Here is a 72089-nt window from a genome sequence, read left to right as displayed (position 1 = left end):
GATGAAAAGCAATAGTACAGCACTTATATATATATATATATATATATATACTTTGTATAATTAAAAACCACTAATCACAACAAGGAAGCCATAAATTAATTGATCATTACTATTCTATCATAATACAGAAACAATTCAAAACTACATTGGAAAATAAAAATACTACATCTAAACCCTATATAAATACCTACTGTCCTAAAAACATATTATAAAATAAATATGCATAAACAAAAATGCACGTTAAAAAAAATATAACAATTGTTTAATACAAAAAATATTATTTGTATGGTTTAAGAATGTACTGTGGTAGTGAGCATTAATGTGATTTTTATTTATACATGGACTTGTGGCTTGTGTGTTAAACAGTGTAATCACTTTCTAAGGCATTGGTCACCCTTTCAGAGAATTAGAATCATATCTAATTATGCTCCCTGGCTCTCTAAGGATACTAGATCTCTTATGCACAAAAGCTTTGAAAGCCCTCCTACAAAACTACAAAGAACTGAGGAATCTTGTCAAAAAACAAATCAATAATGACAAAATATCCTACTATAACTCTCCCCAAATCAATAGCAAATCCAACCCATGTAAATTTTGGTCTACCCTAAACAAAATTCTTTGTCCAGGTTGCCCTTTCAACCCCTTCTCTTTCCCAAATAAAACTCGTCTAGAAACCGCTATCCTCCTCAATAAACACTTCATTGACACAGTTCAAAAACTCACACCCTCCAACTCTAACACAACTGCTACCCCTAACCCTTCCAACCCACTCAGCAAATACCTTTTCTCCCTTCAACTTGTTCCTACTTCCTACATTAAATCACTTCTACTGAACCTTAAACCCTTCTCTCCCTCCACAGACAATCTCCCTCCTATCTTCCCCAAACTAGCTGCTGAATCCATAGCCTATCCTGTATACCTACTAGTCAATAGATCCAATCAAGAAGCTACAGTGCCTTCCATTTGGAAATCCTTCTTCACCATCCCCCTGCACAAGGGGGGGAACTCAAATGACCCATTTAACTATAGACCCATGGTCATCCTTTTCCCTCTCTCTAAAATTACTCAAAAATGCATTCATACACAGTTTCTCAACTATCTCCTCCAAGAAACCCTTCTTACTCCCACTCAACACGGTTTCAGGTCAACCACAGCATAGCTACTGCCCTCCTATCATTTACTCACACTATGGCTGAGGTCATGATAACAACCAACTCATATCTTGACCTCACCAAAGCTTTTGACACTATCTCTCACCCTATAGTTCTACCTAAACTAGCTAATCTCAACCTATCTGCTGCCTCCCTAGCCTGCTTTCCAGCTACCTCTCTTGTAGGCAACAGTCTGTTAGATGGCTCTCTTCCTGCTCACCCTCCATTCCAGTCCCATCCGGTGTACCCCAAGGTTCCATCTTGGGTCCCCAACTGTTTAACATTTTCAGTAATGAATTTCACACATCCTGCAAACAATTTTCCCTAATTCAATATGCGGGATGACTCGGTTCTCATCTCCATCTCCAGCAATATCACTGAACTCCATACTCTGACCCAACCCCCCTTTCTATCCATTAAAAAGTGGCTGTCTGATAATCTACTCATCTTAAACCCCCAAAAAACAAACTCTTGCTTTTTCTCCCCTGTTCTCTCTCTCATCATAACTCCACCTTTGCTATCACATTCTCCAGTAACACCCAGTGGTGGCTCATGCTATTGGACTGCAGGACTGCAGCCCCCCCAGCTGTAAATGGAAAAGAAACAAACACTAAAAGTATTTTAGAGAGTCCTGGAACTCCGCGGATGCATGCTTAGCATTTCACGAACTCCGGACTGGTTAAACAGCAGTACAGATTGGGAAACAAGGCATTAGACTGCAGATGTCCCAGAAGTCTATGCAGTTACGACAACATAGACTGGAAGGGGATCAGACTGCAATGTCTGCAGGCTGGATAGCTGTAAGCCTGTAGCTGCTGCTCGATCGGAACCTTGTTTGCAGACCACTGTCATGAGTCCGGGACTATGGAGCATTTTTCAGAGGCAAGCAGGACTGTCTCATGGAGAATAATTAATTATTGCATTAATTGAGCACTTTTTTAGTGAATGGAATAGCCCTAGATGAGATGTATCAGAGACACATAGGAATATATCATTAGTTATTATATCAAATATACAAAGTTTAATATTATTAACTTTGTATAATTTTTAACTTTTTAATTCTACAACTTTCTATAACTTTTATAGTTTCACAACATATTTTATAGTTACAATTGATGAAATGCCAATTAAGTAATTGGTTAAAGTGTTTTTTGGCGTCTTTTTAAGTATTTAAGAGTATGGATTAGATTTTGTTAACATTCTGAGGAAGTCCACATTATTTGTGGATGAAAGTGATTCATGTGTTGGAAATTGTGTGAATAAAGTGTTGGAACCACAGAGCAGCCTCCGTACTTCCTTTACAGATTGTTGAGATATTCTGGTATAGTTGCTGTTGTGCACACGCTTGTCTGTTCTGTTTTGTGGATTTTTCTTCTGTTCTGTTCCTCATAAAATCTTTGGTTTTCTTGATTTTAAATTCAATAAATAATGACAGACATTTGAATTTCAGACTTCATATTCTTCAGAAGGTACATGGTAATGCAAAACCTTTTATTCTAACAATTTTCTAAGTTGATAAGATCAATATTTGAAATTTGTCCCTATTTTTGGGGCTGTATTCCCCCATCATTCACTTTGTCCAGGTTTTTTGTGCTAAGAGGTTAAGAGCTATGGTGAGAACTGAATTCACTGAATATGCTTGGGGCTGTATTCGCCCATTATTCACTTTGTCCAGGTGTTTTGTGCTAAGAGGTTGAGAGCTATGGTGAGAACTGAATTCACTGAATATGTTTGGGGGCTGTATTCACCCATTATTTGCTTTGCCCAGATGTTTTGTGCTAAGAGGTTGAGAGCTATGGTGAGAACTGAATTCACTAAATGATAGCCATTTAAGTTTCAGTCTTCTTGTCTTTGCAGAAACAGTGAATTTGGCATAGTGGTATGTTGCTCTGATTGTAGTGCACAGGGTCCTGAGTTCAAGAATTGGCAGTGAAATGCATGGTGGTAACACATAATTTTATTCTAGCAACTTTCCAAGATTATACAAGCAATATTTAAAATGTGTCCCTGGTTTTTGGGCTTTTGTCCCCCCCCCAATAAATTTTGGCTTTTTCCAGATTTCTTGCGTTGCAAAGTTGAGAGATACAGTTGAGTGTCGAGTGGATTTTACAAGGAGCTGAGAGCTTCAGGGGAAGAGAAGTTTAGTGCTGCTTATGCTGAGTCTGCTTGTATTGTTAATAGCACAAAAGGTAGTGTACTTGCTTTTAATGTAGAAGGCTGTAGGTTCTACTCCCACAGTATGTAGATGCATTGCTGATACTGTACTGTGTTGCACTTTTAAAGGGGGTGGATGCTGCAATCCTGAGAATATCCTCTTTGGTGGAGATACCTAGTAACTATGAACCTGTTATCAGTTTGCCATCCAGTCCGTATTGTAATATTACTAGCTTTTCATTTTTTTAATGTAACATAGGCAATGTATTCATGTAGGGCAACAGGCACTTTATTTGTAGATGAAACAATGAAATATAAAGTTGTTTGCTAGCAGCAACCTCTTCATTAGTTGCAGATCTGTTTAATGTCAAATTACTTAGATGACTGGTGGATTGTAGAAGTTTGAGTAGACTTTTATGATGGAAATGTTCTGAATTCAGCAGTTTTGTCATTATTGGTGCATGTATTTTGTTTCATTGTTTACTAGAAAAATGTTCAAAACAATACATTTAAAATGCCTTCTAACAACTATACTATATTATACAATATAATTTAATACAATCAGGAAGGTGCATAAAAGAACACATATGTGTTTCGTGTGCAAGGGGCCTATGATTTAAAAACAGCCCAAAGTTAATCTGTATCTGTGACTGGCCAGGTGTATTTTCTTTGGGTCTATATCATAATGTCGAATGCTGACAAGTTTGAAGCACTAAACTTCGAACTTGAAAGTTTGAAGTGTAAAAATGTCAAAAAGTATAATGGAGATCGCCCTAGAGTGCAGGAAGGAAAGGTTTCCCTTTACTGCACTGTAGTGCGATCTCAGAGTTGGTATATTTAAGTAGCATGGTGGTGTGAGGGGTGCAGGAAGGCTTGACCCCCCCTGCATAGAGCATTTTTTTTTGTTTTGGGTTTTGAGTGTTTTTTTTTTGACATTCAAAGTTTTTAGACTTCGAACTTTCAAGTTCTTAGTTTGAAGCTTCGAAGTTGTCAGCATTCGACAATCTGATATAGATCCATTTTCTTTGAATGTGGGTTTCAATGCTGTTTCAATGAATGTGAGCTTCAAGAGCAGAGAAGTTTTAATGCTAAGTCTATTTTCATTGTGAGACTGCATTCCTTTGTTTAGCAGATGTCTATTAGTGTTTGTGCTGTAAAATGTAAAATAAAACTTTTAAATGAAATCCAAATGATCGTAGAGGTAAAGCAATATGAACATTACAGTGTTTATGTTAAATGAGGTGAAATAGCCAATTAACGGGACATTGGAAAGGTTGCAGAGGGGAGGCCCCATTCAACCATGATTTTGTGAGGGGGAAGTGTAGCAAACTCAAAGACAGCCCCGACTGAACTATACCTCTCAACTGTCCAGATTTTCGCAGAATGAATAGATTTTTGCTTATTTCTGATTTGTTCTTCATAAATTTTGTGGTTTTCTGGCAAATCATTTAGGAATGAAGTCACTAAATAATGACAGACATTGAGATTCAGACTTTATACCCTTCAGAAAAATGCATGCTAAAGCAAGACCTGTTTTCCATCAACTGTCTTGGTTTATACAAGAGCAAGTTTTAGTATTGTTTGTATGTTCCACCAATATATTTGGCCTTGTCCAGATTTCCTGCATTAAGAGGTTGAGAGGTACATGCAAATAAATTGCTTTATAGAATTAGGTATATCCAAACCTCTCAGCTGTCCCCTATTTTAGCTCAAAATGTTGCTCTCCCCCTAATAATTCCTCTGCAAAATGGCAATTTTGGAAGAAAACGTGGAGGGTTTACAATTAATAAATAAATGTAATTATCAGAGTTATAGATTACTTTTATTTCAGAAATGCATGCAGATTCTCTTATTTTGTCAGCTGCTCAACTTAACAGTACTAATATTAAAAAAGTGTCCCTTTTTTGACAGGTCCCCAGCTGCATTGTGTGGCTATTTTATATTTTTGCATCACATTTTTCATCTGTTTTTCTTAAAATTGTGTTTTTCTGGCAAATTAGTAGCAAATAATTAAAGATTGAAGTTAAAAAATAATGACAGACATTTGAGTTTCAGATTTTATAGCCTTCAGAAAATTCATACGAATGCAAGACCTACTATTCTATTATCTTTCTAAGTTTATATGAGCAATATTTATAAATTGTCCTTATTTTTGGGCTTTTGCCCAAATTCTGTTTATGGCGTTGTCCAGATTTCTTGCTCTGAGGTTGAGAGGTATGACAAATGTGTCAGGGCCATAACCATCAGCCAGAGACATTTCAAACTGTGACATACTTGTTGCACCCCACTCTCCCATGTAGTGACTCTGGATGTGTCCAAGCAAGGCAAGGAGCAGTTATGCAGTGTAAGTGTGCAGAGTATCCCCACATCCAAAGAAGACACAAGTACTATAGTGGCTTTTCATCTGTCCTTGATTTTGCATTTTGTTCTGGTTTTCTGTCATATTTTATACTGCTGATCTATGCTTCTTATTAGTTAGAAAATGCAAAATGCATTTTGTTGCAGTGCCTGTTGCTCTGTGTTTAAGTATCAATGCTTTAATGAGCATCAGGTAAGTTTGTCTGAGATTTTAAGATGCAAGTAAGCTTTAATAAGCATACTGTTAAAGAATCACCAACACTGAAAGCCTTTTTGTTGTTGCCATGCAGAGAATATTTACGTAACTAGACAACGTATAAGCCTTGGGTATTGAAATGCATATGACAGTATTTGTAATAAAGGACAGGATTATAGTATTTTCAGAAGCTCATTATATTTGTTGGAGACTTGCAGTGATCTTTGCAGGCTTTACCCATAAACTAAACAGAATGCCAATATATCATGTGTGGTCCATAACCTGTGCAGTAATCCTTTAAGCAATTTATCTTGAGTTTGTTTCTTGTTTACTATTCATTTTTTACTTTGATCATGTTTCCCCCATGAAACAAGTAGATAGTTGTCAGGCAGCAGGTCTTTCTTGGATAAGAAACATTTTTACAAGTGGGGATATCACAGAGATTGTTACTTTCAGCATGTTACTTGGTACTTTTATAAAGCTGAATATAAATTATAATTAGAACTGCAGTGCAAGAAGTGGTTTGAGTTAAGTGCTGCTTGTTTTTTACACTTGATTTTGACTGGCGTTCCAGTAATGTATTTAAAAAGCAATTTATTTTTTCATGCCTCACAACCTTTTTGTTTCCATCTAGATATTAAGTAAGCTGTCATGTAGCCAATGCACTGAAATATTTTGTTTTCTTCTACACTTCATTTTGTCTTGATTGGAATCTCATAATGACAGTTTGGCACCCAGGGCAGCATATTTAATTAACGTCTCCGTTTTTGTTGTTTTGAGCATAGCTCTGCCCCTTATTAGTTGGTCACACCCCTCCCCTTTGCTCCACCCATTCAACTGTCTCCTGTAGCCCCCCCCCCTTGATTTGAAGTCACCAGCTGCCACTGGTAACACTATCATACAACCTGAACCCCACACAAAGCTCCTAGGTGCCATCATTGATGCTGAACTTAAATTTAACTTACATATACTCCAAAATATAAAAAAAAAAAAACTCACCAGAAACTTGCCTTGCTTTATTGTAACAGAACATTTCTAACTTCCAATGCTAGACTCTCCCTGGCACACACGCTTCTTCTCTCCTCCCTTCTCTATGCTGCCCCAGTCCTAACATTCAGTCCACAACCTTGTCCAAACTCCAACAAACATACCACAAAATAGCTAGATGTATCACCAACTCTCCTTATAACTCACACCATTGCCTTGCACTCAACTCTCTCAAATGGCTTGAGCTCCCCCAACAACTCCTTCTATCATAATTGCAATTAACACACTTTATATTATACAAACCATCTTCCTGCCCAGCTCTTTCCTCCCTGGTATCCATCTATACCTCCTCTCAGACCCTCCGCACCTCAAACCAGCAACTCCTAGATATTTACCAACCAAAGAAAAATGTAGGCAAACAACTATATAAATGCACTGGGCCCAAGCTTGGAACAACTCCCTATACACATACGCTTCATTACCCACCCATTACACTTTAAAAAATAACTCAAACTTCACCTACTTAACATCAAGACTTGCCTCTGTCAGGACCCTACCTAACTCCACCACACTCTTGTATTTCATTCCCACCATATGTATATATGTATTAGTCGCTGCCAATCACTTATTAACCTACTAGGAATTTATCTGGTGAACCTAATCTCTCACAATTGAAAGCTCAATTTGCTGTATATTTCTGTATATTTTCTACATTGCTACTTGTTTATTATTATGTGTATGTATCTTACTGTATATTTCTTGATCTTCTGTATTTTTAATTTTATTATCTTGGAGTGTGATTTTTTTTCATATACTGTAAACTGTCTGTAACTGGAGTTTTCCTTCTTGGGTCTCTACTGAAAATGGGCTCCTGGCCTAGCTGGACTAACTTGGTTAATACATGTCAATAAATAAATATAAATAAAATAAGAGGAGGGAGCAATTGATGTTTTACCAGAAAGCCAACCTAGAGTGTCTAATTTCCAGGAAAGAATCGCATCCACAAGTCAATCATTTTCTAGGGGTGGGGTCCTTGAAAAAGAAAACAAAAGCACATATCTCTTCCTGTTTCACAGATGAGGGATATAGAAAGTTAGCTGGTTTTTGATAAGTGCTTATTTCAAGCCTTTAAGTCCTTAAGTTTTGATTCTCTCTTGAATTTTAAAAGAAAAAGATTTTCCACCTTGTCTGATATTGATTCCATGTTAGAAAAGCTGGAACTTGTCTGGGAATGTAATTCTTCAGTCTAAGAAACTAATCTGTGTGGAAGATTTTCAATTTGTATATATATATATATATATATATATATATATATATATATATATATATATATATATATATATATATATATATATATATAGTTAATCACTGTATATTAATAAGATCAGATAATGGTAGTAAAAGTAGCAAACTTAAACTTGTCCCAAGTAAAAAAATAATAAAAAATATAATTTGAAATATTACACAGAATTACTAAGTATTCAAAAGTAATTCAAGCAGGGTAGACTGTCTATTTCCAGTTGAAAATCCTTTACTAAGCACACAGACAAGTGATCCATGTAAAACAAAAATAACAGAATAATAGTTTCATCCCAAACTTTCTAACTATATATATATATATATATATCTATATATATATATATATATATATATATATATATATATATATCTTTATATATATATATATATATATATATATATATATATATATATATATATGGGTTCACTTTACAATCTTGAAATACTGAAATATCGAATTTCAGCATTTCGAGTCTGTAAAGTCGAATGTTCGGAATGGCGAAAGTGCATAACCACAAACCCGAATATTTTGAATTTGCGGTTATCCTTTAATGGTACATGACATGGAATGTATCGTGTGGATGGTTTCCAGTTTAGTATGTGGATTTAGGTGTAATTTAAGGTAAGTGCCTAATTTATAAGGGTTTTGGGTAGGTGTGTGAGTGTATGTGAGTGTGTTTGGAAGTTGTATGTGTGGGCTAGGATACGCAGGTAAAAGTATGAGTATTTAAATGTTGAATGTGGTAGCGTTTGTATATATGTGATGTGTGTGTGCAAGGGAGTGTAGAATGTCTGGTTGTGTGTTTGCTGTCTTTTCCTGTTTGGTGCAATCTTGGAGTTTGAATATATAAGTGGGGGGTGTGGGGGGTGCAGGGGGGCTTGCCCCTCCCTGTTTAGTTGTATAGGTTTGTTAGTTTGTATTGTTTTGTTTGTGTGTGTATTTTTTTTGTAGTGTGGGTAGTTTGTTGTTTGTGTATGGTGGTATGTGTGTGTTGAACTTCGCAATTTTGTAGTTTTGGTGTTGTTTTAATTTGACTTTATAATCTCGACATACTTTGAAATTCAATGTTTCGGTATTTCAAGATTATAAAGTGAATCATATATATATATATATATATATATATATATATATATATATATATGCACTTTAGAATCTCGAAATACTGAAATGTCGAATTTCAGTATTTCGAGACTATAAAGCTGAATGTTTACAATAGCAAAAGTTCATAATCGTGAATTCAAATATCGCAAATTTGCCGTTATGACCTTACGCTACGTAATGTCTGGGATTGTGTGTTGATGGTGTGCAGTGCCGTGTGTGGATCTAGGTGTTATGTCAGGTAAGTGAGTGTTTTGTAAGGGTTTTGAGTGGGACTTAGAGTGTATGTGAGTGTGCTGATATGCTTGATGTGTGTGTGAGGGACTGGAGAATGTGTGTGTGAGTTTGCTTTTGTTTCCTGTTTGTGCGATCTTGGAGTTAGTATATATAAGTAGGGAGTGTGGGGGGCACATCCCCCCACATGGGGGGTGCAGGGGGGCTTGCCCACCTTGCTTATGTGTGTATGAGTTGTGTATGTGTGTAGTTTTGTTTGTTTATGTTGTGATGTGGGTGTTGTGGTGTATGTATGGTGTAGTGTGTGCAGTTTGTTCGGTGTTTTGAATTTCGCGGTTTTGTTGTTTCATTGTTTTGTGGACTCGGTTTCATAGTCTCTAGATACTGAAATTCGATATTTCAGTATTTCGAGATTATGAAGTGAATATATATATATATATATATATATATATATATATATACTCTTTATCAGGTATGAGAGTGGTTTATTGTGCTGTAAAACACCGTGTATTGGTATACATGTTAACAAATTCACATCTCTTCCCCCATCAGTGTGACATTCAAGCTGGTCCTGCCCTGCTTAGTAGCTGTCATAATAATATAACCCTTATGTAGTTTAAATAAAATTAGTAATGATGTGGTACGTCTTAATAACCAGATTGTTAAGTCTGTGATTTTATCCAAGACAATATACTGCATGGTTGGAAATATAAACTTAGACCATTTGGCAATCTAAATATATATATATATATATATATATATATATATATATATATATATATATATATTTATACATACATACATTCATTTTGCATGCAACTTTTGGTCTGTGTACAAGAATCCTAAAAAACTATCTACAAAAGATATTAATTGTATAATTAGTATTGTTATTAAACGTCATTTCAAATAAAGTAGAAAGAAGAAAAACAAGTAAAAAAAGTGTGATGATAGAAACAAAATATACACTTCTATTAAAAATTATTTACCACGGTATTTAAAACCAACTGGAAGAATAAAATAAAATAAAATTAGTCATGTAAACAATGTGGCAATTTTTTAAGTTCCAGTACACTTTTAAGTGAATTGCAATAGTTTAGTCCAGGCTTCCTGAAAGAGTACAGCTTTAATTATTTATTTATTTATTTATTTATTTATTTACATTTGTTTACCGGGAAAGTCTGACTAGGCCAGAAGCCCATTTACAGCAGAGGTCCGGGGAGAAAAGCTCCACAGAAATATAAGCACTATACAATAATTAGATAGTGCAATAGTATACATACAGTAAGATGCAGGATACATATCTTCTAGTTAGTCTATACATTGCAGTATTCAATACAGTTTTCTAGTAGATACAGGTTCAAAAAGAAAAACACAAGCATTTCAGTGAAGATCATTGTGAGAAAAAATAAAGTTAGTAGTGTGCACATATTAAATAATAGTTATGACCAAATTAGATTTCCTTTATATATATTTATTTTTGAGTAGTAATAAACACTGAGGAGAGGGAGAAAATGAGATAAGGAGTGGACAGTGTGTTGAGAGAGTTATAGATATCTTGTCAGTCAGGTTTGGCGCAGGAGCAATGCCAGTTCTTGGAGAGCTGTTCAAACAGTAGTTGTTTAAAACTGGTAGATTTAGGTGTGGCTTGGAGAGTGTGGGGTAGAGAGTTCCATAATTTGGTTATTTGATTTGAGAATAGGGCTTCACTGTGAGCATTGTTAGCTGTGTTTACTGTGAGAAAGTTTCTGTCTGCAGATCTTAGACTTCGTGGACATGAATAGGGAACAAGTTCCTCGAGGGATGGGCAACTGTCAGGATGGAAGATGATATTGTATTTGAATTTAAGTTGGTAGAGATGAAGAAGGTTAGGTAGCTCGAGACAATTTAATTTATGTAGAGCAATACAATGATGGGTTTGGTGGGGAAGGCTGGCTGCGAAATGGGCTATTTTGTTGTAGCAAGTTTCCTATTTGGTTAAGTCTGATTTTTTTATGTCAGTAAAGAGAGGGAAAGCATAAAGAAGTGTAGAGAGGAGGAACGTTCTGGATATGGCTAGTCTGGTATTGCCAGTGAGGAATGGCTTGCTTCTGTACAGTGAGCCAAGTTTGATGTGAACTTTCTTAATTATGGTGGCTATGTGTTTGTCAAATCTGAGTTTGTTGTCAATTGTCACTCCAAGGAGTTTTGTATGCTCAACTGGTTGGATGACTGTGTTGTTTGTTGAGAGAATAATGAAAGGAGGGGTGGTAAGTGATTGTTTTCTACTGGTAAATAGCATTAACTATGACTTTTTGGGGGTTGAGGATTAGTTGTGATTTACTTAGACATATTTCTATATCATTAAAAGCTTGTTGGGCTACCATTTGGAGGTCCTGTAAGGTATCAACTGAGCAGATTAAAGTTGAATTGTCTGCATACTGAACTAATTAAGCATGTGTTGTAGATGAGGCTAGATCATTAGAGAAGATGGTGAAAAGAAGGGGTCCCAGTATGGACCAAGTGAAAAAAGAAAGCTACACCAAACTTACACAACCACCACATGTCCTAGTATGGACCCTTGGGGGACTCCAAACGAGACAGGCAAAAGTGGTGAGAGTTTGGATTTCCATCGCACTGCTTGTTGTCTGTCAGAAAGATAACTTAGGAACCAAGAGAGGGAGTCTTTGATAGGTTTAGTGAGGCAAGAATACTAAGGAGTTTCTGATGGGAGTCTGTGTCGAATGCTTTTGACATGTCTAAGAAGACTGATGCTACTTGCTGGTTTGAATTTCTCAGTTGGTCGATGGTGTTAGAGAAATGAATTAGGGCTGTGGTGGTGCTATGTTTTGGTCTGAAACCATGTGGGGAGGGAGAGATAAGGTTGTGAGATAACAGGTATTGTAGTAATTGAGTATGGATACATTTTTCCAGAATTTTGACACTGGGGAAAGGATGGCTATGGGTCTGTCATTGTTTAATTTTGTTGATGTTCCTCCTTTATGCAGAGGGTGATATAGGACATTTTCCATAATTTTGGGGACATATTATTCTGCTATAGACCTATTTACCAGAATGAAGATAGGCAGAGCTGTGGCATCAGCTGACAGTTTGAGGTACTCATTGGGGAGTTGGTCAGCTGCTAAGGAAGAAGGTTTCAGTTTTTTCAGCATTGTTCTTATGGTGTTAGTTGGAATAGGTTTGAGGTCAAAAAATTGTTGTTAGTTTCCATATTAGGTGGAAGAGACAGAGGGGTGGAATTGTTCCTTGTAACTAAGTAGAGGATGGTGTTTATAAAGTAGGTGTTGATTTTTGAGGCAGTACTCACGCTTTGGTTATTGGTTGTTGGTTCTGGGGTTGTAGCTTTACCTGGGTGGAGGAGTGAGTTAATTGCTTGCCAGAACTTTTTGGGATTATTTTCATATTTATTTTGCATAGTTGTATAACATATTTTTGGTCTAGTTTAAGTTGTTTTTTTTTTTTTTTTTTTTTGATTGTGGACCTGCTGGTATGCTAGCAGATTTTTATTGTCTTTTATTTTTTGGTATTGATACCAGGTTTTGTCCCTTAGTTTTTGAATTAGTTAATTGCCACATGAGTTCATGTTTTTCCAGCATATTCAGGATGTCTCCTTCAAGATCACTCATGTCTATGCAATCCAGTATCTGGAACTTAAAACCTGTGTGTCTTTTATACAGAGCAAGGTGTTTGGCTAGTGCATTATTTTTACATACAGAGCGGATTTCTGCCAGATGACATAAAATCCTATGCTTAAGTTTATTTACAGTCTTGCATCACATTTGTTGCACTGCGCCCTGTAAATTACTTTTGTAGAGTTACAGTCACCCCCTGCACTAGTCTTAATGATTTTCTTTAAATAAGGGCAATACAAACTATCACCTTACTGTATAAATATACAAAAGGTACAATTAACTTCATATCTTTTAGTGTTTCTCTCATATCGTCTAGGTTTAAATTCAACAAAACGTTTAATGTTCCTGGCCTTCCTGTAAATAAAGGATGGGGCTTCACCTAAGATGTTATTCAGATAAGGGTTTCCTGTGACAACATCCCAGTTTTCTTTAATAATATTTTTGATACTGTGAGAACCAAAGTGTATGTGAGGATGGTGTTATTTTTGCATTTGTTATTCTCTGTGGAATTTCTTAACATTCTCCTTCTGGGGAGGTTGAGTGGAGGTGCTTCAGTCCTTTTCAGTTCTGTAATGGGTTCCAGGATGTTTTTAACATCTGACTTTCGTAGCCTCTCACTAGGAAATCATTCTCTAAGTTGTTCAGGTTTCTCAAAAATGGCTCCATCTCGGTAGTAATTCTAGCTAATCTATAGCCCTGGGCCTTCACCACATTATACTTGGTTTTTGCAGGATGCAGACTTTTACTGTGGAGTAATAAGTTAACTCTTGTAGGTTTTCTGAATAGATCAGTGGTGATTCTGTTATTACTGGTGTCATTGGAAATCTGCATATCTAAGAAAGTGGTTGAAGTATAGCTATGGGAAGAGGTAAACTTCAGGAAGGGGGTTGTTTGATTGAGTTAAGTGATAAAATCTCCAAGCTGCAAAAGGTGTCACCTTCTCACACAATAAAAATATCATCAATAAAGTGCAACTAGCATGTGATATGCTGCATGTAGTCTATGTTGTTTAACACAAAGTCCTCCTTCCACTTGCCCAGGGCTATGTTAGCTATGCTAGGAGCCATGGCACCCCCCATTGCTATACCATTTTTTGATTGCAGTGTTTGCTGTTGAAGGTAGATAAATTAAGTCCAGTACAAGATTAATGATCTTGCTTAACTTCTCAGCTGTGCCTGTGTACCTTGATTAGGTTGATTCCATAGTTGCTGTATACAGTAATTGTGAGGGAGCACTGTGTGCAAAGATTCCACATCGATAGTTAATAAAATGCTGTCAGCTTCCACTGTAATATTTTTATTTTACTCAAAAAATCCATTGAATCTCTTATGTATTACTTATTCTTTTCTGCTAAAGGTTTCAGCAAGTAATGAAGGTAAATGGTCTTGGCTTCAGTAAGGGAACCTCCACTTGCTACCACCAGTCTATAGGGTGGGTCTTCTCTGTTCTTGTGTGGCATTGGTATTCCCAAAAAGTAAAATCTTGTCATCACAATAAACAAAACATGCTGGAGGGATAGGTTCCTGACCCAAAGACTCCCCAGACTCTGGAATAGACTGTCCGTACATGTCAAGCAGAGTGCCTCTTTGGTCCTCTTCAAAAGGAACCTTGACGACTGAATGGGAGAAAGGAAATTCACCCCGAGGATCACGTAATTTGCCCTGCTAGACAGGGGTCCAGAGAAGTAAATAGTGTGGGAAGAAATAGCCAGGGAATTTTTATGGCTAGGCTTGTATAGGTCCTAGGGCTGATAGCCTAGTACCAACCTATGAACCTATAATGTAAATCTGGGCCCGGGCTCCATAAATAATTATAAGGATTTTCAGTAATAAATTTTTCTTCATATAATGTGGTGAGATTAGTGTTCCATAAATCATATGCTCTTTTTACATCATTCATGGTAAACAATTCACAAAATCTGTTATCCTCCAGCATGTTCTCTATCTTTTGGTTGTAGCTAGTAGTATCCATCACAAGTATACCTGCTCCCTTGCCTGCCTTCATTATAAGCCTGAGTTTATCATTGCCTAGCTTGATCAATCCTTTTCTTTCTCCCTGTTTTAAGTTATAAAGTTTTTTCTTAGGAGCTTTTTTAAGTAGTTTCCTGATATCCATCTCACATTTCACTTTGAAAGCAGCAAATGTTTGATGTAGTGGTGGACAATAGCTGCTAGGCCCTTTTATGGTTTCATCAATAGGTTTATTTGCAATGTCATTAATTTTGCCATGAAACTGTACCTTTAAGTTGGGCTTCACAAACATTTTAAGGTCTATCAGTACCTGAACTACCTTGCAACTGCAGCTTTGTACAAAAGTAAGTGGATAATACACCTTTTTCATCTTCAGTCAGTGGTTTAACAGAGTGGTTCCAGATAAGTGGAGCACCTATTATTGTGGCTGTGGCTGGTTCCTCCTTCTGAGCCTGGGACCTGGTTTGTAGTCAGGGTTCCAGTTGGGATTGCCCAGGTATTGTATTTCCCTCACCCCTGTCCACTGTTTGGTTCTCCTGTCTCCCCGGGATTTTGTGGATAGGGTTTGAGATATTTGGAATTCCTCCTGTGCTTTATGGAATCTTGGTGGGTTGTAGTAATATTTCTTGCTATGGCTGTGGTAGGGGGGAACCTCGGGGTGGTCATTGTTCTTGATATGGTATTGGTGCTGGCTTTGGTATTGGTGTGGTGGTTAATGTCTGTGCTGTCGATATTGGTCTTTCCAAAGAAACTGGTCGCTGTGAAGGTGCTGCTGTTCTTGGTAGCTGGATTGTCTGTGGTCCCGGTTGTCCTGGTAGTCCTGTAATTCATCCTGTATTACTCACTGTCGGTTCTGGTTGCCTCTGTGGCTCATATTCCTGTCCTGCTCCATCTGTGATGTGAAAGGCTTCTCATTCCACATCTCAATGTTTTGGTAACTCTGAATTTAAAAGGTGCTTGTCATCACATTCCAGTTCTAGAATCATTCATTCATTCATTCATTCATTCATTCATTCATTTTTAAAGATTTTCTGTGTCTCACATATAGATTCAGTTCTCTGTCTTATCTGTCTACATCTCCAAAGGCATTTACAAAGTGTCTGGTGTCAGTAATATCTCACTACTGATTGCAAGGCATTTACTTTTTCCATACTTAGATGATCGTCTTATATTTGCAGCCTCTTGCAGAAATCTCTCAATTCTTTTCACAAGGCAGTGTTTCTAGGTTGCCTTCTGGATACATGCCTCATGAGGGTTTTTCTCCCTGAAAACAAAGTAGACATGTACAAGGAACAGTTTCTGATTTTCTCAACCCAATATCTGACCTCAGCCAGGGAATATTTCATGATTCTTGGTTCATGGCTTCACCTGTTCTCATGGTTCTGATAGCTAGACTTCACATTAGAAAAAACTCAATAGTTTTTCAAAATTGGTTTGGACCCAACACCAACATCCACTCTGTTTTCAGATTCCAATGTTGGGGTTTCAGAAAGGAATTACTTTGATTGGTAGATTAGCTCTCTCTCTTAATCCAGGTTTCCCCTTCTTCCCTCCAGCTCTTAGTCAGTGATCATAGATGGCTCAGACTTTGCTTGGGGAGCTGTGTCCAAGTGGGTGAATGTTCTGGGCCTCCTAAACAATCACGACAGAATGAAACACATAAATGTCAAAAAGATGACAAAAGTAATAAATACTCTCAAATCTCCAAATTATCTTTGAAGTCCAGATCCTGTACTTGTGGTCACAGACAACACAGTAATATGGCAAATAGGTGGAACCAGACTAGCTGTGGTAGCCTGGGATCTAACAACTCAGCACAATCTATCCATATAAACTTCTTAAATTCTGTCAAAGCAAAACATTATTGTAGACAAGTTGAACAGAACCAAGACAGACCCTCACAAATGGCAAATGAACATGGGGATCTTCCAGGAATTGGTCTATTTTTGGGAGGAAAGCATTATATAGATTGTTTTGCCTACATTCACAACAGACAGGTAATGAAATTCTGCTCCAAGATTCTTTGCATAAGGAGTAGAAGACAGATGTTTTTTTCATTCCCATGGACAGGAATGTTCCTGTATGTCTTTCCACCCTTTCCACTAATATTCGGGATCATTCAAAAGATTCAGAAGGACTCTTTAAAGACAGTTGTGGTCTTCTGGTCCAAGCAACAATGAAATGACCAAGAGAAATTACCGCAGGCTTCGTCACAGATGGAATTTACTCACACAAGGCATGAGTTGTTTGATACCTTCCAATATGAAACTTATTCAGTTGACTGCCTGGATGAAAGAGTTTTATTACCTTTTAGGCACCTATTTTCTGAGAATATGAAATGGGTATTAAAGGAGGCTAAGAAGCCTGCTTCTAGAAAATCATTTATGGGTAAGTGGTGCCAAACTGAAAAACAGGACCTTTTTAAAGCACAGATGCCTCTGGTTCTTCAATATTTATGTTATCCTCTAACCTTTCTTGCTCTTCTAGCAAGATTTACCTCTTGGCCATCTCTACTTATTTACTCATGGATCCCTCTTTCTACCCAGCCACAGATCAAACAGTTTTTGAAATGTGTTCTGCATATTTGACCATCTGGACGACAGACTGGTCTATTGTGGGATCTCATTTTTTTTTTCTAGACAAATTTACACTATTTCCATTTGAACCAGTATATCAGTAAGTAGTATTGCTTATTACTCTAACCTCTGCAAGAAGGGCACCTGATTTACAAGCTCTTATGGTGAGTCAACCCTATCTCATTTTCACAAGGATAGAGTATTTCTCTGAAAAAATCCTCCATTTATACGTAATATGGTTTCAAAGTTTACTTTGAGTCAGGCTATTCATCTCCCTGCATTTTTTTCAGATCCATAAATAACGGAGAAACAATTCTGCACAATCTGGGTGTTCACAGACAGCTCAATACTCTATTGGCAGAACTAATGTCTTCAGGAGTCTTCAGGAGTTTGGATCAACTGCTTAATTCCTACAAAGGTAAAGAGAAGGGGCACTCAGTGTCAAATGGTTCCCTCATGCTATTGTGTCTGTAAGTTTCACCATAACAAATCAGTTCCAAGCAAGGCTAGAGCCTATCCTACCAGGGCTTTGTTTTCTTCTCTGTTTTTTGGAAAGGCACGGACACTAAAAGTATGCTGCAGGCAGCAACTTAGCTATCTGTGCACACTTTTACAAGGCATTTCAAACTAGGTTCCATTTCCAGATCAAGAGCAGGTTTTGCTAGGACTGTTCTCCAGGGGCTCCTGAGCTCTGACCCTTTTTCTGCAGCCCTTTCCTCCTAATCTCTGGTGCTCTATTCATGCAACATAGGCTACTGCAGTAATAACCTAATGATGAACATAGTACATGTAAGTTAACTTACCATAACAGTACATGTTCGAATAGATCACAGTGGCAGTAGGGATACCTTCTATACATCCCATTTTTTGTGTTACATTATTTTGCAGGGTGTAGATATATTTATTTTACCTTTTCTGCCTAGTACATACCTAAAAGTCAGGGCTTTAGCCTCCCCCACATTGAGACAAGAATGGGCTGAAGGTTGGGCATCTTCATTACTGAATTTATACATATATTAACTAGTCCTTCAGTGGTTAGGCTGTGTGGAAGGTGCTCTAAAGCTTTGGATGCTGGCTGGCTGGTTGTCATATCCTGGGCAGGATATAACCCATATAGCTTAAGCTACTGCAATAGTAATCTATTCATACATTTACTGTTATGGTAAGTTAGATTACACAACTATACTTTATTTCTTTTTGTTTCCATCTTTACTCCCGACAACTGCTAATCATTAATTAAACCTAATAACCTGCTTCTACTCTGTTTTTTATTATTATTATTATTAAGATTATAGGCAGTTACTAGGCATTCAGTCCAGGAAACCATTAATCAGCACAGCTCAAATTCCCAAATGTTCCAAAGGACAGTCTGGTTAAGTGTCTTGCTCAAGGTAAAACAATGGTTAATGGAAGACTGAGGGGATAAAACTCTGTACCACATGAAGTATTTTGTTAACAGCTCATAGCCTTAATTCTCTTCACTAAATGCAAGGTAAAGTTGACCTTTGTTTCCATCTATAACCTTAATTCCAGCAGCATCGATCCATACTGATAAAGTCAATCTGCCCAATGCCCCATTAAATACTTGGATCCTCTTTCCATTTGCCCACTGCACCAGATCCTTACACTTATCAACAGCTCACGTGGCTATTAGAATGATTAATGGCTCCTTTCTGCCACTTCTTTAACATCCACATCCCTTTTCCATCTTCAGTAATCCATGTATATAAATATATATCTATGTCTATATCAATTCACATTTTCATTATTATTTTGTTTGCAAACACACACACACACACACACACACACACACACACACACACACACACACACACACACACACACATATATAATAAATTTGCATAAGATCAACATGACCAGCCCTGAATATTTGTAATCAAACTAATACTCTGAATTAACGCCACCAACATAGCATGTATACAATCTTAAATACCTGGTAGACACTATAAACACACAAGTGGTAAACCCAGGAAAAGTATATGTGTTTAGCGCCTGTTTTAAAAAAGCCATGTAAATAAATCAAAATGCCATTCAGATGGTAACACAACTCAATGGAAGACTACAAACCATGAGTTGATATAAAATATACAAAATACATCTATGAGTATACCTTGGAAATGTATGCTTAACATTGTTATGTTGTTATCAGAACCATCTGATAATAGTAGCAGTGTTAGTAGCAAAAAAAAAAAAAAAAAAAGTAAGTTATATATTATATATTGATTGTATATTGTGTGTAGCGGCCGGTACTAGGAGGCTGATGTCCCTTACATAAAAGACTATTCTGATGAACGATCAAACTACACATCCCCTGCTTAAAATAATGGACCACAATGTAACCATTGATAAAGACATTAAAAAATAAAACCAATAATAACAAAGTTGCATTAAACCATTTTAACAATCAAAAAACGATGAAAGAAACAAACCCCCTTAAAATAGCTAAAAAGGTGGTCATTCCCAAGGGGATTAAATCAGTCTAAGAAGCTTCACCTAACTAGGCTTCTCAGTTTAAGAAAGCAACCTCCAGGTAGGTGGTAAGCTTCCAATTTGAGTTGCCACATCAACTCCTTGCATTCAAGTCTCAGAGAATCAGGACCCCCTGTGCCTCCATCACAAAGTTGGTCAATCACCAAAAATGAAAATTCATGACCTGGGTTGTCTAGAATGTGTTTAGCCAGCGCATTGTCTACTTTCCCCTTCTTGATGGCATATAAGTGTTCGCATAACCATTCTTGTAGCTTCCTGTCGGTCTTGCCAACATAGAAGCCAGGGCAAACAGAACACTGGGCCAAATACACCACCCGATTGCTAGCACAATTGAATCTTCCTTGAGTAAGAAACTTCATGTCCTTAATGGAAAAGGCTGTGCTTGCTTTAACATATCTACAGTACCTGCACATGTTACACTTGTACATCCCAGATCTGGGGGAGGTACCAGATATTTTAGATTCCAAAATATTTTGATGTTAAGGCCCATCCTGAAAGTGACCTTAGGGTACAATGCCAGCCCAAGTACTCCTGTTGACTCAGTGGTTAATAAACACCAATTCTTCCTTATGATGGACACAATGTCAGTTGCATCCAAGTTGTAAGTAATTATAAAATTATAGTTGAAGTTATCGGACTCACGAGCAGGACGAGGCAAGCCTGATGACCCACTGTTCAAGTTCCCCAAAATGGGGCTAAAATGACCATTGGCCCTCTTACCTTGCACTTCCAATCTTAAATCTGTGACAAAATCTGCAGGATACCCTCTACAAACAAACATGTCAGTGATAAACCTGCACTCGTCATAAAATTTTTTATCTTCTGAAATCATGCGGGCCGCTCGAACAAATTGGCCCTTCACGATAGCCTTCTTTTGGTGGATTGGATGTTCACTGTCGAAGTGTAGGTATGAATTTGAAAATGCCGGCTTCCTATGTATATTAGCCATGAAGCGATTCATGGTCCTATCTTTCTCAATTTCTACATCCAAATAGGCTATCTTATCAGTTGCAAAATTAAATGTAAATTTCAAGAATTCGGTAGAACCATTAAAAAAAGTCACCAAGGTATTTGCATCATCTTGTGAACCATTGAGGATGATAAAAATATCGTCCAAGAACCTAGTGTATAGCGACACTTTCTCTTGGACTAGGAAATTGCATAAAATGAACACCCTCTCCCAATGGGCCATTACTAAATTCGCCACGCTGGCTCCGCAAGGTGATCCCATGGGAACACCAACCAATTGATGAAACCACCGGTTGTTGAATGAGAAAAAGTTGCAAGTGAGAATAATATCCAATAACTCACTGACCAGTGAGATCTCTTCTGTCGGAGCATGATGGAAGCCCAATTCCAATTGAATCCACTCGACTGCCATGAGGTGGGGAATAGATAAATATAGATCAACCACATCGATCGTCAAGAGGCAACTATCAGCACTGAATGGGACGGAACCCACCTTTTCTAGAAAAGCCCAAGAATCTCTCGAAATATGTGGAACATGATACACATACTTCTTGAGAATATTGTCCACCACCTTAGCGGCTGCATAGGTTATACTCCCTCTAGTGCTAACTAGTTGCCGCATAGGTGGATCATATATATTCTTGTGTATCTTGGGGTTCCCAAACAAAACCGGTATCTTAGGTGATACAGCAATGATATAATTGTATATACCCACATCAATTAAGCCATTGATGAACATCTCCTCAAAAAATGACCGGATACGGCTCATATTTACATTTAACTCATTCCTAGAGACTTCATGATAGGTATTAGAGGCCAAGATGGCCAACATCTTGTCATTATAGTCGTCCAAGTCCATAGCTACCAATCCACCTCCCTTATCAGGTGTCTTCCATTGAGTTGTGTTACCATCTGAATGGCATTTTGATTTATTTACATGGCTTTTTTTAAAACAGGCACTACACACATATACTTTTCCTGGGTTTACCACTTGTGTGTTTATAGTGTCTACCAGGTATTTAAGATTGTATACATGCTGTGTTGGTGGCATTAATTCAGAGTATTAGTTTGATTACAAATATTCAGGGCTGGTCATGTTGATCTTATACAAATGGTGATGCACAGTTTTTCTGTGGTTAAGTTTTTTAAGTGCATTGATGTGCAATTTTCAGGTGTGTCCACAAGGGGGAGTGTTTGAGTGGAGCTATGATGCTTAAATAATGGGACAGATGTATTGTTCTTTGTTTTTAGCTTGCTTTCTGAAGAAGTTGGTGCAGAGCGCCGACGAAAAGCTTGGTTTTAAGCTTAATAAAATTCCTGTTTGGTATTTTCGTTTATTGGCGTTCTTTACAGACATTTTTTGGATTATTAGGAGTCCTGAACATAACCTCTGGATTACTAGGAGCTTTTTAGAGGTACAGTGACCTGCAACGGTGGTATTTATCAATGTTATAATATAATAGCCAAATTTACAGTAAACCGTAACAACAGAACACACCACTGCCTAGCCTTCAGGGAATTAAACTGATTAGAAAGTGCAGTGTCTAGGTTGGACTTACCATAATAGTAGATGTTCAAATGATCACTGCTGCAGTAGCTTAACTATATGGGTTATATTCTGCCATGGATATATGGCTGGTCAGCTTCCAAAGCTTCAGGGCACCCTCCACATGCGAAAACTGTCAAGCAGCTTGAGATGAGCTGACTAAAGGACAACTTTGGGTGCAAAGCCTTTCAGAGCCTTCCTGAAGACAGAGAGAGAAGGAGGCTGAGCCCTGAAAGGACAATTCTAGGAATAACAAAAAATAAATGTCCACTCCCTGGCACAAAAAAACAATGGGGATGGAGAGAGGGAGCAGCTACTGCAGCAGTGATCATTCGAGCATCTACTGTTATGGTAAGTTCAGCTTACACAATTGTACTATGATCTTCATATTAATCACTTCTACAGTAGCCTTAGCTATATGGGTAGATTACCATAGCTAATTATATTTGGGAGAAGGAAGGAGAAGGGTCCAGGACCCCTGGAGAATAGTTCTAACAAAACTTGATCTAGACTGGAGAAGGAATCATGCTTATAGTGCTTTGAAAAGTAAGTACACAGGAACAAGTAGCAGCTTCTAGAATACTTCTAGAATTCAACTCTTTACAAAAAGCCATAGATGAAGCCAAGGCCCTGTTAGGGTAGGCCTGGTCCCGATCCCTGCCTGAAACTTGATTTGTCATGGTGAGTATAACAAAAGGTAATAGCCCTAGACAACCATTTGGAAATAGTCTGTTTTGTCACATGTTGTCCCTTCTTCTTACCTTTACAACAACTGAAAACTGATCTGAATATGTGAAAGATTTAGTTCTGTGAAGATAGTACCTGAGTTGTCTTGTACATCAAAGGTATGGATTATTCTTGGATATCTGTGAACATCCAAGGTATGGAGTATCCTTTCAATCTAAATGTTTAGGTTCAGGAAAGAAAATCAGGGAGATAGTGATGTTTAAAGTAAACTCAGATATCACTTTAGGCATACAAGAAGGATTAATTCTCAAAGAAACCCTGTTCCTATGAAAAATGTGGTATGGTTGACTCACCATAAGAGTTTACAACTCAGATTCCCTTCTTGAAGAGGTCAGATCAATCAGTAAAACTGTTTTCTATGGTAAGAACCTCAAGTCAGCCAGATTAGCTAGTTCAAATTGAGAAAGCATCAGCTTCTCCAACACAGAATTAAGATCCCAAGGAGAGATCACCAGTCTACTTGGAAGCCTTTCTTATTCTTCTGTCAAGGTTCATTTATTGCCCATTTCAGCATATGCCCATGGATCCTCCTCTTTCAAGGCCATAGGATAGTAACTCACACAAATATGGTAAAACCACAGAACAATTAGCCTTAAATGTGTGCTGGTTATGTTGTTGGCACCAACTAGAAAACATTTTCAATTTGCAAATATCTGATTTTCTAGTAGCAGGCTTTCTTGCCTCCATTAGTACCTGTGGCACGTCTTCAGAAAATAAGTGGCTAAAAGGAATTAAGACCCTCTCATCCAGGCAGTCAGCTGAAGATGATTGATGTCATGGTATATGAAACAACCCTGTTTGTGTGTGAGTAGATCTATTCTGTGATGAAGTTTGTGGTAGTTACCCCTGGCCATTTCCAAAAGAAAGGAGAATGATGGTTGTCTGGACAAGGAGGGATTCACCATAATAATCTTGGGGGATTCCTTCTGAATCTTCAGAAGTACCCTATACATTAGTGGAAAGGGTAGAAAGACACACAGGAACATTCCTGTTAAAAGAAAAGACAGCTGTCTTCCAGGCCTTCTTGCATGAAGTCCTGGAACACAATTTTTCCAGCTGACTGCTAAGAGAGGAGACAACGAGGTCTATACTTGAGGAACTCCCCAAAGCCAGATACAATTTTGGAAGACCCCCTGATCTGGTTTCCATTTGTGAGGGTTGATTCTGGTCCTACTCAGCTTGTCTGCCACATGATTTTGCTCTGACAGAATGTAGACTGCCTCTAGAGTGAGATTATGCTTTGAAGATATATCCCAAGTGAACATGGCTCCTCTGCAAAGGTGGTACAACATGGTTCCCCCATGCTTTCTTATGTACCACAATACTTTGGTATTGTCTGTATCCACTTGAAAAGGTCCTGGGGACCAAAGATGGTTCAGAGAGTTGAGTGCCTTGATCAGGGAAAGTATCTCCTTGATATTTATGTACTTGCATCTGTCTTTGGTGTCTTACACCCGTGCACTTTTATCCCTCTCAAAACTAGTGTCCAAGCGAAGTCCAAAGTGTCTGTAGTGATTGACTGCTTCATAGTAGGGATACAGAAGGGGACCCTGAGTTTAAGGATACCTATTGTCTTCAGCAAAACATTTCTCTTTTGATAAACTGCAGTACTGGGATCTGAAAAGATAAAGGGTGTTGATGATGGGACCAAAGAGATTTCAGATACCACTGTATCTTTCTCATGTGTAGTCTTGTCAGGGGTATCATGAGAATAATAGATGCCATGAAATCCAAAATTCTGAGATATTCCCTTGCAGTGACCAAAGTCTGAGTGGAAAACCTTAGAAATAGATCTCAAAAAAGATCTATTTTTTCTTGTAGAAGAAAAGCCCTTTGAACTGAGGTGTCTAATTGACATCCCAGAAACACAATCCTGAGTGAGGGAGTCAAGACTTTTAAAAGTTCTCTTGGAATCCCAGCTTGTGCAAGAGATCTCACACCCAAGACAGAGAGAGAGAGAGAGAGAGAGACTCCTGACATTTTGAAAAAGACTTTGCCAAGATAAGTAAGTTGTCTAAATATGTTAAAATGTGGATACGCTATAGCCTGCAATGAACTATAATTGGAGCCAGACACCTTGTGAACACTCTTGGTGCAATGGGTAAGGCAAATAACTAAAAACATGATCCAGACACATAAAACTTTAAGAAACACCTGAAGTTTGGACTAATAGGGATATGATAATAAGCATCTTTTAAATCTAGTGTTACCTGGAAACTTGAAAGAGGAAGAAGATATAACAGGTTGTGAAGTGACATCATTTTGAATATGGGCACTATCGCAAAGAGGTTTAGAAAAGAAAGCTCCAGAACTGGTCTCCAAGCACTTTCTTCTTCTTTTTTTGCACTGAGAACATCCTTGAATAAAATCCCTTCCCCATCTGGGAAAGAAGAACTGTTCTATCACTCCTTGGCACACGATGTGATGAAGAACAGGAAGAAACAAAGAGTCTGATCTGCAGAGTGAAAAATGACCCCCTGGAAAGGAGGAATTTCATACCACTGCCATCTGTAACCCTGTTGAATGATTTTCTGAACCCATTTGTCCGAAACAATCTGTTGCCAAAGAGAAAAAAGGAGATTCAGACTTTCTTGAAGAGAAGAAGAGTCAGGGTGGCAGGGGGGGGGGTCACAAGATCTCTTCAATAATCATTCAGACTTGTTGGACTTTCCTTTATTTTGGGAGGTTTGAGACTTCTTTTTGGAACCTCATTGCTACTTCTTCTTAAAAATCTGATTACCTGAATTCTGTTGAGATGGTTCACTCTGTTTTTTTACCAAAATTGGATGAGGAGAAAGAAAATCCCTTGGACAAATTGGAAACCGAGATCTGTAAAATCGTAGAGATTCACTGAATAAGCTTGTCCCTTTCATCACACTTTTTGATCACCTCTGCAGCAGAGGGGGCAAACACTATATTTCTAAGGGAGAATTTAAAATCTCATTTTAGACCATCTGGGAAGTTTTAAGAATATAGCCAAGCAAACCTCCTTCAAACAGTACCAGTGGCCATAACCCTGGAAGAATTATCAACAGAATCATACATATACTCTGCAAACAATGAGTAGTGACATGTGCAATAGAACAAACTAAGTTATTTAAAGCAGTTTTTTTCTTCACAAGAAACTGCAGATAAAACACTTCTAATACTTTCACAATATGTCAGAACAAACCTTAGCATATGACCCTGGCAATTTAAAATTCAGAAAATCAAAGTTGCAAAAGTATACTTTTTTCTCTGCATACCTATGAATAAATTACCCATCCTTATTAGAAAGGGTAGGATTGGAATTTACTAAGTGTTTAGTAGCAGTGATGTCAACTAAGGCTATAGCTGCTAGGTCAGGTTTGGGAATAGTCTATAAACATTTAAAAGACTGGGAAACATTATACAGCCTATCGGCCTTTTTAGGAACAGCTGGTTGACTATCAGGAAAATTGCAGGCAGTAACACATTCATCTGCTAAAGCCGACAGGACAGGAGGAATGGGTGCAGGTTCTCAGAAATCGTTCTGTAGCAACTCATAGTATTTTCTGAGGGACTGAGAAACCTTACTATTCTCCTACTGAATAAACTTGGATGTTCTAGCAATAGTATCAGAGAAAGAGAATCCCTCGCAGGAAGAATCAGAAACTGAGCTCTCCTCTGAGTCTGTATCAGAATTCAGAGGACAAAACCCCAAATCCAACCTTGTGTCTTTCTGTTGAGATTCAGAATCTTGAATCTCTTCAGGGAAAGAGGCATCCCTCTTTTACCAGAAACTACTCTACAAGAAGGATCAATAGCCTAAATTCAACCCTGATCCAGTCCCAGTAAACTACACATATCCAAAGAAATTTGAGGAGGAGTAGATATATGTTTGGTTTTCTGTTTCTTTTGGGGCCAACCATGTTACTAATGGCAATCACTGCTTCCATAGGAATGGGCACAGCATTCTGATATAACAGGGAAACATTCCTCACCCAGGACCAACAAGAGTATCTTTCCCTTGCCCACTGAGGGGATGCCAACAGCCACAGGGGATGTGGCCAATCCCCTGTCCATATTGGCCATAGGTGCTACACCAGAGGACTGGGTAAAAGATGAATGTTCTGAGATACAACAAATGGCCACAGCAGAGTCAACCACCTGCTGCTGAGGCAAATTTCTGGCCTGCTGTGATGACAAAGGCTGTTTGCTTAACTTTTTCTCTTAGTGGCTGGAAGAAAGACTGACCATGGGACTGACAACCTGTTCCATGGTCAAGCTGAAAATGGTGCATCTTTCCCAGGGAAGACAAACAGCAAATGCCAGTAAAACGTCCAGTCCATAGAAGCTACTTTCTTGACAGAAAAAAAAAACACAGTAAAAAGCTCTTTCAAACACTGTGGCAGCCCCATATTGGAAAATTAAACACAATTTCTCAAAGAAAATATGTTATCAGTTAGTTTACACTATTTTAAAACTGACAGAAAAATCGAGAGCTCCCTTTAAAAGTAAGTTGCAGTCTAAAGACAGTCCATTAAAACACAGCACTCCTTGCTTTAAAATATGTTCCCTGAAGAGGAAAGTAATAAAACATAAGTAAATATAAGAAAATGGAAGTTTTTTCCCCTCCCAAGGGAACTTATCTGCCCAACAAAGGAAAGCACAAGCTGACCATCGATCCTCAAAAGCATCAGAGGAGCGTACTCTTCGGTGGCAGTAAAGCTCTGGAGGGCTTCACGCCCAAACCTGTCTTTTAGTCAGCTCATCTCAGGCTGCTTGACAATATGGGCACGTGGAAGGTGCCCCGAATCTTTGGAAGCTGGCCAGCCATTATATCATTGGCAGGATAGTATATAATACATATATATGTGTGTGTGTGTATATATATATATATATATATATATATATATATATATATATATCTATGGATCACCTTCAGATGCCCGAAATCGCATTTCACTGACACGGAATCTGACGGGTCGAAAACACCGACAACGCAGATGACCGACAAGGTGAGAACCCGACAGACTCGGTAAGTGTGCGATAGAGTGAGGGATTTAGTGTTAGGGAGCGGACAGGTAAGTGTGCGATAGTGAGGGACTGTGGGTTTAGGGGTGGGTTAAGTGAGTTAGGGTTAGGGTGCAGGTAGGGTGTGTGCGAAGCGAGGGACTGTGGGTTTAGGGGTGGGTTAAGTGAGTTAGGGTTAGGGTGCAGGTAGGGTGTGTGTGCGATAGCGAGGGACTGTGGGTCTAGGGGTGGGTTAAGTGAGTTAGGGTTAGGGTGCAGGTAGGGTGAGTGTGCGGTAGTGTCGGACCTTAGGGTTAGGGTTTGGGTTAGGGATAGTGGATATGTTATGTAGTGTACTGTGTTGTTTACGTGTAGTGTGTTGGTGTAATGGTATTCGGTGTTTTGCGTTGTCGGTATTTTTTGTTGTCGGTCTTTTGGTGTCGGTGATTTGTGTGTCGGCGGTTTGGCATTTCGGGCATCTGAAGGTGATCCATATATATATATATATATATATATATATATATATATATATATACATATCTATATATATATATATATATATATATATACATAGATATATATATATATATATATATATATATATACATATATATATATATATATATATATATATATATATATATATATATATATATATATATATCTATGTATATATAGTGCATAAGTGCTTCCCTTTCTTATTAATGCTTCGTAAATCATTAATCTGCAGTAATTAATTTCTTTTATATTTTTGTCTAGATACTATAACATCTTGCAGTTATCTAGTTTTTTATTTTAATTTCATGTCTGATAACACTGAAATCAGGTAAACATTGACAGCCAACCTTACAGAAAAAGGAAAGCAAAGATTAAACATTACACCTTCTAATTTATAAGACAGTGCATATTGTACTAACCACTCACTATTTTACCCCTCCACTCATTGAAATTCTTCTACCATCTTGCACCTCCTCCTGTACTGATGTCACGAGCTAAGCAGCACCTATTGCCAGTAGTCTATTTAAATTCCTTCTAATAGGTGGAGGCTATTCATCGCACTCTACCCTCTCCTCCTGTATTATGTGCATCTTTATTCTTTTTTTTTCCGCAGTAAAAACCAAACGGTGCTGGCAAGAGTTACCTCCAACAACAATAAAATGAACAGTAAAAAACAAAGCAGGAGGTAGCAGCCACAGCAATGTAGAATAACAGCTTTATTATTAAAAGAGGTGAGCACTTTCGTGGCACCAGCCACTTCATCAGACAATAAAAGAAGAATAAAACACAGCATTTATACCAAGATTTTCATTGCCATCAACTACCCAATTAATCCTTAAAACCATATACCTTGTATAAAAAGTTTTATACCTAGTATGAAAATTTTTAAAAAGCTTAAAATTAAAAACAGCTTGACAATAGAAACAGCATATCATGTCATACAACTTAATACATACAATATAAAAGTATAAAAGTATAAAAAAGTATAAAAGGTTGAGGGGGGAGGGGGGTACTACCTACTATTTATTTAAATCTCTATTTAGAAGAATGGGTTTAATATTAATTTTGTCATTCAGGCCTACCCCAGTGTTAGCTCATTCTAGTTCCCTAGTGTCTACTCTGTTCCTAACATCTCCACCTCTATTGTCGGTATAGACTTTATCTATTACTAAAAATAAAAATGTGTGTGTCTCATCATGGTCCCTCACTGCCTAGGTAAGGCATTTGTCTCTATTCCTCTGGTGATATCATATATATGCTCCCTCATCCGGTCTCTCAGCCTTCGCGTTGTCATTCCAATGTAGAAGGCAGGACAGACTGTACAGTGTGCCAAGTATATATGTGTGTATATATATATATATATATATATATATATATATATATATATATATATATATATATATATATATATATATATATATATATATATATATATGTATGTATATATAGTGCACAAGTACTTCCCTTTCTTATTAATGCTTTGTAAATCATTAACCTGTAGTAATTAATTTCTTTTATATTTTTGTCTAGATACTATAACATCTTGCAGTTATGTAGTTTTTTATTTTAATTTCATGTCTGATAACACTGAAATCAGGTAAACATTGACAGCCAACCTTACAGAAAAAGGAAAGCAAAGATTAAACATTACACCTTCTAATTTATAAGACAGTGCATATTGTACTAACCACTCACTATTTTACCCCTCCACTCATTGAAATTCTTCTACCATCTTGCACCTCCTCCTGTAATGATGTCACGAGCTAAGCAGCACCTATTGCCAGTAGTCTATTTAAATTCCTTCTAATAGGTGGAGGCTATTCATCGCACTCTACCCTCTCCTCCTGTATTATGTGCATCTTTATTCTTTTTTTTTCCGCAGTAAAAACCAAACGGTGCTGGCAAGAGTTACCTCCAACAACAATAAAATGAACAGTAAAAAACAAAGCAGGAGGTAGTAGCCACAGCTATGTAGAATAACAGCTTTATTATTAAAAGAGGTAAGCGCTTTCGTGGCACCAGCCACTTCATCAGATAATAAAAGAAGAATAAAACACAGCATTTATACCAAGATTTTCATTGCCATCAACTACCCAATTAATCCTTAAAACCATATACCTAGTATAAAAAATGTCATACCTAGTATGAAAATTTTTAAAAAGCTTAAAATTAAAAACAGCTTGACAATAGAAACAGCATATCATGTCATACAACTTAATACATAGAATATAAAAGTATAAAAGTATAAAAAAGTATAAAAGATTGAGGGGGGTGGGGGGTACTACCTACTATTTATTTAAATCTCTATTTAGAAGAATGGGTTTAATATTAATTTTGTCATTCAGGCCTACCCCAGTGTTAGCTCATTCAAGTTCCCTAGTGTCTACTCTGTTCCTAACATCTCCACCTCTATTGTCGGTATAGACTTTATCTATTACTAAAAATAAAAATGTGTGTGTCTCATCATGGTCCCTCACATGCCTAGCTAAGGCATTTGTCTCTATTCCTCTGGTGATATCATATATATGCTCCCTCATCCGGTCTCACAGCCTTCGCGTTGTCATTCCAACGTAGAAGGCAGGACAGACTGTACAGTGTGCCAAGTATATAATATTCATACTGTCACAGTTAGCTAATATTCTGAAGGTAAACTCTTTCTTTAGATCTGAATATAGAAATCTACTTCCAGTGTCAACGAAGGTGCAGTAATTACATTTATTGCAGGGGAAGGTTCCATATCTGACTGCATTTTCTATTCTTGTTTCCATGTGTTGTGGTCCACATAATAATCTTTTTATAGATTTTTTATTCTTAAAAGCAAATCTCGGGGTCTCACCTACCAGCCTTTTAACATCATCATCAGCACATAGTATATTCCAGTTTTTTCGATATACTTCCTATAAAGATCTAATGTTACTCGAGTAGGATACTTGTACTCTCATAGGTTTCTTACTAACAGTTCCTCCATCTATGATGGTATCCATATCTGAAAAGTATGGCTTCCCTGTTCCTTCCCTTGCCTCAGATAGACCCACTAATGACTGTTGTATCTCTTTTTCTCTGTACCCTCTATGTAAGAACCTTTCCTTCATGTTCCTGATCTCTTCCTCATATTTAGTTTGATTAGCTGTGAGTTTTGATGCTCTCAGACCTTGGCCTCTTACAGTGTTCTTAAATATATGTCTTGGGTGCATGCTCTGTCTATGGAGATAGCTATTCCTATAACATTCTTTCCTATAGATTTCAGTTTCCAGAACACCTCTATCTTTTTGAAGTATCCTGACATCCAGATAATCTATAACATCATAGGAATGCTTCATTGAAAACTTAAGGAAGCTGGTACTATTATCTATTTTGTGGAAGAATGATAGAAATGAGGCTACATCACCTCCCCATAAAATAAAGAGATCATCCACAAATCTCCTGCAGAACTTCAGATGCCTTCCCATCTCAGTCAGTAGGAATTCTTTCTCCCACATAGCCATAACAATATTTGCATAGCCATTTGCACATGAAGTGCTCATGGTCACGTCATCCTTTTGTCCATATAGATTTCCTTCAAATAAAAAGATATTGTTCTCTAATATCAGTTCCATCAACAATGATAATAAATCAATAACTTGTACATCATATGTTTCGTCTTCCATTAAATACTGTTTGAAGAGCTCAACACCTGTACTATTAGGGATGACTGTGAATAGAGATTTCACATCCAACGTAATCATGAGCCATCTATCCTCCACAGCTATACTCTTACAAAATGCATACAGATCTTTTAAAAACTGTTTTGTATCAATTAATATATATATATATATATATATATATATATATATATATATACATTCTTTTTCAACACAGTTTTAAGGTGTTGCGCCACAAAAATGGACAAAGGTTCAGTACACCAGCCCCTCCCTGATACAATGGCTCTCATGGGGGGCACTCTGGGATGTTTATGTATTTTAGGGAGTCCTTGTATGATGGGTAGAACAGGTTTGTCGACTATGAAGTACTTGAATAGCTCTTGGCTAATAACTCGACACTGTAAGCATTCAAATAATGCATTGTATATTAACATGCTGCTTACATGCACCTGTTGAATATCTACTTTCTGATAAGAAATGTCATCATTCAACATTGTCAGCATAGATTCCTTATAAAAAACATAATCCATCACCACTAGAGCACCACCTTTATCAGCTGGTCTCACTGCGATGGAATGATCATTACACAAAACCTCCAAAGCTTCTTTTTCTTTTCTGTTTAAATTATAGAAGCATTTCTTAAAAATACCACTATCATGCATCTTATATATTTCTTTTATACATGCTTTTTCGAATGTCTCAATAGCAGCATTGTTTACAGGAATATAGCTACTTGGTTTCTTAAAAATGTTCACACAGCTATTACTCATATTATTGTCACCAAACTGAGATTTAAGCATAAGATTCCTAGTAAACATTTTAAGTTCTATAATATTGTCAGTCATATCCATTCTACTTGCCGGTACAAAGGATTTCCCTTTGTTCAATACACTTATCTCAGAATCAGTTAAAATCCGCCGTGATATATTCCATACTAATGGATGTTGGATTGTTGCCACATTTTCTTGAGCATCATAGGTTGTTCCTCTTCTATGGACGCTTTCCGTTTCATCCTTCCTCTGCTTGTGGAGCGGTTTTGAAAATTTGTAATTCGTATAGGATACGGTGAAGAAAGAGCCGTGCTGTCAGATGGAACTGATGACATACGGCTACTGTTAAAGTTAGTAGATACATTTCTTTCTGCAAATTTGCTGCGAGCTCCTCTCTCAGGCCTCTGTATCTCACTGCTGCTTGTGGAATCAGAGGGAGGTGTGGTAGGAAGTGGCATTACAGCATTAGAGTTCTCTAGTGTATCTCTAACAAGAGAATTGGCAGGCTCAATCGGTTGCTTAGGAACCAATTGAGATTCAATGGGCTGAGTAGAGCTACTGCTATTCACAGCATTGTTATGCTCTCTGGGCCAAGCAAAGACACGACCACTAGAAAAATCTTGTAAGTCCCTTTGCACTTTCTTTTTCTTATAGCCCATCAGTTGCTGATCATAAACAGATATAACTTCCAAGACATAGTCTAATTTTAAATCAACAATAGCATGCGGATATTTTTCATAGAGTTCTGCTTGCAGTTTACAGACATTGAATGATATAGTTAGTTCTTCTGGCTTAAAGAAATCTATTAGTAGCTGCATATAATTGTGACTGGTTTCTAAGTTAATCTGCTGCCACTTTAATAATAAATCTTTGTACATAGTTCCATATGTGGACATTTTCAGTACCCTTAAGTACCGAGGGACTATATTAAGCTTTAGACAGGCTTCAAAATAGAGTCTCTGTGACTGAACCCGTTTCAATTTCCGTAAATCATTCTCAATTTTAAACAAGTCTTTTCTCATTGCAGCAACAACATACTCATTGTTCTCTTCTTGCTGCAAATCTTGCACTAGAGGCTCTACCTCTAGCAAGGGGTTGTTTTTGACCTCAAGAAGTTCATGCAGGTTCCTTTGTATAAAATTCCTTTGATTTCCCTTTTCAGGGGCATAATCCAGTTCAATAATAGAGACCTTTCCCTCTGCCATGTCCAGCACCACTCGTAATGTAAATGAATCCGCAGTAAAAACCAAATGGTGCTGGCAAGAGTTACCTCCAACAACAATGAAATGAACAGTAAAAAACAAAGCAGGAGGTAGCAGCCACAGCTATGTAGAATAACAGCTTTATTATTAAAAGAGGTGAGTGTTTTTGGGCACCAGCCACTTCATCAGACAATGAAAGAAGAGTAAAACACAGCATTTATACCAAGATTTTCATTGCCATCAACTACCCAATTAATCCTTAAAACCATATACCTAGTATAAAAAGTTTTATACCTAGTGTGAAAATTTTTAAAAAGCTTAAAATTAAAAACAGCTTGACAATAGAAACAGCATATCATGTCATACAACTTAATACAACACCCGAGACATATATTTAAGAACACTGTAAGAGGCCAAGGTCTGAGAGCATCAAGACTCACAGCTAATCAAACTAAATATGAGGAAGAGATCAAGAACATGAAGGAAAGATTCATACATAGAGGGTACAGTGAAAAAGAGATACAACAGTCATTAGTGGGTCTATCTGAGGCAAGGGAAGGAATAGGTAAGCCATACTTTTCAGATATGGATACCATCATAGATGGAGGAACTGTTAGTAAGAAACCTATGAGAGTACAAGTATCCTACTCGAGTAACATTAGATCTTTACAGGAAGTATATCGAAAAAACTGGAATATACTATGTGCTGATGATGATGTTAAAAGGCTGGTAGGTGAGACCCCGAGATTTGCTTTTAAGAATAAAAATCTATAAAAAGATTATTATGTGGACCACAACACATGGAAACAAGAATAGAAAATGCAGTCAGATATGGAACCTTCCCCTGCAATAAATGTAATTACTGCACCTTCGTTGACACTGGAAGTAGATTTCTACATTCAGATCTAAAGAAAGTTACCTTCAGAATATTAGCTAACTGTGACAGTATGAATATTATATACTTGGCACACTGCACAGTCTGTCCTGCCTTCTACGTTGAATGACAACGCGAAGGCTGAGAGACTGGATGAGGGAGCATATATATGATATCACTAAAGGAATAGAGACAAATGCCTTAGCTAGGCATGTGAGGGACCATGATGAGACACACAAATTTTTATTTTTACTAATAGATAAAGTCTATACCGACACTAGAGGTGGAGATGTTAGGAATAGAGTAGAAACTAGGGAACTAGAATGGATTATAAGGCTTCGAGCTAACACTGGGGTAGGCCTGAATGACAAAATTAATATTAAACCCATTCTTCTAATTAGAGATTTAAAGAAATAGTAGGTAGTACCCCCCTCCCCTCCCGAACTTTTATACTTTTTTATACTTTCATATATTTTTATACTTTTATATTGTATGTATTAAGTTGTATGACACAATATGCTGTTTCTATTGTCAAGCTGTTTTTAATTTTAAGCTTTTTAAATATTTTCATACTAGGTATACAACTTTTTATACTAGGTATATGGTTTTAAGGATTAATTGGGTAGTTGATGGCAATGAAAATCTTGGTATAAATCCTGTGTTTTACTCTTCTTTCATTGTCTGATGAAGTGGCTGGTGCCACAAAAGCACTCACCTCTTTTAATAATAAAGCTGTTATTCTACATAGCTGTGGCTGCTACCTCCTGCTTTGTTTTTTACTGTTCATTCTTTTTTTTTACTCAAAAGATTTTTATTAATTTTTCCAAATAGATATGATAAACTTTTACATTTCACACAATAATAAATAAACTATTTACAAATGTACAAATGGCCTCAAATCAATTATAAACAGCAAGACAATCAGATGATTCAAATTAAGAAAGTTACACATGTTAAATGAGGTTGTTATACTTCCTAACCTCTTCATGTTGTGTCTGTTTTAAGTGTCTCAATAAGAGAGAGAACTTTATCCCAAGGATTGTTGAGCCATTTCCTAGGAAAGATTCTCATTTCTTTGATTCTTGTTTCCAACAATGCAACATCTTTCAACAGGGTTAGAAAATCCTCAAAAGTTGGAGTGGAGGAAGAATTCCATTTTCCTGAAATGCATTTCTTAGCAACTGCCAAAATAGTCCAGAGAAGATAAAGATCAATTTTTTTTTTGTAACAATAGTTTCATTTACATTCAAAAGAATTAATAACTTTGACAAATTAAAATAATCTGCGAAAATGGCTTATAAAAATTCACCAATATCATCCCAAAATTTCTTAATAAGTGGACAATCATACATGATATGAGTCCAGTCAGCTTTACATTTTATTAAACATCTCCAGCATGTTATATCATCTGATCTTTTAAATCTGGCTATTTTGTTGGGGGTATGAAAAGGTCTATGCAAATTTTTTCCACGAGAAGATTTTTCCAAACTTATGTGTTGGAGGTTAATTTAATAGAAAATAAAAGATTAGAATTATTCTCATTTGTTAACATTAAAGGATGATCTTTCAAAATAAAATTCCAAAATCTCTGATTAGGAGTAGCTTTGTAGACAATATTGATTTTATATAGTTTTGAAATTAAATTTTTCCAATTAAAATCGTTATATAACACTTCATGTAAAAGAAATATACATTTAGGCATGGATTTAAAATAAGTGCTATTAATCATTCTGCATAGATCGTGAGCATAGGGAAGTAGGCTACTAAGAGCTAACTAATCTGAATTTGATAAGTCAAATGTGTTAATTAATTGACATATATCCATAACTATCAAATTTCTCATACATTGGTACCAGCATGTAATTTTTTTTTGATTTCCATGCATTAAGAGTACTTATAATAATGTAATTGAATATTTCTTTTGTGATTCTAAACAGAAATATTAACTGTAACCATAACTTAACATCAATATTATTATTTACAAAACTCCTAAACATATTGTAAATATAATTTATATAATTCAGATTGGTAGGTTTAGTAATGTTATATTGCAAGGTAATACATAGAATATGCCAAAGTTTATTATTTTGTCCATTTAGTTGTAAATGTTTTGTTAGCTTATTTTCATTTAAGAATATAATCATATGTAAAGTTTTCCAAGCAGAAGAGAGTTTAGGATCTAACCAATTTATAACCATTTTGAAAATGGAAGCTTTAATATAAGATTCTAAATCAGGAAATTTTATTCCTCCAAATTCCCAAGGTCTAATATGATTTAGGAAATCTATTCTATTTCTTTTTGGGTACCATAGAAAGTTTATGAGAATTTTATCTCCTTTAACAGTTTTTACTGGGAAGTATTGGAATTGCTAATGCGATATAATTTATTTTTGGAAGTAAAATCATTTTTATTAGCTGTAATCTATCTTCAAATGTTAAATATAATTTATTCCATTTCTCAGTTAATAACTTTAGAGTGTTTGCAATATTATTATAGTTAGTAGTTAAAATTAGCTCTAAATTTTCGCATAATGTAATTCCTAAGCAGTTTAGTGAGGAAACTTGTTTCACAATTATCTGATCTGCAATAGTATTAGTGTTGTTTTTTTTTTTATTTAACAATAAATTATTTGACTTAGAACTATTGACCTTTAAACCTGATATATGATAGAATTCTTCAATTAATAAGTGTAGTTCATGTAATGAATCATCTGAGTTAATTAGAGTAAGAAGTATATCATCAGTTAAGAGCATTATTTTAGAATTGAATTGGTCAAGTATATTAATGCATTTAATTTTGGGACTGAAACAGATTGCAGATGAAAATAATTCTATTGCTAAAGCAAACAAGATTGGAGACATGGGACATCCTTGTTTTGTTCCCCTAGTGATTTCAATGGCTTCTGATGTGAATGGACCTAATTTAACATAAACTAGATTGTCTTTATAAATGTTTTTTATAAAAGTAATGAATTGTTTAGGAAACTTATAAATTTGTAAAATTTTAAAAAGGTAGTTCTAATTTAATGAGTCAAAGGCTTTTTCAATATCTAAAGTGATTATTAGGGCCTCCTGTTTGTCTTTATTTAAAATGTCCACTATAGTTAAAATTCTTTGAATGTTGTCATGAGCATGCCTATTATATATAAAACCAGTTTGGTCTTCACTTATTATATGAATCAAGGATATTTTGATTCTATTAACCAGAATAGACATTAGAATTTTATAATCATTGTTAAGCAGTGAGATTGGTCTATATGAATTGCAGAGAGAGGGGGGTTTATTTTCCTTTAATATGAGAGTAATCAAAGAATATCTCCATGAAGGTGGAATTATACCCTGCATATATCATTCATTTAGTGCCTTTTGCATAATTGTTATAGCAGATGTTGGTAATAACTTATATATATTTCAATTATGATTCCATCCATGCCTGGAGCCTTGTTGTTTTTACTTTGTTTGACTTTTTCATTAATTTCTTTGAGAGTTATTTGTTTTTGAATGTCCATAGTTAGACTTTTTGGTATTTTGTTTAATTTAACTGAATCCAGGCCTAGATCTGATCTGTTATGAAATGAATCTTTTTTTGTAATGTTCTGTATAATGATGTTTAAATGCCTCTAAAATATCACTTATATCTGAAACTTTTTATTGTTTTTCCCTTCATGGATTATATTTATGGTATTATTTTCAGTAGATTGTCTTTTTTATCTCATTGCTAGGTTATACATATATTTTGGGGGAAACAGAAAACGGAATGACTTTTAAATCTAATGTTTTTTTTAGTTGTAGAACAGAACAAGTTATTTACATTATTCAATGTGGTTGCAAAAAATTTTATGTGGGCCAAACTAAGAGAATGTTCAAAATCAGAATCATGGAACATTTAAGGGACATTAAAACTAATAAAATGGAAAGTCCCTTGGCACAGCATTTTGTAAAACATCATAATTCCAAATGTGATAGCTTAAGGGTAACTATTTTGGAACAGGTTCTTAGAAATGAAGCTAGTGAAGGTAGAATAAGAAATGAACTTTTAAGGAAAGAGTTGATTTTTATTTTAAAATATCAAACGTTAACCCCTAAAGGGTTAAATACTGAATGTTGTTGGAAAAGTGTGATTTAATGTATTGTTTTTTTAATTAGATAATTGGATTTATAATTGATTGTTTAATTAATTATTTAATTGTATAATGAGTTGATATTGGTGTATATATACTGTGAATGGATGTTAACTGTTACTCCTTGAAGACTTTTGTTGAGTCGAGGCGCTAGAGAATAGAAGAAAATAAAACGTTATTTTCACTGGCTGTTGTTTCTTTTGGTGGTATTCCAGTTCGTCTACAGTTGGCTACAGTTTGGTGTTGCAAGTGATTTACTTTTGTCCTTATGGCCAGTGATCCAGGTGCAAATATTCCCAGAATTTTTAGGGAGGAAAACGCAGGTACCTCCCAACGTACTCTTGATGGCTTCATTAACATCAATATGGAGCATGGTTCTGATCGTGCAGACAGAAATGTGGACATTAATCCAGGTATTCCAGTATGCGAGCGTTTTTTGGCTGAAGCCAGAAGTAAACGGGGTAGTAATCCTTTTGCGCATGTTGGAAGGCACTCCACGGAATACTCAGGTGAAGTTAAAACTTTGCTCTTGAAATTGAGGAATTTAATGGATAAAGAAATGCTAACATATTACAATTACACAAGCCTGCAAAGGAACGTAGATCTTAATATTGTACCTAGAGGCTTAAGAGCAGTGAAATTTCCGTCAGAACCATTCATAGTTATGTGTGCGACCGATAAAGCTTTTCAACAAAGATGGGAAAAAGCAGCACATTATTGTTCTATTGAATGGTTAAAAATTCTGATAGAACGTGACATTCTTAAACTCTCTAATATTAAGAAAGAAATTTCAGTGGTGTGTACCAATTTAATGACTTCCTTAGATAGGGTTAAATTTGCATGTTGTTTGACTGAGATTCAAGAGAAAATTACAACACATGAAAATAAAGTTATGGAACAGAAAATGCATAAAATACAAAGAGACTTGCGGGACTTTGAAAATGGTACAGCCTTTTTTGGTGGATCCAATCAACAGTCACACTCAAAAAGAGGTTATCCTAATGACAGCGTTAACCAACAAGCTAGAACTGTTAGTACTACTAAAGATAAGGTGAAATATGCATATAGAGTACAGAGTGACAATGATATGGATAGTGATTTTCCACCGTTGCCATCACCAGTGGATGACTGTTTCTTTTCTGAACATTTTCGCCCCCAAAGATCTTTGGGGAGGCAACAGCAACAGAAAAGAACTTACACTGAACAGGAAGCACAGAGGGGAGGGCCATATCGACCATGGCGCAAAAATAAAAGGACTAAATGGTACTAATTCTGATTTTTGTTACTCGGTTAACACAGTTATCAATTTATCTGGATGCTTTATTAGTGATGAAATTTATACTGTTTTGAATCATGGACTTAAATTTGTACCTACAGTTGTGCCAAAAAAATATGAATGTAAAATAGAGCTTTTTAAGTTTATTCATAAATTACATCTATGGTATTATTTTAACTGTATTGTTGATGGAAGTTCAAATTCTAGCGATTTATTAAATAATTCTTATAGTTTGAATAGAGAGGTGTTAGAAGTCAGTAGTGACTCATTGAATGATTCATATTTGTCTTGTGTTAGTGAGTTGAATGCTTACTGCACTATAGATACGTCGACAATTAAAACTAACACTAAATTCATGCCACCATTTATACATGAAAGGATTAAGAATTTTTACATAATGGTTGGTTTTGAAGTTGATGGAATGATGGACAGTATAAATAAAGCAAATGTGAAGTTTAACTTATCAAAAAAAGAATGGACAGAATTAATGAATTTTTCTAAACAGAATGAGTTAATAGTAAAGCCCTCAGATAAAGGCAATAAAATTGTAGTCATGCATTATATTCAATATTATAAAATGTGTATGGACCTATTAGAGGATGAGTCTATATACTGTGTAGTTCCCATAGAAGCTATATCAGTAGCTAAGGAAAATTATTTACATTTAATATATAGAGGTTTAAGATTGGGTTATTGGTCAGATATGGATGTTGAAAATAAGTTGCATATCCAAGAATGTAGCCCAGCTTACTTTTATTGTTTACCAAAAATACACAAATATATGATTAACCCTCCTGGTAGACAGATTGTTTCGGCTAGTAATTATTTTTTGCACAATTTAGGGGTGATATTACATCATGTGCTACTAAAAGAAGCAAAAAAACTTCCATCCTACATACAAGATTCGTTTGATTTTTTAAATAGAATCAAGAATGTAATTTGGTGTGAAGACATGTACTGGTTGACTTTGGATGTTAAAAGTCTCTATACCAATATTAGAAATGCTTTTGGAATAGAGGCTCTGTACAAACAGATGGGAGATTCACCACTAACACATTACATTACTGATTTGGTGAAATTCTGTTTAGAAAATAATTATTTTTATTTTGATGACAGAATTTTTCACCAAATTCAAGGAACGGCCATGGGTGCAGCATTTGCACCCATGTATGCAAACATTTTTATGGGATTGGTGGAATCTGAATATATTTACATGCATTTGTTTGTGAAGAAACATGCAACATATTATTTTAGATTTATTGATGATTTGATTTTTTTTGTGTAAGGGAGGTAAATTGGAAAGTGATAAATTTGTTAAGGATATACAAATTAATAGGTTTAATATTAAGTTTGATGGTATACAATGTGGTGAGAATGTTTCCTTCTTGGATATTAATTTACAAGGAATTATAGGCAAACCTATAGTTACTAGCATACATAGAAAGTTTGATTGTTTAAACCAATTTTTGATGGGCACCAGTTGTCATCCAAAGCATACGTTAGAAGCTTTACCGTATAGTGAATTTTTAAGAACATCTCGTATTTGTAATAATGAAAAAGATTTTTTAAAGGAGATAAAGAATACAACAGAAATGTTTATAAAAAGGTAATGTGATAGTCAACTAATAAATTTAAGTAGAAATAAAATATTTAATAAAAGATACAACAGGGGACCTCAATATTGGAGAAAACAAAATAAGGTAATAGATATGAATAATAAAGAAGACCTGGATAAAATTTTTATGGTCTCTACATTTAATATATGTAGTGAAGACATCAGGAGATGTATTTTACATTTTTGGAAGTTCTTACAGAACTTTAGAGAACTGGATGAGTTGATGAAAAATAAGTTAAAGTTTGCCTATAAGAGAGGGAGAAACATTAAGGATATAATAATACACACTAAATTTATGAAGCCTATGGAGAGAATATATGGACAAATTAGGAGTAAAGGAACAATACCATGTGGAAAATGTAAAATTTGCGCTCATGTAGAAAATGTCTTTCCTTATATTAACGGAATGACTTTTAAATCTAATGTTTTTTTTTTTGTTGTACAACAGAACAAGTTATTTACATTATTCAATGTGGTTGCAAAAAATTTTATGTGGGCCAAACTAAGAAAATGTTCAAAATCAGAATCATGGAACATTTAAGGGACATTAAAACTAATAAAATGGAAAATCCCTTGGCGCAGCATTTTGTAAAACATCATAATTCCAAATGTGATAGCTTAAGGGTAACTATTTTGGAACAGGTTCTTAGAAATGAAGCTAGTGAAGGTAGAATAAGAAATGAACTTTTAAGGAAAGAGTTGATTTTTATTTTAAAATATCAAACGTTAACCCCTAAAGGGTTAAATACTGAATGTTGTTGGAAAAGTGTGATTTAATGTATTGTTTTTTAATTAGATAATCGGATTTATAATTGATTGTTTAATTAATTATTTAATTGTATAATGAGTTGATATTGGTGTATATATACTGTGAATGGATGTTAACTGTTACTCCTTGAAAGCTTTTGTTGAGCCGAGGTGCTAGAGAATAGAAGAAGAAAATAAAACGTTATTTTCACTGGCTGTTGTTTCTTTTGGTGGTATTCCAGTTCGTCTACAGTTGTCTACAGTTTGGTGTTGCAAGTGAAACAGAAAAGGGGTTTAGTTTTAGTTTTTCTAAAGCCAAATTGGTTTTATGGGTTAGAATATCATTATATTTCTTAGTTAGTTCTCCAATTTCTTTTTTTTTAGTAACTGAATCTTTCAGAACATTAGTGTTGATTTCTATGATTTGTTTCTGAATATTAATTAATTCTGATTGCCATTCTTTTAATTTGTTATTGAACCATGAAATCATTTTACCATATAGGCAAGCTTTTAAGGAGTCCCATAAAATGACTATGTTTGTATTACTAGTATGATTTGTATCTAAGAAATATTGTATTTCCGAATCTAACCATGGCTTGAAATGCTTTAACTTAGTGATATAGGCTGGTATTCTTTTAGTAAGAGTCAATCTCTTAAAATCAGTTTGAATTTCAAGAATAAGAGAGTTATGATCCGAAAAGTGGCAAGGGACTATAGAAAAATAGGATATTTTCATTTTAAGTCTTGGGATACAAAGACTTTATCAATTCTTGTTTTTGCATTAAATCTATAATCACTATAAGAGAAAACTAATGAATTATCATTCTTGAAATTAAAATTATCTAATAGTAGCAAATTGTCTACCCATTATTTGAGTGTTTTTCCTGTTGAAGTGATGCAAAAAGGTCTTTTGTTGGTAGTCTCCAAGCTATCTAAAGTACAATTGAAATCTCCTCCCAAGATTAAGTTACCCTTTGAGACTATATTGATAAGATCTATATGTTTTTTGATTGCCCTACTCCTATACCAGGAAACCAATATAAGTTCACCAAAGTCCAAATTCTATTGCTAAGTCTTAAAATTACTATTCATAGAAGACGTTCTTTGTCTTCATAATTGTATAGAACTTGAGGATTAGTGACATTTTTTCTCCATAATACTAAGACTCCTCTGTTTTTTTTTTTTTTTTTTTTGCTATATGAGGAATTAGATAATCTTAGATATTCATTTTGGTCCCATATGAACTTATCATTAGCTTTAAAGTGAGTTTCAGATATTTGAGTAAATTTGATCTTTTCCTTGGAATATTTAAACCAGTCACATTTAAAGAAATTAACTTTATATCCATCTTATTTATTTGCAATTAAAAGATATTTGAAATAAGTATATTGACCAAGTAATTTGTTATTTAAGTTTTGGATGACTTTTTTACATGTATTAAATATAAAATACAGTTTATTGTTTCCTTTTGAGATATGTAAAAGTGAGTTTAATTGAGACCAGAAGGGAAAGAGAATATATGTAGAGTGGGCAAAATCAAATAAAAGTATATGAAAGAATGATAAACAACCCTTAAACAAACATGGAATGATAAACATTCCTAATCTGACAGAACAAAATGTTCAGTCAGAAATACTCTCATTTCCAAAATTAGATCTAGACCAAAGTAGATTTGAATTTCCATTTTGTAGTCTTGGAGCAAATTCTTTATTTATTTATTTATTTTTTATAATTTTAGAGTGGTAAGAATGAGATAAATGTTAATTACTATGTCTTAAATTTTTAGATTGGTTTCCCTAGTAGGATAAACATTTATGATTTTAAAATGATAATAGTATCATCAACTAATAAGATATGAAATTGTAACTAAATAGTATTTTCCATATATAAAATAAAATTATTCCAAACATAAAACATCTATTTATAGCATAATAGTATGCATGAAGCAACTTTGTTATCTAGAATGACATATAGAACATTTAAGATTAGTTATATTATGTTCCATGCAAACTAAGTTCAATACTTGTGATTAAATCATGTAATTACATGTCATAATAATTCCTGTATCTACAATCTAAAAGTCATTATGTGAGAAACCAGATATGTAAATTAATTTGTTCCAACTTTTGCATTGTACAATTAGAACATCATAGATAGATGTTAAGTTAATCTAGAATCTTTGCATCATTAAATAATTTTTATAGAACATACATTCAATATATGTCTTATGAGAAACATTATATATTTTTTGTGAGAGATGTTAATAATAGTGTCAGTATAGGTTAGGCATTCACTTTTCATTTGTTTGAATAGTTTCTATAATAACATATAATAGGTTAGTAATTATATAATATCATCACCTTACGCACAGTATAAGAAATGCTTCAGTTCCAAGCTTTTTATCTGCCTGAACCTTTTGTCAAGATTATTCAAATTATATGACATTCAAGTATATTTTCCTGTATTTTTTTATCATCAAACTCATTCCATTAATGATGTTTAGAGACTAATATTTCCTGATGTTATATAACTTCTGAAGCGATAACATACAAGTGCTTCTCTATGACTTTTTATTTACTATAGTACAGTTGAATGTAGGTAACAATATAACATCATTTCCTCACATACATATGTTAATTATACTTTATCCATGTACTTTCACTGAAGTAGTTTAACAGCATATGTCACAAGAAACTATGTATAAAATGACTCATGACTGACACAACTTTCTGGTATAACATTACATTACAGAGCAGTTTGCATGTAAGGCAGGGGCGGCTCGTGGCATAGGGCTGCCGGACTGCAGCCCCCTCAAAAATAAAAAAAGAAAGAAAAAAAAATGAAAAATAAAAAAAAATATTTTTTTAAAATTCACAGACTTCGCGCATGGACCGAGTCCCGACTTATCGGTCTATGCGCATGCTCAAGGCAGACTTCGCGCATGGACCGAGTCCCGACTTATCGGTCTATGCGCATGCTCAAGGCAGCCCGGCCGTCCCCATAGGGGGACACAAGGAGACGTCTGTGCACTTTTACAGTGCACAGACCCACCAGGGAGCATTGGGATCTCGCGGGTCTTCAGTATCGCGGGAAGGATGTATGTACGGACGTTAACTCTGGATGTATTCATTCAGGTAAGGTGCCTTTTAATTTACAATGTTTATTTTTATTGAGTTTGTGCTTTTTATTTGTGTATGGTGCTTGAGTTTGTGCTTTTTATTTGTGTATGGTGCTTGTGCTTTACTGGAGTTTGTGTATGGTGCTTGTGCTGTACTGGAGTTTGTGTATGGTGCTTGTGCTGTACTGGAGTTTGTGTATGGTGCTTGTGCTGTACTGGAGTTTGTGTATGGTGCTTGTGCTGTACTGGAGTTTGTGTATGGTGCTTGTGCTGTACTGGAGTTTGTGTATGGTGCTTGTGCTGTACTGGAGTTGTGTGTGTGTGTGTGTGTGTGTGTGTGTAAATGCCCCAGGTGCTTATGGTGGTGTGGTAGGGAATGCCTCAGGCTTGAACCCTGTACCCTGTATGCAGGTGTTAAAGACTTGAGTTCCCTACCCACCACCATTTGTAAAAAAATTTCAGATTTTTACCTCATATTCGATCTGATCTGTTCCTCATAATATCTGTGGTTTGTAAATGTTGCAATGCTTGATATTTGATGGTGTGGTAGTAGCATTGTTGCCTCACAGCTGCAGGTTCTTGGGTTTGATTCTTGGCTGGGGTTCCTTCTTTGTGGGGTCTGTATCTTCTCCCTGTGTTTGTGTGGGTTTGCTTTTGTGCCCTCCCATGTTACAAAGACATGTCTGCATTATTTCTTCCTGGGCCTCTGCTGAAAATTGTTTATTTGTTCCAAGTCAGACTGTCCTGATTAACAAATGTTAAATAAAATTGACAGGCATTTGAATTTCAGACTTAAGGGTTTCTGAATGTTTAATTCCTTGCATATTTGATGGTGCAGTGGTAGTATTGTTGCCTCACAGCTATAGGTTTTCTGGTTTGATTCTTGGTTGGGGTGGCTTCTGTGTGGAGTCTGCATCTCCTCCATGTGTTTGTGTGGATTTGCTCTGGTGCCCTGCCATTTTACAAAGACGTGTCTGCAGTTTTAATCCCTGCTGAAAATTGGTTTTGTTCTGTCCGCAGTAAAATTGACAGGCATTTGAATTTCAGACTTCAGGTTTCTGAATGTTTAATTCCTTGCATAATTGATGGTGTGGTGATAGTATTGTTGCCTCACAGCTATAGGTTTTCTGGTTTGATTCTTGGTTGGGGTGGCTTCTGTTTGGAGTCTGCATCTCCTGCCTGTGTTTGTGTGGATTTGCTCTGGTGCCCTGCCATTTTACAAAGATGTGTCTGCAGTTTTAATCCCTCGTCTCTGCTGAAAATTGTTTTGTTCTGTCCGCAGTAAAATTGACAGGCATTTGAATTTCAGACTTCAGGTTTCTGAATGTTTAATTCCTTGTATAATTGATGGTGCAGTGATAGTATTGTTACCTCACAACTATAGGTTTTCTGGTTTGATTCTTGGTTGGGGTGGCTTCTGTCTGCATCTCCTCCCTGTATTTGTGTGGATTTGCTCTGGTGCCCTGCCATTTTACAAAGACGTGTCTGCAGTATTAATCCCTGCATCTCTGCTGAAAATTGTTTTTGTTCTGTCCGCAGTAAAATTGACAGGCATTTGAATTTCAGACTTCAGGTTTCTGAATGTTTAACTCCTTGCAGATTTGATGGTGCAGTGGTAGTATTGTTGCCTCACAGCTATAGGTTTTCTGGTTTGATTCTTGGTTGGGGTGGCTTCTGTGTGGAGTCTGCATCTCCTCCATGTGTTTGTGTGGATTTGCTCTGGTGCCCTGCCATTTTACAAAGACGTGTCTGCAGTTTTAATCCCTGCTGAAAATTGGTTTTGTTCTGTCCGCAGTAAAATTGACAGGCATTTGAATTTCAGACTTCAGGTTTCTGAATGTTTAATTCCTTGCATAATTGATGGTGCGGTGGTAGTATTGTTGCCTCACAGCTATAGGTTTTCTGGTTTGATTTTTGGTTGGGGTGGCTTCTGTTTGGAGTCTGCATCTCCTGCCTGTGTTTGTGTGGATTTGCTCTGGTGCCCTGCCATTTTACAAAGATGTGTCTGCAGTTTTAATCCCTCTCGTCTCTGCTGAAAATTGTTTTGTTCTGTCCGCAGTAAAATTGACAGGCATTTGAATTTCAGACTTCAGGTTTCTGAATGTTTAATTCCTTGTATAATTGATGGTGCAGTGATAGTATTGTTACCTCACAACTATAGGTTTTCTGGTTTGATTCTTGGTTGGGGTGGCTTCTGTCTGCATCTCCTCCCTGTATTTGTGTGGATTTGCTCTGGTGCCCTGCCATTTTACAAAGACGTGTCTGCAGTATTAATCCCTGCATCTCTGCTGAAAATTGTTTTTGTTCTGTCCGCAGTAAAATTGACAGGCATTTGAATTTCAGACTTCAGGTTTCTGAATGTTTAATTCCTTGCAGATTTGATGGTGCAGTGGTAGTATTGTTGCCTCACAGCTATAGGTTTTCTGGTTTGATTCTTGGTTGGGGTGGCTTCTGTGTGGAGTCTGCATCGCCTCCATGTGTTTGTGTGGATTTGCTCTGGTGCCCTGCCATTTTACAAAGACGTGTCTGCAGTTTTAATCCCTGCTGAAAATTGGTTTTGTTCTGTCCGCAGTAAAATTGACAGGCATTTGAATTTCAGACTTCAGGTTTCTGAATGTTTAATTCCTTGCATAATTGATGGTGTGGTGGTAGTATTGTTGCCTCACAGCTATAGGTTTTCTGGTTTGATTCTTGGTTGGGGTGGCTTCTGTTTGGAGTCTGCATTTCCTGCCTGTGTTTGTGTGGATTTGCTCTGGTGCCCTGCCATTTTACAAAGATGTGTCTGCAGTTTTAATCCCTGCGTCTCTGCTGAAAATTGTTTTGTTCTGTCCGCAGTAAAATTGACAGGCATTTGAATTTCAGACTTCAGGTTTCTGAATGTTTAATTCCTTGTATAATTGATGGTGCAGTGATAGTATTGTTACCTCACAACTATAGGTTTTCTGGTTTGATTCTTGGTTGGGGTGGCTTCTGTCTGCATCTCCTCCCTGTATTTGTGTGGATTTGCTCTGGTGCCCTGCCATTTTACAAAGACGTGTCTGCAGTATTAATCCCTGCATCTCTGCTGAAAATTGTTTTGTTCTGTCCGCAGTAAAATTGACAGGCATTTGAATTTCAGACTTCAGGTTTCTGAATGTTTAATTCCTTGCAGATTTGATGGTGCAGTGGTAGTATTGTTGCCTCACAGCTATAGGTTTTCTGGTTTGATTCTTGGTTGGGGTGGCTTCTGTGTGGAGTCTGCATCTTCTCCATGTGTTTGTGTGGATTTGCTCTGGTGCCCTGCCATTTTACAAAGACGTGTCTGCAGTTTTAATCCCTGCTGAAAATTGGTTTTGGTCTGTCCGCAGTAAAATTGACAGGCATTTGAATTTCAGACTTCAGGTTTCTGAATGTTTAATTCCTTGCATAATTGATGGTGCGGTGGTAGTATTGTTGCCTCACAGCTATAGGTTTTCTGGTTTGATTCTTGGTTGGGGTGGCTTCTGTTTGGAGTCTGCATCTCCTGCCTGTGTTTGTGTGGATTTGCTCTGGTGCCCTGCCATTTTACAAAGATGTGTCTGCAGTTTTAATCCCTGCGTCTCTGCTGAAAATTGTTTTGTTCTGTCCCGCAGTAAAATTGACAGGCATTTGAATTTCAGACTTCAGGTTTCTGAATGTTTAATTCCTTGTATAATTGATGGTGCAGTGATAGTATTGTTACCTCACAACTATAGGTTTTCTGGTTTGATTCTTGGTTGGGGTGGCTTCTGTCTGCATCTCCTCCCTGTATTTGTGTGGATTTGCTCTGGTGCCCTGCCATTTTACAAAGACGTGTCTGCAGTATTAATCCCTGCATCTCTGCTGAAAATTGTTTTTGTTCTGTCCGCAGTAAAATTGACAGGCATTTGAATTTCAGACTTCAGGTTTCTGAATGTTTAATTCCTTGCAGATTTGATGGTGCAGTGGTAGTATTGTTGCCTCATAGCTATAGGTTTTCTGGTTTGATTCTTGGTTGGGGTGGCTTCTGTGTGGAGTCTGCATCTCCTCCATGTGTTTGTGTGGATTTGCTCTGGTGCCCTGCCATTTTACAAAGACGTGTCTGCAGTTTTAATCCCTGCTGAAAATTGGTTTTGTTCTGTCCGCAGTAAAATTGACAGGCATTTGAATTTCAGACTTCAGGTTTCTGAATGTTTAATTCCTTGCATAATTGATGGTGCGGTGGTAGTATTGTTGCCTCACAGCTATAGGTTTCCTGGTTTGATTCTTGGTTGGGGTGGCTTCTGTTTGGAGTCTGCATCTCCTGCCTGTGTTTGTGTGGATTTGCTCTGGTGCCCTGCCATTTTACAAAGATGTGTCTGCAGTTTTAATCCCTCGTCTCTGCTGAAAATTGTTTTGTTCTGTCCAGTAAAATTGACAGGCATTTGAATTTCAGACTTCAGGTTTCTGAATGTTTAATTCCTTGTATAATTGATGGTGCAGTGATAGTATTGTTACCTCACAACTATAGGTTTTCTGGTTTGATTCTTGGTTGGGGTGGCTTCTGTCTGCATCTCCTCCCTGTATTTGTGTGGATTTGCTCTGGTGCCCTGCCATTTTACAAAGACGTGTCTGCAGTATTAATCCCTGCATCTCTGCTGAAAATTGTTTTGTTCTGTCCGCAGTAAAATTGACAGGCATTTGAATTTCAGACTTCAGGTTTCTGAATGTTTAACTCCTTGCAGATTTGATGGTGCAGTGGTAGTATTGTTGCCTCACAGCTATAGGTTTTCTGGTTTGATTCTTGGTTGGGGTGGCTTCTGTGTGGAGTCTGCATCTCCTCCATGTGTTTGTGTGGATTTGCTCTGGTGCCCTGCCATTTTACAAAGACGTGTCTGCAGTTTTAATCCCTGCTGAAAATTGGTTTTGTTCTGTCCGCAGTAAAATTGACAGGCATTTGAATTTCAGACTTCAGGTTTCTGAATGTTTAATTCCTTGCATAATTGATGGTGCGGTGGTAGTATTGTTGCCTCACAGCTATAGGTTTTCTGGTTTGATTCTTGGTTGGGGTGGCTTCTGTTTGGAGTCTGCATCTCCTGCCTGTGTTTGTGTGGATTTGCTCTGGTGCCCTGCCATTTTACAAAGATGTGTCTGCAGTTTTAATCCCTCGTCTCTGCTGAAAATTGTTTTTGTTCTGTCCGCAGTAAAATTGACAGGCATTTGAATTTCAGACTTCAGGTTTCTGAATGTTTAATTCCTTGTATAATTGATGGTGCAGTGATAGTATTGTTACCTCACAACTATAGGTTTTCTGGTTTGATTCTTGGTTGGGGTGGCTTCTGTCTGCATCTCCTCCCTGTATTTGTGTGGATTTGCTCTGGTGCCCTGCCATTTTACAAAGACGTGTCTGCAGTATTAATCCCTGCATCTCTGCTGAAAATTGTTTTTGTTCTGTCCGCAGTAAAATTGACAGGCATTTGAATTTCAGACTTCAGGTTTCTGAATGTTTAATTCCTTGCAGATTTGATGCTGCAGTGGTAGTATTGTTGCCTCATAGCTATAGGTTTTCTGGTTTGATTCTTGGTTGGGGTGGCTTCTGTGTGGAGTCTGCATCTCCTCCATGTGTTTGTGTGGATTTGCTCTGGTGCCCTGCCATTTTACAAAGACGTGTCTGCAGTTTTAATCCCTGCTGAAAATTGGTTTTGTTCTGTCCGCAGTAAAATTGACAGGCATTTGAATTTCAGACTTCAGGTTTCTGAATGTTTAATTCCTTGCATAATTGATGGTGCGGTGGTAGTATTGTTGCCTCACAGCTATAGGTTTTCTGGTTTGATTCTTGGTTGGGGTGGCTTCTGTTTGGAGTCTGCATCTCCTGCCTGTGTTTGTGTGGATTTGCTCTGGTGCCCTGCCATTTTACAAAGATGTGTCTGCAGTTTTAATCCCTGCGTCTCTGCTGAAAATTGTTGTTGTTCTGTCCGCAGTAAAATTGACAGGCATTTGAATTTCAGACTTCAGGTTTCTGAATGTGTAATTCCTTGTATAATTGATGGTGCAGTGATAGTATTGTTACCTCACAACTATAGGTTTTCTGGTTTGATTCTTGGTTGGGGTGGCTTCTGTCTGCATCTCCTCCCTGTATTTGTGTGGATTTGCTCTGGTGCCCTGCCATTTTACAAAGACGTGTCTGCAGTATTAATCCCTGCAGCTCTGCTGAAAATTGTTTTTGTTCTGTCCGCAGTAGAATTGACCGGCATTTGAATTTCAAACTTCATGTTCTTCAGAATACATAGTAGCACAACCTTTTTTTTCTAGCAATTTTCTAAGTTTATAAGATGAATATTTTAAATTTGTCCCTATTTTTGGGACTGTATTCCCCCATTATTGGCTTCGTCCAGGTTTTTGTGCTAAGGTTGACAGCTATGGCAAGAACTGAATTCACTGAATATGGACTGTAGAATTGTGCATATTTACTGATAAAGGTGCACTGTAGAATTGTGCATATTTACTGATAATGGTGGACTGTAGAATTGTGCATATTTACTAATAATGGTGGACTGTGGAATTGTGCATATTTACTAATAATGGTGGACTGTAGAATTGTGTATATTTACTAATAATGGTGGACTGTGGAAGTCTGAGTAGACTTATTTATGATAAATATTCTCAACTGGGCAGTTTTGCCATTATGGGTGCATATGTTTTGTTTCATTGCTTACTGGAAAAATGTTCAAAACAAATTTAAAACACCCTCTAACAAGTGTACTGTATTGTACAAGGAATATAATTTTTAGTACAATGAGGAAGGTGTATCAAAGAGCACATGTATGTTTCATATGCAAGGGGCCTATGATTCGAAAACAGCCCAAAATTAATCTTTATCTGCCACTGGCAAAATGTATTTTCTTTGAATGTGGGTTTCAATGCTGTTTCAATGAATGTGAGTTTCAAGGGCAGAGAAGTTTTAATGCTAAGTTTTCATTGTGAGACTGCATTGCTTTGTTTAACAGATGACTTAATGTTTGTGCTGTAAAATACAAAATACAACTTTCAAATGAAGTCGAATCATTGAAGTAAAGCAGTATGCACATTAGTGTTTATGGTAAATGGAGTGAAATAGCCAAGTAATGGTTAATTGGAATGGCTGCAGAGGCTCCAGTTCAACCATTATTTTGTCAGGGGAAGGGCAGCAAACTCAGACAGGCCCAGCTGAACTATACCTCCCAACTGTCCAGATTTTCAAAGAATGAATAGATTTTTGCTTCTTATTTTTGGTTTGTTGTTCATAAAATTTGTAGTTTTAATTCCTAAATGATTTGCCAGAAGTCACTAAATAATAAGTTTCAGACTTCATAACCTTCATAAAATGCATGTTAAAGTAAGAGCCGTTCTATCAACTGTCTCAATTTATACAAGAGCAATTTTAGTACTGTTTATATGTGCCCCAATATATTTGGCCTTGTTCAGATTTACTGCATTAACAGGTTGAGAGGTACATGCAAATAAATTGCTTTATAGAATTAGGCATAGCCAACCTCTCAACTGTCCCCAATTTTTGGCTCAAAATGTTGCTCTTCCCCTAATAATCCCTCCATAAAATAGCAATTTTGGAAGAAAACATGGAGGGTTTACAATTAAGAAATAACTGTAATAATCAAAGTTATAGATTACTTGAAATGCATGTAGATTCTTTTATTTTGTCAGCTGCTCAAGGTAGCAGTACTAATATTAAAGTGTCCCTTCTTTGACAGGTAGAAGCTGTATTGTGTGTCTATTTTATATTTTTGCATCACATTTTTGGTCCATTTTTCATAAAATTGTGTCTTTTGGCAAATTAGTGACAAATCACTAAAGACTGAAGTTAGAAAATGACAGACATTTGAGTTTCAGATTTTATACCCTTCAGAAAATTCATACTAATGCAAGACCTATTCTATTATCTTTCTAAGTTTATTAGAGCAATATTTAAAAATTGTCCTTATTGTTGTGCCTTTGTCCCACTTCTGTGTATGGCTTTGTCCAGATTTCTTGCTCTTGAAGTTGAGAGGTATGACAAATGTGTCAGGGCCATCACAGTCAGCCAGAGAGATTTCAAATTGTGACATGCTTGTTGCACCCCACTCCCCATGTAGTGACTCTGGATGTGTCCAAGCAAGGCAAGGAGTAGTTGTATCTACCTTGGATGGGGAGGACACACTGCATAAGTACTACAGTGGCTTTTCATCTGTCCTTGATTTTGCAGAATGGTCTGGTTTCTGTCATATTTTTGTACTGTTGATTTATGCTTATTACTCAAAGTGCCTGTTGCTCTGTGTTTAAGTAGCAATGCTTTAATGACCATAAGGTAAGCTTGTCTGACATCGTAAGATGCAAGTAAGCTTTAATAAGCATACTGTTAAAGAATTGCCAACATTGAAAGCCTTTCTGTTGTTGCCATGCAGAGAATACTTGACTAGATAATGTATAAGCCTTGGGTATTAAAGGACAGGATTCCATTATTTTAAAAAGCTCATTACACTTGTTGGAGACTTCCAGTCATCTCTACAGGCTTTACCCGTAAACTAAACAGAATGCCAATCATGTGTGGTCCATAACCTGTACAGTAATCCTTTAAGCAATGTATCTTGAGCTTGTTTCTTGTTTGCTTTTCATTTTTACTTTTATCATGTTTTCCCCATGAAACAAGTTGTCAGGCAGCAGGTCTTTTTGGATAAGAAACATTTTTACAAGTGGGGCATCACATAGATTTCTACTTTCAGCATGTTGCTTGGTACTTTAATAAAGCTGAATATATTATAATTAGAACTGCAGTGCAAGGAGAAGTGGTTTGAGTTGAGTGCTTCTGGTTTTCTTATACTTGATTTTGACTGGCATTCCAGTAATGTATTTAAAAGTAATTTATTTTTCATGCCTCACAACCTTTTGTTTCCATCTAGATATTAAGTAAGCTGTCATGCAGCCAATGCATTGAAATATTTTTATTCTTCTACACTTATTTTTGTCTTGATTGGACTTTCATAATGATGGTTTGCCACCCAGGGCAGCGTATTTAATTAAAGTTAGTTTTTTTGTGGTTTTGTGCATAGCTCCTCCCCTTTATGGTTGACCACACCCCTTCCCTTTGACCCCGCCCATTCAGCGTCTCCTGCAGCCCCCCTGTGATTTGAAGTCACCAGCCGCCACTGATGTAAGGAATAAATATGCTTTGTTTTTTACTATTCTCATATCTCCAGTTTGAAAAAGCAACTTATCATTAATTTGAAATGGATCTTATTTGGAATATCACAGTTAGTAGATATTTAGATTCCTATCACAATAAAGAGAGCCACAGATTCATTACTTGCAGATAAACAATATATAAACAGGACTCTCGGCTTATTTTACTACACATCTCAGTTACTATGTAATAATAATATGGTATTCAGAGTGGAGGTATTTATTATATTATAAGTAACATATCTATTCTACCTATTGTGACTTTCCAAATATTTGCTACATTCAATTAGTAAACGTGTTATGGGTTATTCAGTCATGCAACCTGGCTTGATCAAACTGCAAGAGACAAGGCATACAGGTAAATTCATTTGTGAGTGCTATTAAAAGTGCCTATCTTCCAATGAAATACTTCCATTTTAGATTTTCCTTAAAATATAAACTAAATCAAGATGTTCCAAGCCCATTTATACTTTACCCACCCCTTACTACTTTAAATTGAAGTATTTTTCAATCTCATTATAAATGCTCCTTTATACTAACTAGAAGCTGAAACTAATATGTTCTGAGTAATTTCCATTTCATTTTACTTGATGTTTCAAGCATGTGTGGTTCATAACAGTCATTTGATTGTTTTATTAGTAGTGCTAATGGTATGCTTTAAGCACATTCTAACTTTCTTGGTGTACCTTCACCAACATTTTTATTTTTTTTTATTTAATATTATTTTGCCGAGTTTAAACATTTAGGAGGTCTTCTATCACTTTAAAATAATAAGGAAGTGCCTGTATATAAGCATAACTATGTCGCCGACGTATATTCTCAGTAGTTTGAACAGGAAGCTATTCGTGTTAGCAACTAACCTTAACATTGCCCAATCTCAGTCAACAAGTTAACAGAGGGCTCGGACAGAAACATATCAACTCCTTCAAGAAATGCTTTCTATTTTAATCAAGGAGGCAATATAAGTGAAACATCAACCACTAGATGCTACTGTAGCTTCCTTAAACCATTCCTTCCTCTAACTTTATGTAGAATTATTATTATTTTACTTTTTTTCCAAAACTGTGTCTTAATATAAATGCAATGCTCATTTCTTAAGAACTAATGATGTACGAGCATTTCACAGTTAATGTGATGATTGCATTCGTATGCTCGCAGGAGACACAGAGTCAGTGTCAAAAGTCTCTTGTCTCGAGCAAGTTGATTTAGAACGAAAAGGCAGTTTAACAGAAAAAATAATGAGACTGCTTTTGTTACAATGAACCACTAATATCTAACTATTTCCAACAACTTTAAAGTGCATTTCAATCTGGAGATAATAACAAATGTAGCCATGACTCCTATTATTCATTAATAATATATTAGTGAAAGCATAAACATCTATTATAAAACTAATATCCCACTTTTGGTGATTTCATGAGAGAGAAAAAAATAGATACATTTCTACTTAACAGTTCTCTACAAATTCTACCCTCTTTTGTTAATGAGCAGATAACTATATCAAGTAAACTGTTCTTCTCTGACTATTATGTTTTGATGTTAATTAAGAATAAAGCACATGTATGCATTGACTATTATATTTAGATGTTAGTTAAGCATAAAACACATAATGCATTTATGTAGAAACAGTATAAGAAATGGTGATGTTACTGATAAAAATAAATACTGTACATGTCTTTTACCTTTAGAAAGAAATTCAACCTAAGTAGATTCTTTGAGAGAAGTGGCAGAGATAGTGCTTTTTGTCTCAGTTCTTTGCTTCTTTTTCTTCACATCAGTCCATGTGTTTTTCTCAGGAGATCTTTTCAGAGAGGTAGTTGAAGACCAATCCATCTCTTCTGGGACTGATATTATGTTGTTGTTTCTAATGAAAGTAATTGCATCTTCAGTTTCACTAAATGTTCTCATTTCATTTGAGAAAAAAATCCTTATTTATGCAGGATATGCTAGTTGGGCTTTTATTTTATTTTGCTTGAGTAATTTCACAAGTGGCCAGGCTTTTTTTCTCATTTCCATTACTCTGGAAGAATAGTCATTATCAAACCTAATATGATTCTGCTTATATTTCAGTGGACTTTTTCTCCATGCAGATCTAAGAATTAGTTCTTTGTCTGAGTAGGAAAGAAATTTTACTACAATAGATCTAGGCATGGAGGTAGATAATGAAGGAACAGGTTTCCCTATAGCTCTATGAGCCCTTTATATGCCATAGGAAATACCCTCTTTTAAGTCAAGAAAGTCAGGTAACCGAGAGTTTAAAAATAAAATGATATCACCTTCAGTCTTCTCAGGTAATCGAAAGATTCTTATGTTCGTCCTCCTTTCTCTGTTTTCTAAATCATCCACCTTGTTGGTAAGCCATTTATTTTGTTGCTGAAGTAAATCTCCCTGCATTTCTTCTTCCTTAAGCCTTCCAACTATGTCAGATAGAGACTCATCGATGTTTAATATTTTGGTTTGGTGTTGCTGTATCAGTTCTTTGAAAGTTTATGACAGCTTTCTTTTAGGTTTTCTAAGTTGTCTTTAAAACTGTCCATTTTTAATGATAACTCTTGTAATGTAGAGGACATCAGCTGAATTTCTTTCCTCAGAGTAGTTTCTGAGTGAGAGTTCTTTGAGCCACTCATTCTCCCAGAATAGTTTTAAACTCCAGAAAATTCTGACAGGAAATTTTTGATGAATATATTCCAAAGTTAGTATACTAGTAGTAGTAATGTTGACCAAGGTTGTCTGATAATGTTTTCCAAAGAAACTTAGTTAATTTCCTGTTATTTAGAGTAAGTTTATGGAGCTCCCAAAAAGTGCTGCAATCAGTCTGCCATCTCAGCATGGAATCCTGCATCTTTATTCTTGAAATGCAGTAACTTGACTCACCCAACAACTTCAGCAATATGATTTGCCACCATTACCACTGCCAACAGGGTTTTAAATCTCTTTTACAAAAAGTATTCCTTGCTGTCTGTCCACTGTTGAGTCCACAGCCAGTAAGTGGCACTCCCATAGATACTCATCCCGTGCATATTCTACCTGCAGGATTCCTTTCCTAGCTTTTTCCTCTCCTTTCTTACCTTTTCATTTTTTTAAATATATGCTGCACTTACTGACTAGCAGCAACTCTGTGTCTAGGAAAGCAATGAAGCCAGTGTGATCTGTAACCGCGTTTACTTTTTTGTTCTTCTTTTTAACCATTCTGCCTATCCATAATTCACCTGACAGTACTGATTCCCTGACTCATGAAATGATAACCAGCTTTCTTTCCTACTTGTCTAATGCAGATAACAGCCTCTCCATCCTACCTCCTTGTCTACAAACTACTGTATGTTGTTTCCTCCCAGCAGTACCACTATTGTCCTGTTTAGGTTCCTCAGCATTAAGAAACATCCATAGAGCAACACCAGAGCTGCTACTCAGCTAACCCTAAAAGCCTTATCTGTTCCTGTTAAGCCTGTCCCAGTAAATTCTGATGCCATCTCTTGGACTGAACTTCTAGCAAAAATCTGTCCTTTTCACCACAACCTGGTTGGCTTCTTCACTGACACTCTTCACCCATCCTGTCCTTACTTGTCTGTAATCCTGCTCCTTACCTCATCTCTCCCCTTCTCATCTTCATTTGAGTGAACCCTGCCTCAAACAAATTGAGGCAGGGAAGTCAAGCTGTCAAGATGCTTCTAAAAAGGGGCATTTTAGCTATAAATATTAAATCTGCCTATGATGTTTCACCCTCCCCACAAGAAAGGATAACTTTCTAGTCATGGTTACTGTAGCTGTTCTACGCTTCCTCATGTAGTGAAATATCAATGCTTATATATATATATATATATATATATATATATATATATATATATATATATATAGGTTTACTACGGTTGATTGAAAACTCACTTGACTGAAAATGAAATTACTATGACCACTTCACTGAAAGCTCACTTCACTGAAAACTCATTTCTTTGAAACTCATTTTGTTGAAAGTTATAAATGGCCTTTTCCCTACTGTAGTGCGACTGTGGAGTTAGTATATAAAGTAAGGGGGTTGTGGGGGGCACAGCCCTCTACATTGGGGGTTGTGGGGGGCATAGCCTCCCACATATTATAAACATTTTAAACTATACACAGTGATACTTACAAGTGCAATAAATAAGTGTTTCCAAAAGAGAATATATAACCGAGATATGTGGGGGGCTTTACCCCCCACACCCCCCTTACTTTATATACTAACTCCAGGATCGCACTACATTGGGGAAATGGCCATTTATAACTTTCAACAAAATGAGTTTCAGTCAAGTGAGTTTTCAGTGAAGTGAGCTTTCAATGAAGTGGTCCTAGTAATTTCATTTTCAATCGAGTTTTCAATCAACCGTAGTAGACCCATATATATATATATATATATATATATATATATATATATATATATATATATATATTTAGTTTATTATTTATTTATTGACATTTGTTGACGGGAAAATCCACTGGGCTTGAGACCCATTTTCAGTGGAGGCCTGGGGGGAAAAGCACCAAGTTACATGAAAATCATTACATGAATTTGTAAGGAAACAAAATTATAATTATAAAGCAAGTGAAATAATACAGAAAACTATCTAAACAGCAAATATGTTGTAAAAAGGCACACTACAGTAATAATGGAACATTAGCATGTAGGAAAATTATACAGTTAGAAATATATAACAATACAGCTCATTTATTTTGGGAGGGGGAGTAGGAAAAGGGAAGGATAGAATTAGAAAGTTAAACTTAAAGGTAAGACAGAGATAGTTAGAAGCTTATAGCTAGGTAGTGGGAATAAGTAGATTATAGGTGGCTTATATTTATGGTAGTATTAAAAGTAGAAAGTGACAGAGAAGAGAAAATGTGTTAAGATGGTTGTACTGATGTGTGGACTATGATACTAAAGATTAGGGATAACTCATCTGGTGTAACAGCATACCATATACATAAGTAAATTTGCTATGTGAAACAGTTTTGCTAGATTAAGGAGGCTGTGGATATGTGTTGCATATGCAGGTGGGGTTATCAGTGAGATGCTGTTTTAGTTTTCTTTTAAAGGAGATTATGTTGTCTAATTCTGTAACTGATGATGGGAGGGCATAACGTTCCACAGCTTAGTTATGGAATGGGAATAGAGGCAGCTACCTGCTGTTTTACTAGGTTTTTATACTTTAAGTAGGTGTTTGTTGTTAGAGCATAGATATTTGGATGGCACGTAAGGTTCAATTATATTTTTCAGGCAAGGGCAGCACTCTATGTAGCAATGAAATCTTGGAGTTAGTATATATAACTAGCAGGGGGTGAAGGGTGCAGGGGTACAGGAAGGGCTGTTCTCTGCAAAAAAAATTATGTTTTAACTCTTTTTTTTTGGTGGTGCTGCGATAGCATTGTCGCCTCACAGCAAGACGTTGTGCCGTTCGATTCTCAGCTAGAGCGTCTTCTGTGTGGAGACATGCGTGAATGGGCGTACCTTCGTTGAAGGTTGTGCATCAGGGCTGGCAAACTCGGCATGTAAAAAATCTACTGCCAATCATTAGCGGACCGGAGTTCCGCTGTGGTGACCCCTAACCGGGAAAAGCCGAAAGACACAAACTTTTATTTTTGCATGTGCTTAGGCTGATGCTCAGTGCATACAGAATAGTCTGTCAATGTTTTCTGGATGATGTGAACATTGATGATTAGGTATTTCAGCTAATTTCAACACACACACACACACACACACACACACACACACACACACACACACACACACACACACACACGCATATATACATATGGCTGCAGTAGATTTTGTCATGGTACGCATTCACAGAGCATCTTTTTTGGTCATTTTGTTGGTGGTGTAAGTGATCAGTCATATTATGTTACAGATGAACTGCAACACTTTGACGGTGATATACTGTTAGGAACTATCCCCTTTTTCCAGGATTGTATGACAGTTGTGTTAGTATATTTAAGTTCAGGGGTGTGTGGGGGTGGACCATCTACAGTGGGAGTTGTGGGGTCAAAGTCCCCCATGTAAAAAAAACATTTCTGGTTAATTTAAGTGACAACAAAAGTAACATATTTCTTTCATTTGCAATCACCTTACTTTCACAACATATTTTATGTCAATGAAAGTTCATCTGTGATCTAAAGAAATGTAATCGATATTTATGTGTGTGTGTGTGTGTGTGTGTGTGTGTGTGTGTGTGCACGTGTGTGTGTGTGTGTGTGTGTGTGTGTGTGTGTGTGTGTGTGTGTGTGTGTGTGTGTGTGTGTGTGTGTGTGTGTGTATATATATATATATATATATATATATATATATATATATATATATATATATATAATAGTTACTAGGCTCTCTCACAGAGTGTAAGGTTACACTGTATGTCTTCCTTAAAATACACAACATGAAACGTGTATATATACATATACAGAAAGGCATTCATTTCATCCATATGATTTTCACTGATTAGCACTACTGCTATATTTACTGATGTATTTAATCAGAGTGCATTAGACATATCAGAGTGCATTAGACATATCACTGTTGTATTTAATCAGAGTGCATTAGACATATCACTGTTGTATTTAATCAGAGTGCATTAGACATATCACTGTTGTATTTAATCAGAGTGCATTAGACATATCAGAGTGCATTGGACATATCATTGTTGTATTTAATCAGAGTGCATTAGATATATCAGAGTGCATTAGACATATCACTGTTGTGTAGTTGTGTAAATGAATGGCAGTAGTTAGATGCATGCTATTCAGTTACATATGTGAAAGGGATGCCGTGTTGATTGGGAGGTGAGGGGGAAGGATGTTAATTCTTTTCCTCACTGTTTTCCAGTCTCTGCATTAGTAAACTGTTTCAGGGAACTCAGGGAGTGAGGTGCTTGCCACCCATGTAGAAAAAACAACTTTTAGTCTTTGATTTTGTCAATGAATTCAATGGGTTCTGGTGTATTCAGTGATTGTGTGTTCTAAGATATTAATCTTTATGTGATTCACATTGATTGTTCAATACAGATCTCTATCTGTATGTGTGTGTGTGTGTGTGTGTGTGTGTGTGTGTGTGTGTGTGTGTGTGTGTGTGTGTGTGTGTGTTGACTTCTGTCTTTAAAATAGCTGCTTTCTGTTGCTGCTATGATAACTATTTTTGTCTCATATGTTTTTGTTTCTATTTCTGAAGGTTATGCTTCCATTTTTCAAGATTTTTTTATTTTACTGTGTCGCATGACTTTTACTGTTCTAATTAGGGAATGCACTTAAATTTGCAGTTTTAGTTCTTTTATTACAGTAAAGTGTGTTTAATTTGTGCCTCAGTCCTAATTCCTACTTTGTTTTATTTCTTGTATCTGTTGTGTTTTATTTTAGTTCAGTTTCAATATGCATTTGCATTCATGCAGTGTTTTACTTCTGTGAAATGTATAACCAAATCCAAAAAGATATTGCTGCAGTCAGAAAATGGACTGTCGTTCACATACAACCATACACTTTATTGCAAATCCAAATAGAATGAATTGAGTACATTCGTCCCAACCACCAGGGACGTCATCATGGATTTGCAATAAAGTGTATGGTTTTATGTGAATGAGAGTCTGTTTTCTGGCTGCAGCGATATCTTTTTGGATTTGGTTTGTCGTTTTGGTATCGTTGCACTTTTAATATTTATTTTTCTGTGAAATGTATCTTTAGCTTTACCATTTTTTGTCAAACCATGCCTGATAGATTCCTTCTGCTGTGTATATGTGGTTGTCAGCCTTTGCGTATGCCTGTGTGTATGTGTTAATTCCTTCTAAATTTGCTTTTTAGTGCTGCTTTCATGACTGTTTTTCCTTCATATTAGATTTGCTAGTTTATTTTCTTTTAAGTATTTCTGTATTTTACATTTTTTCCATTCTAGCTTACTTTTCAAGATGGTGGCAATTTGTTGGATTTTGAGGTCTGTGATGGAGTAGTGGTCTACAAGTGAGTGTGAGGTCCAGGTGACCCGCACTAGCATTTTGCAGAACATGGAATAGATTTGATGCACAAGTAGCTAGCAATTTGATTGTTTCCCTTGTTTCATCTTGTCATCAATGTGCAAGTTACTTGAAATGAAAATGTGGTTGCTATTCTCATCAAACAACATGTTCTCATGTTCTTCAAATTAAGTTCATCACAGGGAGGAAGGTCAGAGTACTCAAAACAGTGCAGGTTAATCAGTTTTGTAGAGGATTGCACAATACTGGGATTAACGGATTTTCCACTTTTTCCTAGTTGTGCAGTCTTAGAGTGAGTGTGTGTGTGTGTGTGTGTGTGTGTGTGTGTGTGTGTGTGTGTGTGTGTGTATATATATATATATATATATATATATATATATATATATATATATATGGATCTACCTGATGTGTGTGTGTGTGTGTGTATAGTAGCTGGGAATGGGAGACCCACCTGAGGGGGGCAGGGGGTCTTCCTCCCAGCAAGAACGCTTTCTTCCTAGTTGCTACTGTTTTCAGTGAATTACTATTGTCCATGAGTTGGCATTAGTAAAGGTATTCACCTACTCTGCATTTCAACTTATTATAAACACACACACACACAGACACACACACATCTATATGTCTCTCTCTCTATTTATATATATAGGTTTACCTTCATAAGTGCGTTATGCACTCGTGTGACTCCACTTTGTGCGAAAGGAGGTTTGCAAAGTTGCAAAACCTCGATCCATTCCCCACTGTAGTGCAATCTCAGATTTGGTATATTAAAGTAGGGGGGTGGGGGGCAGAGCTCCCCACACGGGGGGGTGCAGGAGGGCTTGCCCCCCTGCATTATGATGTGTCTTCGACATTTTTGTTTGAAAGTCAGCGAATCAGCTGTTCGATTTGCTGACTTTCAAACTTCTGAGAATGTCGAAGTTGGAATTTTGTTCATTTGGTTCACTCAAATGCGTGATCGATATTGTCCATTATAACAATATAAAGGTAAACCTATATATACACTATATGATTTAGTTTATGAGTGTCAGCTGCATTGTGACCAGCTCACAGACTGCTGATCACAATCCAATGCACATTGCTTCTTGCATTCACTGAATTGTGATTCACATTCTAAGAGATATCTACAATCCAGTAAGCAAAAGAGACTGCACCAAATATACATAAATACACATCTATATCTATATATTTCTATATATCTATACACACACATACACACACACATACATTTATATATATATATATATATATATATATATATATATATATATATATATATATATATATATATATATATATATATATATATATATATATATATATATATATATATATATATATATATATGGGCCTGCTTTGTTTGATCGAAACTTTGAAACATAAAAAAAAAAATAAGCACCCAAATTAAACAGAGAACTTTACCTTTACATTTTTGCAGGGGCTCAAGCCTCCTGCACACCACACCCCCAGCTACTTAAATATACCAACTCCGAGATTGCAGTGCAATGAGGAGAATGGTAAATCTCCCGTTCTGTGCTGCATGACGATCTCAAGTTGAAAGTGTTCAAAGTTTCAGAACTTCATTCATATGGTCTCTGCCATATGATTTTCAAAGTTTTGAAACTTCAGTCAAACAAAGGTGGCCCATTTATATATATATATATATATATATATATATATATATATATATATATATATGTGTGTGTATATATATATATATATATATATATATACACACACAGTGGTTCTGTCTTGGCACACACGGAGTTGCTTGTCGACTTTATTTAATTTATACTATTTTGTTAATGATTGGATGTTTCGATTTTTTAAGTACACCCATGCCTTTATGTGTGTGAGTATGTATGTATGTATGTTAAGTATAGAAATAGCTATACATATTATCCTAACAGTGGACTCCAGGTAAAAGGATTGATAAAAACATGCTTTTGCTATGTTGTGTAACTATATGGATCATCATCAACTGGTTATTCACATCCTTATTTTCTACATATGTTTTTACCTCTCTATCTGTCAACCATCAGTCCATCATCCTATAGGCTTTAGTCCCTTACATTTTGGTAGACCGAAGGCCATACCTTCACCAGAACAAGAATCAGCAGGATGAAACTGCCACTCAATCAGCATTGGAGGTGTTTATGCCCCTTCTGATACTCATGCTTCTATCTTGCTGCTGTGGAAAGATTTTCTCAACCCAGTGATTTGAGGATCTGTATTTGCCTCCCCTGGCCAGGGCAATCCATGTTTGAGAACTGACCTAAATTTTCCAGTGGATGGGGAATTACCCCCTCCATCATTTTAAGCATTGGTATTTCAGCTGTTTTTCCTCTTTGGTTCCCTTACACTGCCTCAGGGTGAGAGATGTGAGTACCTGCATTACCACGGGGACCTTCTACAGCTTCCTAGGATGCATGCATCAAGTTTATATCTTTCCTGTAATGGTATTTATCAGTCATGCAAGGCTGTACTTGCATACGATTACTAGTTGATACTGGGAAGCCATTGGTCCCTTCCCTTAGGACAGTTCTCTATATGCCACTCATTTCCTATCCAGTCTACACAACTTCTCCAGTTCATAAGCCCCTCCTCAAACTTGGGTCATCTGAGACACAGCCAAGGCTTGATCACTGTATACCACACAGCCAAGGTAGGTTATTTATATCCTTGACACTTTATCAAAGCTATTGTAATTTATCTAAATGTGCCATGCTTATATTATCCACTATAATCCAAATAATCCACTCTGCACATAAAAATGACAGATGCTTACTGACCCCAAAACACCCTACCATACCTTTAGCAATGACAACACTTTAAACACAAATTTACTTTTACAGCAAAAGAGACAATAAAATAAAATTAAGCAAAGTAAAGCATGGACTGCATCTCTTACTTATGCTAATGTGAATGCAGACAAATGCCCGTGAAACCTTCCCAAAAAATTTATGCCAACCTGAGCATACTCCTATGACATTAAATGAGATCTGTATAAAAATGAAACAAAAAAACCTAGATGAATACAATTTAAAAGAAAACACTAACTACAACTGACAAAACAGAAGAAATGCATTAATGTTATAAATGACCTGATTTGTGCTATCCATACTAAGTAAAACAGGATAAAACACTCAATCTATAAAATTAACAAACTCTTATCTAATTTATATTGTAGTACTATATACAACAAAGAAATGAATTAAGGCTATAGAAAGAAAGAAAGAAAGAAAGAAAGAAAGAAAGAAAGAAAGAAAGAAAATTTAAAAATCATCTCAGAACCAGATTACAAAGCAAGCCACATGATACTCTGTTCATAAGTACATATGCAGTTTGTCGAAGGTTGCCTTCAATAGAAGCATAGGCAAATAGGCAATTAATATAGCCCATTGAGGTCGATAGGAAGCTCTGCAGCATCATACAAAAACACAGATAATTGGATGTGCAATATACACAAGGGGTGTAGTTTGTGTGATACATGAATCTCTTATACTGTAGGACTGGGGAACTCATTTGTGAAGTGTAACAAGACCACACAACATACAACTCATTCTCATCATTTACAACAAGAGATACTTTAAGTAACATGAACTAGACTCCCAGATCTTCAATAAACACACACACACATCCATCTATCTATATATCTGTATAGAGACAGATAAACACAGGATTATTTATATATTGAATTGTTAATGTGTGAGTGCACTGATACTAGGGCCCTTTTCTAACAGTAAAGAGGATACAATATTAATGTATTAGCAAATTTTTAAACAGTATACAAAAATAGTTCAAAAATAGACTATTACAGAGGAGAATGGAGACAAAAAAGAACAGACAACAATTAGTGTTAGTAGGAACACAGGCTGTAACATGAGTAACCTTAAATTTAGATTAGGTTATACCTGTTGGCACAGCTGCTAATTTGGGGTAATTGCTCCTATCTGGAGGGTTAAACTTCATTTGTTGAAAATGTACATAATTTTGTGTGCTTGCTCTAAGTTAATAGGTGATGGGGGTGCTCTTAAAATGCATTTATTTTTTTTTTTGTTTGAGAGTTTTCACTAAAGTAAAAAGTCTTGAAGAATGTGACATAGGTTCAAATGTAGATAAGAAGAAACAGCTGCCTAAAAGATCAGTTCACCAAACACTAGCATGTGTAATTGAGACAAAAAAGTTAGAAATACACATTCAAAAACTGTTATTTATAATGAGTTGGAAAAGTAGCTTTTTATCATAATGGCTATTCTTTCCATATTATCTTGGAATGTAAATGGATTTACATGTATAGACAAAAAGGAAACACTACTGAATTATATTAAGAAATGTAGAGTGCAAATAGCAATGCTGTAGGAGTCAGTTTTGAAAATAAATAAATGTGAATTTAACAAAGAAAGGATTTCAGGATGGATATTCAGCTGAATGTCAGGGACAAAGGAAAATGGCAGTAATGATACCAATTGTTAGAGGGGCTCCAATAGTGATAGAAGAGGAAAAAAGAAAATAATGGTAGATTTGTGGTAGTAAGGGGCTATTGGCAAGGAAGAATGATATTTACCTTCCACCGCAAAAACTGCTATTATGGAGCTTAATAAAATTTTGGGAAAAATAATCAGCTCTCAGCATGGAATTTTACTTATAAGTGGGGACTTAAACTTGATTTGCATTAGTGAGGATAAATCAAGAGGACTTGGGAAATATAATAAAAGAGGGTAGATTTCTGAAGATATTCATAAAAAATATTTGTTATGAAAGATCCAAATTCAGCAGTAGAAACTTGGACAACATTTACATATTATTGCCCTGGCTAAACTGAGTAGAAATTATGTTTCATGGGAACACATGCATTTAATTGAAAGGTCCACCGCATATCCGATAACTATTTTTAGATCATGCACCAATAAAAACTAAGATAAAAATGCAAGGCAATGAAGTAAAAATGAGACACTGATGCTTTCTCACCTACCTGCTAAAAAGACAGGACTTTAAGGGATGGGTGGTGGAAAAAAATTCAAGAGTTATTAGGGAAGATAGAAATCCCTTCAGAAGTAATAGCTTTTGAGTGCAATAACATGAAAATGAACCTTAAAAATAGGGTCAGAAATAAAAGAGAAAGAGATATGGTTAAGAAGTAATAGGAATTATTTAGGATGGGCTGCCAAAGGTTAAAGTATTGCAGAAAAATATGGATGTGTTTTGAAAGATAAGCAACCATTGTTTAAAACAGCAATAGGCACAAAACCTTTTTACACAGTGACTTGGGCAACCAAAAGTAGAAAGGTTTGTCATCAAACTTAAGTAGCCTAGGCCAAGTAAAATAACTAGAGATTCTATGGATGTTTTAGAGATATTCTGGAAATTTTATGAAAATTTGTATAAAGCAGAAGAATGTGGAAACATGAAAGAGCACAAATGGAAATATTTATGGAAGTTGCAATTATGCCAAGATAAGAGGAAGACGAGGCTCAACAACTAATAGTTACGATATGAGCAAATGAGTGAAAAATGGTGATGTATAAACAATCTGCAGGGACATCTTCAGAAACAGATGATATTCCTGTGGAAGTATGGAAGTTAGGAGGATGAAAGTAAAAAAGATCTGGAAGATTTTGTTTAGGAGTATATTAAAAGGAATGGAAGTGCCATCATTTTGGAAGAAAGCTGTGATGGCTGTATTATCCAAAGTGGGTAGAGACCCAGCCTCATAATGACCTATTTCAATTCTGAATCATGATTAAAATGTTTAGTCAAGTGGAATAGGTTGATCCTTTCAAATGAACAAGGTGGTTTGGGAATACTTGGCTTGAATGGGTATTTCAGAACTAAACAGATAAGGCTTCTATACATAGAACAAGCAGAAAGCTATAATTCAAAGAGGAAAGGGATGATGATGGTAAAATAGGGGGAAGCTCAATAAATAAGGAGAGACTGGGATTTTGGATGAAGATCCTTAAGATCCTTAAGAAGAATAACAATAACCATACAGAATATTATATTCATAAAGTAGCATAAAGTATTCTAAGAACTAAGCCAACACGGGAATGGAGAAAGGAGATCCTGCTACTAGGGATGATTGCAATTATAGGTCTGGAGGTTAGGCAAGGGGGGGATGGCATTTACTGGAGAAAACTGGCAAATGAACCAAGATATTGGGAGCAAATAATTAGAGTGGCAAGGTAATAAAATGGGAAGAGGCCAAGAAAACATTTGGACTGCAGGCTACAGATTGCCTTCCTTATCAAGGACTGATATTAGAGTTAGGCAAAGAAAAAGGAATAGGGGTATCCTACGTGAAAGACCAGAACTGCTAGAGTTTTTAGTAGAATCCAGAACATAAGCTGCTGTTGAAATGGATAGCTTGTAGGGCATACAAAATATTGAATGATAACTATAGGAATGAGTAAGAGGAGATTAGAAAGGATTGTGAAGAGATACTGGATAAACAATTCACAAAGAAACAATGGGAGAATATATATATATATATGTATATATATATATATATATATATATATATATATATATATATATATAGGGGGTATGGGGCAGATATTTTGTGTAATACTTGCCAGCTTGAAGGCAATGTGGGTGTTCAAGACAACCAACAAGAAACAGATAGTAACATTGTTTCAAAACTAAAACAGTTTGACGGTGGTCTACTTAAGTATAAGAAGTTACAATTAAAAATTTTATATTTTCGTGAATGTATCAATCTTAAAATTGTCCCGAAAGGACTCAGACAGTGGAAATATCCATCGGGAGTGATTAAGCACTCGGATTTCCACACACGTCTCATTTCATTTTTTAACCAACAAGGGCTTAATTTGTTGGATTTATTAATAGCTGATTATACGAAACAGATGTCTGTGTTAAAACAACAATTAGAGACCTTGGAGCAAGATATTAAAAAAGACTTGAATTTTAGTCGTTATGAGTATGACTATGGAAGAATATACACAAGCATTGATTCGCTTTTAAATAAAATCAGCGAAACCAAAAAGCGTAAGATCAATAGAGACAAACTGGCGTATGAAAAAGGAAATGCGTACCCGGACCTGCCTTTTAACCGGTCCATGAATGATTCTTATTCTTTGATAGTAAAAGACGCCGGAACAACTAATACCAACGCAAATTCAAGTCTAGCGAGTGGTTCTGAATCATTTAATGAACCTTTGTCTCTGAATATGTATGAGAACAACCAAGCCAGATGCAGTGAACGTATACAGAATCAGCAAAAGCAACAACAAAGTAACCAGGGTGGTGTAGAGCACAATAATCAACAGGATTTTCAACGTGCATATTCCAATACCAAGAAGAAGAATATGAATTGGTCCAAGAGAACACAGAACAGAAAGACCTACAATCGACACAGGAGGTAACAGGAATCCTACGAGTAGACCAACCTGCGATAATCTTCAGTAACAGTAATGACTTTTGTGTCTATAACTATACCTCATTTGAGGTTCCACAGGATTTCATTGAGTTACTAGCTAAAGGATTTAACTTTGTATTACCGCAAAAACCAAACATTGCTAGGGTGTTATGTGATCTTAAGTTATATACACGTAAGTTAAATCTTAAAATGTTGTTTGGACAAAGTAATAATTTGTTAACTAATGAACGTGTGGCTAGTACATACAATCCTCCCCTTGATAATAATTTATTATTATTTGAAAAAATTACAGAAGTTCATTTAAGGGCATTGAATAGAGAATTCTATCAAAGTAAGTACGTGGATCTAACTGAACAGAACCTTATTGCTTTAGTGAGAGCACATAATATACGTGTCATGAAGCCCGACAAGGGTGGGGGGGCAATCCTAATGTATGAAGATGACTATGAAACCAGGATGAATAACATGTTGTTAACCGATAATTATAGAAAGGTTTCTAGAAATTAGTTAAATCAATCATATCAAAAAATTAAAAATACCCTAAGTGATTTGTTTATAGAGGGAAGGGAAGTATTAACACAGATTTGTATCAGTATTTAACTATGTCAGCTCCCTTGGTTCCAGTAATCTTCAGTGTTCCGAAGCTGCACAAGAATATTCAATGCCCCCCCTTTAGACCCATTATTGATGGACGTCAGTCCATCACTTATTCATGTGCTAAATGGGTCGACAACAAGTTAAAAGAGGTTCTTAAAACAGAACCTCAAATTTGCAAGGATTCCTGGCATGTGCTCGAAAATCTTAACAATATCCCTTTTGATACAAGTCTTAAATTTTTGACAGCGGATGTCAGGGATTTATATACAGTAATCCCCCAAGACATAGGTATTGACTGGGTTAGGGATTTTTTGTTAAGTAAACATCTCCCAGGTGATGAAATTGATTTGGTTATCAATTTGTTAGAATTAGTATTAAACAATAATTTTTTTATGTTTAGGAAAGATCTTTATCTTCAACTAACCGGGGTTGCAATGGGCTCCCCTTGCAGGGGCAGCTTTGCTAACTCCGTCATGGCTTTTTGGGAGCATACCTTTTTGTTTTCACATCAGCTTTATAAAGATGTGGTTATTTGGTACACACGGTACCAAGATGACATCTTGATGATAATCAAAGGCAGCAATGAAGAGGCCATTAAATTAATTGAAGTTATGAATTCTTTTACTCCGTTTTTGGACTTCACCTATAACCTTGAGGAATCATCCATTAATTTCTTGGATATTTTGATTC

Source organism: Protopterus annectens, chromosome 13.part0 (genome assembly GCF_019279795.1).
Source record: "Protopterus annectens isolate FY-2018-M chromosome 13.part0, PAN1.0, whole genome shotgun sequence".
NCBI lineage: Eukaryota > Metazoa > Chordata > Ceratodontiformes > Protopteridae > Protopterus > Protopterus annectens.
This window is presented reverse-complemented; position numbering follows the sequence as displayed.